Source organism: Salmo salar, chromosome ssa18 (genome assembly GCF_905237065.1).
Source record: "Salmo salar chromosome ssa18, Ssal_v3.1, whole genome shotgun sequence".
In the NCBI taxonomy this organism is placed as follows: Eukaryota; Metazoa; Chordata; class Actinopteri; order Salmoniformes; family Salmonidae; genus Salmo; species Salmo salar.
The window spans coordinates 67,198,344-67,259,291 of record NC_059459.1 but is presented as its reverse complement, the minus strand read 5'-3'; the positions used below and the strand labels follow the sequence as shown (position 1 = coordinate 67,259,291).

The 60,948-nt window shown below is 41.7% G+C and overlaps 2 protein-coding genes and 2 pseudogenes across 2 annotated transcripts in view; 1 reads left to right on the top strand and 3 right to left on the bottom strand.

The window, feature by feature from the left end:
- Positions 1 to 1,919: 1,919 nt before the first annotated feature.
- On the bottom strand, positions 1,920 to 15,187 carry LOC106577787 (Down syndrome cell adhesion molecule-like protein 1 homolog; annotated as a pseudogene).
- LOC106577808 (uncharacterized) lies at positions 15,126 to 18,311 on the bottom strand (annotated as a pseudogene).
- A 10,985-nt stretch (positions 18,312 to 29,296) lies between these two features.
- On the bottom strand, positions 29,297 to 47,144 carry LOC106577816 (sialoadhesin). Its single transcript, XM_045700591.1, has 18 exons — positions 46,917 to 47,144; positions 40,060 to 40,117; positions 39,227 to 39,475; positions 38,727 to 39,011; positions 38,374 to 38,550; positions 37,930 to 38,202; positions 37,449 to 37,721; positions 36,683 to 36,952; positions 36,263 to 36,508; positions 35,413 to 35,529; positions 35,270 to 35,294; positions 35,093 to 35,190; positions 34,878 to 34,928; positions 33,943 to 34,014; positions 33,764 to 33,826; positions 33,566 to 33,637; positions 33,404 to 33,466; positions 29,297 to 30,135 (listed from the first exon to the last, which is right to left on the bottom strand). Exons 1-18 carry the CDS (start codon positions 47,142 to 47,144, stop codon positions 30,128 to 30,130), a joined length of 2,628 nt encoding a protein of 875 aa, XP_045556547.1. The 3' UTR covers positions 29,297 to 30,127.
- A 12,731-nt stretch (positions 47,145 to 59,875) lies between these two features.
- The window catches only part of LOC106577783 (putative E3 ubiquitin-protein ligase ARI6), a 3,165-nt gene continuing 2,092 nt past the window's right edge, over positions 59,876 to 60,948 (top strand). Inside the window, exons 1-3 of the mRNA XM_014156124.2 lie at positions 59,876 to 60,210; positions 60,606 to 60,706; positions 60,927 to 60,948. The exon at positions 60,927 to 60,948 is cut by the window's right edge and continues 137 nt beyond it. Of these exons, the coding sequence (XP_014011599.2) occupies positions 60,141 to 60,210; positions 60,606 to 60,706; positions 60,927 to 60,948 (193 nt within the window). The 5' untranslated portion in view covers positions 59,876 to 60,140. The remainder of the gene's footprint in view (positions 60,211 to 60,605; positions 60,707 to 60,926) is intronic.

Genomic DNA, 60,948 nt, shown 5'->3' with positions numbered 1-60,948 from the left:
TGGAGAAGAGAGGAGGGAGGAAAATATAGAGAGGAGGGAGTGAAAGGATGCCAGGTCCGCAGGGAGGTGAGTTTTCCTCCATTTCCGCTCGGCTGCCCACAGCCCTGTTCTGTGAGCTCGCAATGAGTCGTCGAGCCACGGAGCAGGAGGGGAGGACCGAGCCGGCCTGGAGGATAGGGGACATAGAGAGTCAAAGGATGCAGAAAGGGAGGAAAGGAGGGTTGAGGAGGCAGAATCAGGAGATAGGTTGGAGAAGGTTTGAGCAGAGGGAAGAGATGATAGGATGGAAGAGGAGATAGTAGCGGGAGAGAGAGAGCGAAGATTGCAACGCCGCAATACCATCCGAGTAGGGGCAGAGTGAGAAGTGTTGGATGAGAGCGAGAGGGAAAAGGATACAAGGTAGTGGTCGGAGACTTGGAGGGGAGTTGCAATGAGATTAGTGGAAGAACATCATCTAGTAAAGATGAGGTCAAGCGTATTGCCTGCCTTGTGAGTAGGGGGGGAAGGTGAGAGGGTGAGGTCAAAAGAGGAGAGGAGTGGAAAGAAGGAGGCAGAGAGGAATGAGTCAAAGGTAAACGTGGGGAGGTTAAAGTCACCCAGAACTGTGAGAGGTGAGCCATCCTCAGGAAAGGAACTTATCAAGGCGTCAAGCTCATTGATGAACTCTCCAAGGGAACCTGGAGGGCGATGAATGATAAGGATGTTAAGCTTGAAAGGGCTGGTAACTGTGACAGCATGGAATTCAAAGGAGGTGATAGACAGATGGGTCAGGGGAGAAAGAGAGAATGTCCACTTGGGAGAGATGAGGATTCCAGTGCCACCACCCCGCTGGCCAGATGCTCTCGGGGTATGCGAGAACACGTGGGTAGACGAGGAGAGAGCAGTAGGAGTAGCAGTGTTATCTGTGGTAATCCATGTTTCCGTCAGCGCCAAGAAGTCGAGGGACTGGAGAGTAGCATAGGCTGAGATGAACTCTGCCTTGTTGGCCGCAGATCGGCAGTTCCAGAGGCTGCCGGAGACCTGGAACAACACGTGGGTCGTGCGCGCTGGGACCACCAGGTTAGAGTGGCAGCGGCCACGCGGTGTGAAGCGTTTGTATGGCCTGTGCAGAGGGGAGAGAACAGGGATAGACAGACACATAGTTGACAGGCTACAGAAGAGGCTACGCTAATGCAAAGGAGATTGGAATGACAAGTGGACTACACGTCTCGAATGTTCAGAAAGTTAAGCTTACGTAGCAAAAATCTTATTGACTAAAATGACTAAAATGATACAGTACTGCTGGCTGGTGAAGTAGGCTAGCTAGCAGTGGCTGCGTTGTTGACTTTGAAAGTGTAGCTGGCTAGGTAACCTCGATAGTTTCAGTACTACACCTTTATCATGATACAATGGCAACTATGTAGCTAGCTAACATAACACTAATCAAGACGTTCTTTTGTAATGTATTTAGTTTCTACAATGCTGCTCGTCGGTAATAGTTGGCTAGGTTTGGAAAAATGGCGTCGCGGGGGACGAAAATAGCTGGCTAACTAACCTCGAAAATTACTCTAAAATACAAAATTAACGAAATATGATAAAGACAACTATAGCTGAACTATAACTGATCAACCTAAAATAGTAGTTTGGAGAGTTCTATTGTATTGCATTATACTGTATTGTATTCCATTATATTATCAGGGGTATTAGTTGTGTAGTCAGTGTCAAATGTAATACCTGAAATTTCATTATAGAGTTTTGCTGTCAACAATGTAGTTTAATTAAACGCTGAAATGTTGTCTTCCTAACACTTTTCCTGTAATGTTGAGGAGCCCAACAACTCTATTAGGCTGAAAGGAGAGCTGAACAAAGTAGGTTGGTTGTATGGAACAGTTGACCATGAGGACAATATCTGTTTACTGTAACAAAGCATTCATTCCATCTGGTGGATAAAAAAATTTAAGTTTAATAAAAAAGCATGATGCAAAGATATTGTAAAAGTACAGATCATTAGAAGCGAACATGTATATGTGACATTCATATAGAAAATATATTATTCTATCATCTGAATGACAGAAATAATGAATCAATGATAATACATTTCAGTACATTTACAACCCAACAATTCAATACACAATACAAAGCAGATAGAATTACTGTAGCTGTTTATAAGATCTATCATCATTACACCATATCATTTATTTAAGCTGTTACAGTAATACACAATACAAAGCAGATAGAATTACTGTAGCTGTTTATAAGATCTATCATCATTACACCATATCATTTATTTAAGCTTTTACAGTAATACACACGGTTAAATGTAATATATTGGTTGTATTTATCTGGTAAATTAAAATAACATACAAATCCTTAATGTACAAGGTGTTATTGTGTGTGTGTGTGTGTCCCTCACAGAAAAAACACATGAGAATGTAAAGTGAAATCACGTTTTCACATGTGCAGTTTCTGTCATCACATGTTGCTTCATATGTTGTCACATGTTATCACACTAACTTCACATAAGATCACGTTATCACATTAACTTAACATAAGATCACATGTGATCACATTATCCTAACATAAGATCACAAGTGCTTTTGGAATACTGCACATGTTCACTTGTAAAAATGAATGTGTTTTTTCTGTATTTGTGTGTTCGTGGGCATGTGTGTGTGTACGTGCGCGTTTTTATTTGTGTGTGTGTGTGAGCATGCCTGCATGTGTGTGTGCTTGCGTGCGTTGAGCATGCATAACCCATGTTCCCAGATTGATCCTGCTTCTCCTCTGATGGTGTGTCCCTCCATCTCCCTCAAGGACCTGTAACATATCACCACACAAAGTTATTTATCCCTCCATCTCCCTCAAGACCTGTAACATATCACCACACAAAGTTATTTATCCCTCCATCTCCCTCAAGGACCTGTAACATATCACCACACAAAGTTATTTATCCCTCCATCTCCCTCAAAGACCTGTAACATATCACCACACAATGATATTTATCCCTCCATCTCCCTCAAGGACCTGTAACATATCACCACACAAAGTTATTTATCCCTCCATCTCCCTCAAGGACCTGTAACATATCACCACACAAAGTTATTTATCCCTCCATCTCCTTCAAGGACCTGTAACATTTCACCACACAAAATTATTTATCCCTCCATCTCCTTCAAGGACCTGTAACATATCACCACACAAAGTTATTTATCCCTCCATCTCCCTCAAAGACCTGTAACATATCACCACACAAAGTTATTTATCCCTCCATCTCCCTCAAAGACCTGTAACATATCACCACACAAAGTTATTTATCCCTCAAGGACCTGTAACATATCACCACTCAAAGTTATTTATCCCTCCATCTCCCTCAAGGACCTGTAACATATCACCACACAAAGTTATTTATCCCTCCATCTCCTTCAAGGACCTGTAACATATCACCACACAATGTTATTTATCCCTCCATCTCCCTCAAAGACCTGTAACATATCAACACACAAAGTTATTTATCCCTCCATCTCCCTCAAGGACCTGTAACATATCACCACACAAAGTTATTTATCCCTCCATCTCCCTCAAGGACCTGTAACATATCACCACACAAAGTTATTTATCCCTCCATCTCCCTCAAGGACCTGTAACATATCACCACACACAGTTATTTATCCCTCCATCTCCCTCAAGGACCTGTAACATATCACCACACAATGTTATTTATCCCTCCATCTCCCTCAAGGACCTGTAACATATCACCACACAAAGTTATTTATCCCTCAAGGACCTGTAACATATCACCACACAAAGTTATTTATCCCTCCATCTCACTCAAGGACCTGTAACATATCACCACACACAGTTATTTATCCCTCCATCTCAATCAAGGACCTGTAACATATCACCACACAAAGTTATTTATCCCTCCATCTCCCTCAAGGACCTGTAACATATCACCACACAAAGTTATTTATCCCTCCATCTCTCTCAAGGACCTGTAACATTTCACCACACAAAGTTATTTATCCCTCCATCTCCTTCAAGGACCTGTAACATTTCACCACACAAAGTTATTTATCCCTCCATCTCCTTCAAGGACCTGTAACATATCACCACACAAAGTTATTTATCCCTCCATCTCCCTCAAGGACCTGTAACATATCACCACACAAAGTTATTTATCCCTCCATCTCCCTCAAAGACCTGTAACATATCACCACACAAAGTTATTTATCCCTCAAGGACCTGTAACATATCACCACTCAAAGTTATTTATCCCTCCATCTCCCTCAAGGACCTGTAACATATCACCACACAAAGTTATTTATCCCTCCATCTCCTTCAAGGACCTGTAACATATCACCACACAATGTTATTTATCCCTCCATCTCCCTCAAAGACCTGTAACATATCAACACACAAAGTTATTTATCCCTCCATCTCCCTCAAGGACCTATAACATATCACCACACAAAGTTATTTATCCCTCCATCTCCCTCAAAGACCTGTAACATATCACCACACAAAGTTATTTATCCCTCCATCTCCCTCAAGGACCTGTAACATATCACCACACACAGTTGTTTATCCCTCCATCTCCCTCAAGGACCTGTAACATATCACCACACAATGTTATTTATCCCTCCATCTCCCTCAAGGACCTGTAACATATCACCACACAAAGTTATTTATCCCTCAAGGACCTGTAACATATCACCACACAAAGTTATTTATCCCTCCATCTCCCTCAAGGACCTGTAACATATCACCACACACAGTTATTTATCCCTCCATCTCAATCAAGGACCTGTAACATATCACCACACAAAGTTATTTATCCCTCCATCTCCCTCAAGGACCTGTAACATATCACCACACAAAGTTATTTATCCCTCCATCTCTCTCAAGGACCTGTAACATTTCACCACACAAAGTTATTTATCCCTCCATCTCCTTCAAGGACCTGTAACATTTCACCACACAAAGTTATTTATCCCTCCATCTCCTTCAAGGACCTGTAACATATCACCACACAAAGTTATTTATCCCTCCATCTCCCTCAAGGACCTGTAACATATCACCACACAAAGTTATTTATCCCTCCATCTCCCTCAAAGACCTGTAACATATCACCACACAAAGTTATTTATCCCTCAAGGACCTGTAACATATCACCACACACTGTTATTTATCCCTCCATCTACCTCAAGGACCTGTAACATATCACCACACAAAGTTATTTATCCCTCCATCTCCCTCAAGGACCTGTAACATATCACCACACAAAGTTATTTATCCCTCCATCTCCCTCAAGGACCTGTAACATTTCACCACACAAAGTTATTTATCCCTCCATCTCCTTCAAGGACCTGTAACATATCAACACACAACATGTTTTAGTGGATGCAGTCAAACAAAGTCCTAAGAATAAAACAGAGATATACTGTATCTATTGACAGTATATCTCTATGATATGAGCATTAGTTCCATATTAGTAATACCCTGATAAACCATGTATTAGAAACATGTTGTTTTACTACATCCTCTGTTGTTCAGCCAATGTTGTATTACTTTCATGTGCAAACTTCAAAGAAAAACATCAGTAATTTAAAGATCCAATGCAGCCATTTTCATCTCAATATCAAATCATTTCTGGGTAACAATTAAGTACCAACCTGTGATTGTTTTCAATTAAAATGGTCAAAAATAAACAAAAAGCTTCTTTGGAAAGGGTCATTTCTAAAGCAAGAATTTTCTAGGACTCTCTGGAAGTGGTCTGAGTGGGGAGGGGAAAACTGAAAATTAGCTGTTATTGGCAGAGCTGTTCGGAACTCTTTCTTATTGGTGTTTAACACATTTTGGACATGGTGATGTCACCATGGAAGGCCAAACCTCCATCCCACCAAAACAGGTGGAAATTTCTATTGGTCTTTTCAAAACAGCTCTTAAACTAAAAGGGCATTATCATAAACTAAATGGGCCTATCGCGTGAACACGTGACTTTTGAGGCACTGGAAGGGATGATGCTGCTCGAGACATGAGGAGAACTGAGACGGACATTATAGTTGTTGAACTTACAACTTTTCCATTTGAAGGGATTATGGATTGCATTTAGCAAAGAGACTGTTGTTCAATTTCACTTACCTCTTACAAGTGTACAGAAAGTCTTGTTAAATATCTATAGAATTTACCTGAATTGACCTCTGCTGTGTGGAGAACTTTGTCACGGTAGCTTACCTTGTCAGATCAGGAGCTGTTTTGCTGCTTGCTAGGTCCAACAGTGTCAGTGACTGAGTTTTAAGAGTACACTCTCTGTACTCGGGGTTATATCTTTATTCCTATATTGTAATTGATTGTGTGGTATTTGTGTAACTGCAAATGTTTGAATCAAAATATATTCACGTTAAATTGCATTCTGTGTGTGTTTGTATTTTCAATGAGTCATTAATTTTGTAGTGTCAGAAACATTCTGAAAACAGTAATATAAGCCTTTATGTATCTATTAGTAATATCCCTAGCCTCTTGTTTCCTCTAGTGGGTGAATATCATAAAGGTTTATACACTGAGATGTACTTTTCACCATTATTCCCTTGCTGATCTATCCAAGTCTATGGTGAGAGGGTTACATATTAGTATCAATAGCATCTTACCTGGGGTTGTGTCTGACTTCAGTTGAGAATAGACTGAATCTGCCTCTGGTGGGGTTGTTGTTTCTGTAGGGAGTGAGGACAAAATACATAGATATTCAATATGGGGTCAGAGGTGTGAGGTTCTGATAGGGGGAATATGGAGGGAGGGATGTCCAGTATTACCTCTCTTCTTCTTGGCTTTGGTCTTCTTTTGGAGGTCAACCTCAGCATAGGTCACATCAACAGGTCCAGCTGCTGCTGACAATGGACATTTCCAGTCAATAAATAAAGAAATTAGCTTATTGCATATTCTGCCTCTTCCAAAAAAATCTCAAATTGTGAATTTATTGACTAACTGCCAACTTGTAGAATGGGTCTTACCTGTGACTTTCCCTGTCTGCACCTCAGAGTAGACTGGACTTTCTTTTGGATCAGCTGGCTTTTCTAAGGAGTAGGAAGATGGGCTGAAGTTTTGTAGATTTGGTTTTATTTTCAAATATGTAAATGTTGCAACTTTCATACACTGCACATTATTAATTGATGTCACAGTTGAAAGTCACCTTTCTTTTTCTTGTCCAACTTTTTGAGTTGAATCTGGGCGTATGTCACATGACTTGGTCCTGCAGCAGCATCTGAAACAGACAGGTAATACACTAATATCTCTACTTAGGACTCTATTCAGTCTGTATTGATGAAGGGTTACAGATTGACTGACAGAAATGTAAAGGTCATTTCTGATTGAGCCGACATATACAGCGTTTACCTTGAATGTCGTCTCCACTAATGTGGGAACATTGCCTTTAAATTTAAATCACACTGAAACGCTGAACTTCCACGATACGGACTGAATACAGCCCTTAGACTTAGTGTGTTAGTCATATTAAACACATGAAGAACAGTAGCAGTAACTATACTGTATTCATATTAAACACATGAAGAACAGCAGCAGTAACTCTATACTGTATTCATATTAAACACATGAAGAATAGCAGCAGTAACTCTATTCTGTAGTCATATTAAACACATGAAGAACAGCAGCAGTAACTCTATACTGTATTCATATTAAACACATGAAGAACAGCAGCAGTAACTCTATACTGTATTCATATTAAACACATGAAGAACAGCAGCAGTAACTCTATACTGTAGTCATATTAAACACATGGAGAACCGCAGCAGTAACTCTATACTGTATTCATATTAAACACATGAAGAACAGCAGCAGTAACTCTATACTGTATTCATATTAAACACATGAAGAACAGCAGCAGTAACTCTATACTGTATTCATATTAAACACATGAAGAACAGCAGCAGTAACTCTATACTGTATTCATATTAAACACATGAAGAACAGCAGCAGTAACTCTATACTGTATTCATATTAAACACATGAAGAACAGCAGCAGTAACTCTATTCTGTATTCATATTAAACACATGAAGAACAGCAGCAGTAACTCTATACTGTATTCATATTAAACACATGAAGAACAGCAGCAGTAACTCTATACTGTATTCATATTAAACACATGAAGAACAGCAGCAGTAACTCTATACTGTATTCATATTAAACACATGAAGAACAGCAGCAGTAACTCTATACTGTATTCATATTAAACACATGAAGAACAGCAGCAGTACTCTATACTGTATTCATATTAAACACGTGAAGAACAGCAGCAGTAACTCTATACTGTATTCATATTAAACACATGAAGAACAGCAGCAGTAACTCTATACTGTATTCATATTAAACACATGAAGGACAGCAGCAGTAACTCTATACTGTATTCATATTAAACACATGAAGAACAGCAGCAGTAACTCTATACTGTATTCATATTAAACGTAACATACACAATACAGTACCATTAACATTGTTGTCTGAGGGATTGATCGTATCATAGATGTGAGCACCACCTGTTGGTCAAAGTAGAGAGAGACAGGTTGGTTAGGTTGGTTATCCCTCAGCTTGTCGAGGGACAGAGAGTACAGTAACATGTTGATAATAAAGTGGATGTTCATGAGTTAGTGTATGAGGTTACATAGAGAGGAGTGGTAGAGGTCTGGGTTGAGAAACCGACCATGCTGCAGAAGTGTATGCCCAGCATCAGGAGCCTGGCCCTGGGTAGATCCTTGGTCCTGTTGGGGGTCCTGGTTGGTGCTCTGGTGCTGGGGGTTCCTAGAGGGAGAGATATACTCATGAAGAACTAAGACGATATGTTACTGAATTATCATAGTTGAGACAGGTGTACTCACAAGAATATTCTGTTAAAACAGGAACCTGTAATGAGAAATGCATACGATTATATCGGGTCATTGCTGTTTTGAACTATTGTAATTACACATTTTTCTAACTAAACATGAACTAAAACGTTTAATGATTAATAATAAAATCTCACCTTTGGTGTTTTTAAATCTCCACAGCAGGACCAGGAGAATGACCAGTAGAACACCAGCAACAACCAGACCCACAACCACTCCTACTAGGACTGATGTAGAGGATCCAGGAGATACGACTGGAGAGAGAACAGCACAACACCATCAGCCTCTGAACAAAAATATAAATTCAACATGCAACAATTTCAATGTTTTTACTGAGTTACAGTTCATATAAGTACATCAGTCAATTGAAAAAAAATATTAGGCTCTAATCTATGGATTTTACATGACTGGGCAGGGGTGCAGCCATGGGTTGGCCTGGGAGGGCATAGGCCCACCTACTGGGGAGCCAGGCCCAGTCAATCAGAATGAGTTTTCCCCCTGAAAAGTGCTATTAAATACAGAAATCCCCCCCCCCTCAGATTACCGGATGTGGAGGTCCTGGGCTGGCGTGGTTACACTTGGTCTGTGGTTGTGAGGTTATAACCTGTGTAATGATCATGCTGTTTTATCAGCTTCTTGATAAGCCACACCTGTCAGGTGGATGGATTATCTTGGCAAAGGAGAAATGCTCACTAACAGGGATGTAAACACATTTCTTCACTAAATTTGAGAGAAATAGGCTTTTTGTGCATATGGAACATTTCTGGGATCTTTTATTTCAGCTCATTAAACATGGGACCAACACTTTACATGTTGCGTTTATATTTTAGTCAAATAGGTGTATAGACCAGCCTGTATCTTTTGATAATTTAGTTGAGAGGTCATATTTTCTATGGGAATACAAATCCAAACGTATGTTAACATCAACACTAAAATAACTATCACACAGATGAGGAAAAGGTAACTTGAGATCATAATAGTTTTCTCACCTCTCACTGTCATCCAGCTCTCTGGTGATTCTCCCTTGTCAGGGGATTTGCATTTGTAGAATCCTTCATCTGACTTGGATACTGCAGGGATGGTCATCTCTCCTGTGGTCTCATTCTTGATGAGTACTCCATCTTTGTAGAAATCAGCCTTGATGTTTGAGCTGGTTGTCCAGTATTTGCAGGTCAGAGTCACAGAGTCTCCATCAGTCAGGGGATGGACAGGGCTCTCCAGGATCACAACACCAGCTGTTTAACATAATATATAAATAATACTGTAAATCTGAATACTGGAGTCATCACCCTCAAAATATTATGATCTTGTATTTTATAAGAGATGCAATTCAGTTACAGAATTGAACAACATATCATACATTGAAATGTTGTTGTTTTTTGTGTGTGAATGTCGTACAATAGACGTACCATCCACTGTGATGTTGACAGCATTACTGTACTCTCCTGATCCAGACTCACACCAGAACACTCCACTGGACCATGTGTATGTGTTGCTGATGGTACATGTGGACCCTGTTATTGATCCCCAGTTAGAGACACACCCTGACTCTACTCCCCTCTCTGTGTATCTCATCAGTCTCCATCCAGTAGAGTTCCCCTTCTCCTCACAGCTCAGTGAGAGAGACTTTAATGTAAAGTGTTGAGTTGTGTTGGGACTTATTGTGAGATACACTGAAGGCTGCAGATCTGAAACAAAGAGAGACAGAGTCAAACCTTAGTTAAATAATATATATTATACACATGAGGGGGACTTAAATATGTTTCAATGCAGTTAGTTACCTCCTGACCAGAGAAACTGAGGTTCACTGTAGAGTGTGTCATAGACTGGGTCTCCTCTCCCAGCTCTACACACATATCCTCCTGTGTGACCAGCAGGACTCAGGGTGTAGAAGCTCTCTGTAGTTCCAGTACTACTGTCAGATAGGGTCTCTACAGAGTATGATGAGTCAGATAGAGAGAGTAACCCAGCTCTGTAGGGAACAGTCCTGTACCAGGAGAACCTCCAGCCTGTAGACGTCTTGTCAACTTCACAGCTCAGAGTCTCCAGGGTTCAGCCACTGAGGAGAGACACTCAGGACAGGTTGGGGTTTACCTGTTAAGAAGGAAAGGCAGGTTTCAAACTTTTAATATAAAAACATTTTCTAGACAACCATCATGACACATGTAGGTTTAAATAGACTTACCAGACACATTCAGTTGTACAGCATCACTGGTATTGGAGAGCTTGTTTCCCTTCACACCCTCACAGGTATATGAACCACTGTTAGACCTGTAGACAGGACTGATTCTGTACTCAGGCTTTGTGTTAAAGGGGATCACTAACTGACTATTCTTATACCATCTGTAGTTCCAGTCAGGGTCTCCTCCTCCCTGTATGTCACATCTCATAGTGACAGTCTCTCCACGGAATATCTGGGTCCAGTTGGGTTGAAGGGTCAGAACAGCAACAGGTCTCTCTGCACAGACAGAACACAGACAACTAACTGAACAAAGTTGCACAATTATACATGTATTTATTTATTAATAGTTCTACTCATGAATATAGCTTCAAGTTAGCTACAGTTGTTGGGATACAGTAAGCAGACAAAATATTATACCCTAAATTACCTTTCTATCAATGTAAAATAGCATCTTATTTATCATTACACCGTTTTAGACTCACCAGTAACATGTATCTGGACTGGGTCACTGTACAGGGTGTAGTAGACTGGGTCTCCTCTCCCAGCTCTGCACCAGTACTGTCCTCCATCAGGGACACTGACCCAGCTGAGTGTGTAGGAGTATCCAGAGGTTGTGGTTACTGGTGTAGAGTCTGGTCTGTGTCTGTACCAGTAAAACTTCCATCCAGAAAACTCTACAGTACAGCTCAGTGTCAAACTGTCTCCTGTGAATACGTCCTCCTTGTCTGAAGTCAGTGTAGTCGACGGCTGATAATCTGTTGGTATTGCAATAGGTTTGAGTGTAAAGATCCAGTGTCCTGATACAGTACGACAAGTTAGTGATGGAGCGTCAATAGTGAACTCACCAGTGACTCTGATGGGGAGGAAAGCACTGAGTTGAGACCTCTGAGGCTGACCTGTCCTCCCCCCAACACATCTGTACTGACCAGCCTGGTTAGACAGAGTAGTGATGGTTTGACCAGGCGTACTGGAATTGAGGTTGTTGCCTATAAACCAGCTGTACGTCCAGTCTGTGTACATTGATATGTCACACTGCATGCTGACTGTCTCTCCAGAGTAGAGGAGACCCTGAGGAGAGATACTCACTGAGGCCGTGGACAGAGCTGTAGAAACACAGTTAAATATTAAGACATATGTAGTCAGAGAACCAATCTTTCCAGATGATGATCTTACTTCAGTAGGTAATACAGTAACTAAATATTAACACACTGACAATGTCTATTTGATTGACTCAATATAAATAGTGTTTGACACACAAGAGAGACACAACAAAGTAACTCACCATTCACAGTGAGGGTAATAACATTACTTGGTTGTGAAGATGTGGGTCTGGATCTTCTCTCTCCCTGACACCAGTAGAGACCCTGGTCAGACTCAGCAGCTCTACTGATGGTGAGGGTGTCTCCTGTTATAGTGTGTCTGACAGACTGGGATACTACATTATCATTCCTGTCTTTGTACCACTGATAGTTCCAGATACTGTCAGACTCTACTGAACACGTCAGAGTAACTGTCTCTCCAGGGAACACAGGGTTTGGCTCTACAGTCAGTGTAGGTTCAGGCAGAGCTGAGTAAATTCAGAGCAGAATATTAAAACATCTGCATATATGCTTGGTGATTGAAAATAATTGACCTGTTGCTGTAAAGTTTTGATAAAATATATTTTCCGTAGGGTGTATGTTGACTCGATTTATTTAGAATTTACAGTATGCATGTCTGTATTCAGTAAGATTAACCCACATTGGCTCAGACTTGAGAATGTCAAGATTGAAAATAGCTCACCAGTGACGATGATGGGGAGAGACGAGCTGAGATTTGACCACTGGGGCCGCATTGTCCTTGTCCCCCAACACTGGTACTGACCAGCTTGGTCAGGGAGAGAGATGGTGATGGTTTCACTGGTCTGACTGGAAAGCTGTTGGCTGTTTATGTACCAGTGGTATGTCCAGTCTGTGTAGTCTGGTATGTCACACTGCAGAGTGACTGTATCTCCAGAGTAGAGGAGACCCTGAGGAGAGATTCTCACTGAGGCCGTGGGCAGAGCTGTTGAAAGACAATGCAGTTAGTTGTTGATTCATACATAAGATGAGAACAGTTATTGTGGAATCTTGCTACCATGGTACTGATTCAAAAAGGTTATCATTGGGAATAAATGCATTTGGAGTTTGTACATAAGGCCTCTTTTTACTCTTTGTCAATGATTTAGTCTCAAGCTCACCAGTGAGCTGGATAGAGAGGGCTCTGCTGAGTTGAGACTTCTGGGGCTGATCTCTCCTGGTCCCCCAACACTGGTACTGACCAGCATGGTCAGGGAGAGAGATGGTGAGGGTTTTATCATGTGTACTGTAACCTGGTTGGTTGTTTATGTACCAGTAGTACATCCAGTCTGTGTAGTCTGGTATGTCACACTGAAGAGTGACTGTATCTCCAGAGTAGAGGAGACCCTGAGGAGAGACACTCACTGAGGCTCTGGGCAGAGCTGTGGAAACACAAACAAAATATATGCAATATACACTGCGTGTACAAAACATGATGAACTTTCCATGACATAGACTGACCAGGTAAATCAGGTAAATCCATCCATGTCACCTGTTAAATCCACTTCAATCAGTGTAGATGAAGGAGAGAAGACAAGTTAAAGAAGGATTCTTAATCCTTCAGACAATTGAGACATGGATTGTGTATGTGTGCCATTCAGAGGGTGAATGGGTGAGACAAAAGATTGAAGTGCCTTTGAATGAGGTATGGTAGCAGGTGCCAGGAGCACCGGTTTGCGCCAAGAACTTCAACGCTCCTGGGGTTTTCACACTCAACAGATTCACGTGTGTATCAAGAATGGTCCACCACTCTAAGGACATCCAGCCAACTTGACACACCTATGGGAAGCATTGGAATCGACATGGGGCAGTATCCCTGTTGAACACTTTTGACACCTCATAAAGTCCATGCCCTGACGAATTGAGACTCTTTCGAGGGCAAAAAGTGGACGGTTGCAACTCAATATTAGAAAGGTGTTCTTAATGTTTTTTTACACTCACTGTAAATTATTATAGTTACCCATGGAGAGGTTTACATGATTAGTTAGACTTACCAGAAATGGTCAATTGTTCAGCATCACTGTTTCAGAGCGCTTGATTCCCTTCACACCCTTACAGGTATATGAACCACTGTTAGACATGTAGACAGGACGGATTCTGTACTCTTGGTTTGTATTGGAGTAGACTAACTTCCTGTTATTATACCACTCATACTGCCAGTCAGAATCTCCTCCCCCCTGTATGTTACATCTCATAGTGACAGTATCTCCTCTGAATATCTGGGTCCAGTTAGGTTGGAGGGTGGATTTTCACATGACAAAATTGCCACATTTTTTCCAACTTAAAGGAAAGGTTCACCCATTTTGAATGTTATAATGTTTTTGTGCATCTCTAAATGATGTTCTATTGATTCCCTGGGTCTTTTCATGTTTTCATTTGTATCTGAGTTGTTGGAGTTCAAACAGACAGAAATACAACTGGTATGACGTATCATACTGGCTCCAATACAGGCTTTAGTCTACCTGCATAAACACAACCATCATAACACAATTACCTATCAGTCAAGTAAAACATGTACATAAACTATGTTTCATACCTCTTTACAGATCATACATACACAACTGAATCACCTTTTCTCATAACATTAATGAACGTGAGGAAGGAAAAGCAGAGACAAAGATGATGAAACATAAAGAGACGGAGGTTTGATCAAATAAATGAATATCTACCATCATCTTCACCACAGTGTCCACAGTAGATGAGGATACTCAGCACTTCAACAAAGACAAAGAAAGTCATTACAGTACAGAAGTAATACAGAAGTGTATACTACTATAGTAATAGAGTAGTAATATTAATATTAGTGCATTGTGCTCATAGACAAACACACAAACACTAATACAACGTCAGTACTTACAGAGCAGCACACAGAGCAATGTGTTGTCCATTCTGTCCCACTGACAAGTGACTTTCTCTACAACTACAGTTCTTCTGACAAACCCCTCTACTTCCTATATGATGACAGTCTGTTTAGATCACACCTCTTCACCGTCACACAGAAAACAGAGAGAAAATTATTGAGAAACGTACAAAGAAAAAAAAAGAGTAGCGGTTGATGGCGTGTTAAATATCTGACCAACTTCTTCTTATGGTTGGCTACATGACCTCACACTGGTTACTTCCTCATTATTGGATTAAGGGAGAATGGAAGGAGAAAAGAGATCTGAGATGAGATCAGAACTTGTGGTTTGATATCAGTATGTGCAGATGTTAGTTCATTTTTACACCCACCATGCACAGATAGATGCCTCCCCTCAAACCTTTGCTATGGTGACTACTGGTATCCCAGCTAGCCTCAGCTTCAGCTATCCCCTCCATACACACATACACTATTTCTATAGGAGGAGCATGTGTCAGAACCACAGTCAGCTAGCTGACTCTTCTCAGGGGTTTGGTGGTTGACTTGTTCATTAGTCAGATGATTCTGAGGGACACTTTTAGTTAGATACTGTCTACATAGATATGTCTTTGTTATTGTGTTGTTTATGGTTGTGTTTCAATTTGTTTGTTTATGTGATGTGTGTCAGTGTGTCAATTGTTCATTTATTGTGAACACGTGTGTGTGTGTGTGTGTTTTGTTGAATATTGCACATAATATAAACATTTAGTTATTGTATCAGTTTTTTGTGTTTTGTGTTCAAATGAAAACAATTATGTGTTCCTCATTTGCATAAATACACCAGGTATATTAGTAAATATGACTCAAGTAACATAAAGTGGAGGAACATGGCTGCCACCAGTAAACACTTGCTCTGTCTACCCTACCTGCACTCATCTGCGTTGTCTGGACTGCCTCTTTAATTATTGTTGTTGTCAAGTTCACTTCATAATTCAACAAGTGTGTCAATAGCAGGATCCCCTCAGATAAAAAATCAACAGGCTTGTCTCTATATTACACCTATCTATACATACTTTACATTGTTTGTGAGGTCAGACATACTATCACTATAATGTGATCAACTGGGCATTTTCCAATATGGATAAATAATCAGGTACATTTTTAAGGTTTTAGTCTAAGCTGCATTAAGCACCAATTTCTGTTCAACAAAGGGTTTCGGCAAAGCAAAAAAGTCAAATTGTAGCTCTGAAAGAGCCTTGTCAACAGAAGGGGCAACAGAATATACAACAGTACTGTCCAAATATAAATGGAGGTTACAATTTCTTACAGACAATATAGAAACTAACATGGTCATTGGTCACATAGCAACAACATAACCCCTCAGTCTACTGGGTCTGCCCTCTTATTCCTTCCTCTCTCTATCTCATCATAATAGTACAGACATGGAACACTTCTGTATGGGTTCATATCAGTAGAAGACAATCTGAATGTGGTTTACAGTAGACTGACTGCACTGTGGTGCATAGAGATTTTGTTAGAGAGTGTTGCTTTGCATAATTATAAATGAATAGGAATTTTCAAGTAGCAAATGCATTGTTTCAACTCGGCAATACAGACAGTAAAATGAATATGTCCTTACATCAAATGTTATTTAAAATCAATACAATGATGTAGGAAATGATCACTTTTTATTTTATATATGAAAATTAATACAAAATACAACCTACCTTCTCCATTACACTTACATAGTGGAACACTCATCTGGCTCCTATAACAACTACTGTAAAAATACAACAATTAATAGACTTACATAGACAGTATATATGTATATAGAAATATGCATTCATTTAGTTAATAACAAACTATACATGTTCCAAATTAGTTATAATAGGTTCGGCCAATCAAATATAACCAAGCCACTCCTCAGTAAAAGGCATATGACAGCCCGCTTGGAGTTTGCCATAAGGCACCTAAAGGACTCTCAGACCATGAGAAACAAGGTTCTCTGGTCTGATGAAACCAAGATTGAACTCTTTGTCCTGAAAGGCAAGCGTCACGTCTGGAGGAAACCTGCCACCATCCATACGGTGACTTGGATACTGCAGGGATGGTCATCTCTCCTGTGGTCTCATTCTTGATGAGTACTCCATCTTTGTAGAAATCAGTCTTGATGTTTGAGCTGGTTGTCCAGGATTTGCAGCACAGAGTCACAGTGTCTCCTTCAGTCAGGGGATGGACAGGGCTCTCCAGGATCACATCACCATCTGTTTAACATAATATATAAATAATACTGTAAATCTGCATACTGGAGTCATCACCCTCAAAATATTATGATCTTGTATTTTATAAGAGATACAATTCAGTTACAGAATTGAACATCCTATCATGCATACAGTATGCAAAACATGTTAGTTGCAATAAACATAACATCCAAGGTGATGTTGACAGCATTACTGTACTCTCCTGATCCAGACTCACACCAGAACACTCCACTGTCCCATGTGTACGTACGTGTAGCTGATGGTACATGTGGACCCTGTTATTGATCCCCAGTTAGAGACACACCCTGACTCTACTCCTCTCTCTGTGTATCTCATCAGTCTCCATCCAGTAGAGTTCCCCTTCTCCTCACAGCTCAGTGAGAGAGACTTTGATCTAAAGTGTTGGGTTGTGTTGGGACTTATTCTGAGAGACACTGAAGGCTGCAGATCTGAAACAAAGAGACAGAGTCAAACCTTCAGTGAGATAATGATATATATTACATGCCCGAGTGGGAACTTAAATATGATTCAATGCAGTTAGTTACCTCCTGACCAGAGAAACTGAGGTTCACTGTAGAGTGTATGATAGACTGGGTCTCCTCTCCCAGCTCTACACACATATCCTCCTGTGGGAGTAGCACCAGCAGGGATCAGAGTGTAGGAGTCTTCAGTAGTCCCATTGTCAGATAGGGGCTCTACAGAGTAAGACTTGTCTGATAGGGAGGGTAACCCAGCTCTGTAGGGAACAGTCCTGTACCAGAAGAACCTCCAGCCTGTAGAAGTCTTGTCAACTTCACAGCTCAGAGTCACTGAGTCTCCAGGGTTCAGCCACTGAGGAGAGACACTCAGGACAGGTTGTGGCTGATCTGTCATTAGGCAGTTGACAGGTTAAAAACTTCTAATCTAAGAAAATATTCTAGTTGCCCATGGAGATGTTTACATCATTCGATAGACTTACCAGACAAAGTCAGTTGTACAGCATCACTGTTATTGGAGATCTTGTTTCCCTTTACACCCACACAGTTATATGATCCACTGTTAGACATGTAGACAGGACTGATTCTGTACTCAGGCTTTGTGTTAAAGGGGATCACTAACTGACTATTCTTATACCATCTGTAGTTCCAGTCAGAGTCTCCTCCCCCCTGTATGTCACTCACTGTCGCTTTGGAAAGAGCTGTGAGAGAAGAGAATCAAATGAATCAGATGATGTGAACATTATTTGATACACATGATGTCGATTCATTTCCAACAGTTTAGCTGTTTTTGTAGAGTTTTGATTAAAGTACATTTTAGGTGTACATACAGTTGCAGCCAAATATATTGGCACCCTTGCACTTTTCTTAAATAATTCCCTATTTCTTCTAAAATAAGTTGATATTTACTGTCAGTATAGCTGGGCAGGGCTGAGAAAAAATAGATTTGCAGATTAGACACATGCTATACATTACTTAAACTGGATACGAGTAGCTATTTGAAATTACTCTTTAAAGAAAAGTTATCTGAGAATTTGTCATGTTCAGTTAGTGAACCATTTGTGTTGTTGTATCGGGTTAGAGTGATGAAATGCAGAAAGCACTTAAACACAGACAGAGAGACGGAGAGGGAGAACGAGAGAGAAAAAGAGAAATAGAGAGAGCGAGAAAGAGAGAGAGAGAGAGAGAGTTAAAGAGGGAGAAAAACAGAGAGAACTGACTAAATTACATTGAGAGACTGAGAACAGGAAATGAGCTAGAAGACCAATACTATACAATTGTATTGAATCTAAAAATATATTTGGTAAAAAACTACACAATGTCTATAGATTTCTAATATTACTCAGGATCATGCAGCAACCGAATAAGAAGCTGCAGTGACCAACAACTCCATTCCTCTGTAACACAGTATTACCAAACAAAGTCATCATCTGATGCCATATGTATTGTGCATGGTTGACATACTTCATATTCTATAAATGAAACAAATTCTCATCCAATAAAGGAAATGTGCTCGATTCTGAGCACCAGCGCTTCCTCTGGACTGGACCCCTGCAGTTCCTGTGGCTGTGACACAAATGGGTCTTTGTCAGAATTAGAAAGCTACAGATCCTTAAAGAGAAACAGAAAGAATTTGCATCTGATGTCATTTTCATCTTGACTCAACTCCTCTTTCTGTAAAAGGAGCAGACACAGCAACACTGTGGTCTTATTGTTGGTGGAAGACAGATCTAACAAAACTAAAGTAATGATCTGAGGAAGGAGCATTGATGATAAAATTATATTTGTGCGAAAGGCAACATTGCATTGACCATACCAGGTCATGTTTACATGTTCAGTAGAATCTTTATTAATGTCAGTAGGAGAGGTGGAGAGGTGTCAAAGGGTTGACTTCATGGTTTAGGAGCTATTTATAAGTTAGCTGTGTGTGAAGATTCTTGCGTTACAAGGCATGTCTGTCAACTGTTCAGAGGAATAACACAGGAAATGAGTTGTCAGACTGCAGTGGAGGCTCCTCAGAGGAGGAAGGGGAGGACAATCCTCCTCTGTGAATTTCATAAAAATACATATTTTAAAACATTTAAAAAGTCATCCTTTTTAGATCAAACTATATTAAATATATTCAGGTCACCAAATAATTGTTTAAAACACACTGTTTTGCAATGAAGGTCTACAGCAGCCTCAACAGCACTGTGTAGGCAGCACCATGGTGTAGCCAGAGGACAGCTAGCTTCTGTCGTCTTCTGGGTACATTGACTTCAATACAAAACCTAGGAGGCTCATCATTCTCACCCCATTCTATAGACTTACAGTGTAATTATGACAACTTCTGGAGGATGTTCTCCAACCTATCAGAGTCCTTGCAACATGAACTGACATGTTGCCCACCCAATCAAAGGATCAGAGAATTAATCTAGTACTGAAAGCATAAGCTACAGCTAGCTAGCACTGCAGTGCATAACATGTGGTGAGTAGTTGACTCAAAGAGAGAGAAAGACAATAGTTGAACAGTTTTGAACAAATTCATTTCTTCCAAAATTAAGGAGAAGCAAGAGCGAGAAAATTAGTTACAAAAATTCACGTTCACTTTCCCTTACTTAGCCAGCAAATGCAGCTAGGTAGTTTAGCCTACTGAAACACCCTGCTCAAACAGAGGGAGGTTATATTAGCTAGCTGGCTATGACTATCCAACACAAAACTGGAACTCTTCCAAGTCAAGATTTGCTTTTGGTTTTACTAATTTATTGCCACCGGGGCCAGCTGGTGTAATCGCTAAACTGCTTAGTGACTGTACACTGTAACGTTACTGCATGATTGAAGCAGGTTTACTAACGCTTTAGTTCTATTAGCTATGTTGACTATGACGTTACTTTAGCTATTATCATTACAACGATGTAGGCTGTGTGTAGCGGTTATGGCATGGTTTGGCTTGGAACGTTTTTTTTGCCTGGACAAGAGAAAAGGTGAGAGGAGGAGAGCTCATTGATGCAAGAAGGAATACAATGTGGCTGCTATGAAAGTGACCCATGTTTACACGTGATCAGGTGTGTATTCATTCCGCTGATTCTGTTGAAAAAACGTTTCTTATACGGAAACAAACGGGGATAAACGGACCTAAATACGTCCAATAGAAACTCTCGTTTGCAACTGTAGGATTAAGGATTACACCCTAGATAAACTAGATTCAGGCAAGAGTGTGTCACTGTCTGTCACATCAAATTTGTCATAGGCTAGCAACCCCATGATGGGTATAGGGAAAATGTTTGTATCATGTAGTAGCTTAAACTTATCGTTGTTACATTGAACTGTGTGAATGGAATATGAATAACAGTCATCCAATATGCTGTAATAGAAATAAGGCCATGCTCATAAGGAAAGAAATCGTCCTCCCTCATCTTAAAGGTCACTGACCGCCACTGTCAGTGATAGATTCAATGTAAACGAGAAATGAATATGACAAGTGAACTATTGTATGCTGTATGCTAAAATAACATTGACATTCGTCTCTCTGATAAACATAGAAAGCCCCACACACCTTTTCATGTATAGGCCTATTCATCATTTTGACATCTACAACCCTTTCTCCATTTGTCTCTCTCTGACCTCCTTCACAAACCCTCACTGCTAAAGAGGAAGAGATCAAACCATAACCACTCAACTCCTATCTGTTTGAGGAGGGTTGTTGGTTTGTGGTAACTATGACAAACCAGTGTAACGTTTCTCAGGCTTTGTACACAGCATTTTATGTCTTGAGAGGCATACACACAAACAACTGACTTAAGTTGAGGTTGAAGTGCTTAATAAAGTGTACATTTATTAACAGTTCTTGTTGATTCAACAGTGAAGGCACCATATAATAGACATACAATATATCAGTCTAGATTTACTAAATATATACAGGCCACAGCCCAAAAGGAATAGCCTCTGTATCAGGCTTAACTGAAACACATTCTCAGCCACATCATAGATAATGTGGCAGAAGCTTTTTCTGACCTCTCCTGTAATGAAATTGTGCAAACCTGTGCACTGCCCACTACTACCAAAGATGGTGGATAAATGAAGGTCTTACTCAGGCAGTTTACCATTGAAATAAATGGTCACAGTTCCGGTCTGCTTAAGCCTTAAGTGGTGGCTCTCCCATAGACACCAATGTGTCAGCAGCTGGGTCTGGTCTGCTTAGTTCATTGACTGACTGTATATGAAGCAGAAAAAAGGAGTGAGTGAGGTCACCCGCTTCCTCTTCTGTCTCTGCTACTACCACTGTTATTGAGGTAAATATTGTGAATAATGGCACTGATGAGACACCTAGTGGAATGTATTGAATGTGGACAACTGATGACAGTATCTATTCAGTAAGATGGTTCTGGAACTCAACATGTCTTCTCCATGCAACACATTACAGAGCTCTGTTATCTGACAACAATACCATGACATTAATGCACTGACACCCATCTATGTTTTTGTTGAGTCATGCTAGAATAACACAGTGGGGTATAGTGCTATATGTAAAATGTATTGTGAGCCATGGTGATACAGTAGTAGTAGTAGTAGTAGTAGTAGTAGTAGTAGTAGTAGTAGTAGTAATTGAGTATTTCATACACATTGGTACATGCTTGGTCATTTTAAAAGCATGAAATAGGATCAAAGGACTAATACCTCATGTGAATACACCTCACCACATCATGTACCTGCCTTGGACAACAAGCAACAGAGACAGTATGTAAATATGAGAATAGTGTCACTGTTACCGGTTATACAAATAGATTCACAGAAAACAACAGTTGCTTCCACAGCTGTCAGTATCAGGCTCTCTTTAACCATCTATCATGAACGATACTGGGAGCATTTTATAAGCATCCAAAGTCCCTGTGTTGCCCTGTGTAAGATGATGGACACACACAGTAATTACAGCCAGCTAGAATCCTACCTACAGTAAACACTACAGGCCATGTTCGAACGCCTTGGCCATAGAGAGGGTTTTTTCCTCTGTTTTTGGTTAGGCCAGGGTGTGATATGGGTGGGCGTTCTATGTTCATTTTTCTATGTTTTTGTATTTCTTTGTTTTGGGCCGTGTGTGGCTCCCAATCAGGCACAGCTGAAGTTCGTGTTGCTGATTGGGAGTCACACATAAGGAGCCTGTTTTTCCTTTGGGTTTTGTGGGGGATTGTTTCTGTTTAGAGTGTTTCCTAACAGGACTGTTTTGCTGTCGTGTTTTGTTCATTTTTGTAGTGTTCTCTTTATTCGAATTAAATTTCAAGATGAACACTAACTCCGCTGCACCTTGGTCTACTCTCTCTTCCGACAGCCGTTACAGATGTTTGAATGAGCATGACACGCCAATTGTCTTGGTACTGCCTTTAGAGATGGTATCATTATGACTGCAGTACATTGACAGGGTTGCTAAATTACCACATATGCAAATGAAGTTATAGTGTACCACATCAAATAAAGTCCAGGGGAAAATAGGAACTGAATATCAGTTCTGTATTGCACCTCACCACAGTCCTTTCTCAGCATTCTCCTGGGATGTGTGTGTGCAAGCTTTCGGGCGTGTGTAATCCTTAATTTGAGCTGCATCCTGCCGGAACAGGATCCGGCACCTCTCCGTTTTGGACTGTTTCGTTCCGGGTCCTATTTGGACGGATCCGGTTCCTCCCGTGGCATGAATGTTTTTTTCTTCACTTTTTCCACAATGTAAATATTATAATAAAAGCCAACAAAGTGAATCCCCTCCCCCCACACTAAAGTAGTGCTGCATCCACAAAGCCTGTTTGAATATTGTATATGCTATCATTGTATATCAGGAAGTGTATATCAGGAAAGACATGTTTTTTTCTTGAACAGGAAAAAGTCCTGGCCCTAAGGGCAACTTAGTCTTATGAGCGTGGTGAAGTGCGTTGGAAAGTCATTTTGTACTTCTCATTTTTTGTTTGCCCCGATTTGAACCCGATCAAATATCTCTGGAGAGTCCTGAAAATAGCTGTGCAGCAACGCTCCCCATCCAACCTGACAGTGCTTGCGAGGATCTGCCTGAGAAGAATGGGAGAAACTCCCAAAATACAGGTGGGCCAAGCTTTTAGCATCATACCCAAGAAGACTTAAGGCTATGTCATAGACCCTCAAAGTTCCAAAATGGGGTAAAGATGGCAGCCATATTGTTCAGGGAGAAATCCAAACCAGTCTAATTGGAATGAATGACAGAAGAGGCTAAATCCTGATTTTACTTATGCAGGAAAATAAAAGTAAGGCATGTAAGATATCAGAAATTGTGTCAACCTAAATAATTGTCAAATAATTCAAAATATACTTTATATGGGTTTTATACCAATTGTCTGTATAAATAGCCTCTAAAATATACAGACTATCCAAAACATTAAGAACACCTGCTCTTTCCATGACATTGACTGACCAGGTGAATCCAAGTGAAAGTTATGATCCCTCACTGAAGTAATTGGTTAAATCCACTTCAAATCAGTGAAGATGAAGGGTTGAAGACAGGTTAAATAAGGATGGTTCAGTCTTGACATAATTGAGCCATGGATTGAGGTGAACAGGCAAGACAAAATATTTAAGTGCCTTTGAATAGGGTATAGTAGTACTGTAGATGCCAGGCGTGTCAAGAACTGCAATGTTGCTAGGTTTTTCACACTCAACAGTTTCCTGTGTGTATCAAGAGTGGTCCACCTCCCAAAGGACATCCAGCTAATTTGACACAACTGTGGGAAGCATTGGTCAACATGGGCCAGCATCCCTGAGGAATGCTTACAACACTTTGTGGAGTCCATGTCCCAACGAATTGAGTCTGTTCTGAGAGAAAAAGGGGGGACGGGGGGTGCAACTCAACATGAGGAAGGTGTTCCTAATGTTTAGTATACTCAGTATATGTGAACAGACTATAAATATCTACATTTGTGTATTGTTGGAAAGCTGTCAAGTTATTATTACACAATGTCAGTACATGTTGCATTTCAAACTTTTCTAAGTCCTATTATCAACTGATTTCATCCAGTGTATGGCTGTGGATTGCATTGTTTGAATGGAATGTTGACATATTGGCAGTTGATTCGATTTTTTTATCATTCCTCTAAAACTGTCTGGCTAGCTAGCTAACAAACATACAGTGCAGATACATTTTTCAAATCCATTATTATACACAATATCTTATCACAGAACTGGCGAACCATGATTGAGCAACTCCCTAACTAAAATGGCTGACATTATCGCATCATCAGGTTCATGTCCATTCTAGTATTTTAATTCCTAATTCTATGGCAGTGACACTATGACCTCTGTCTGTCTGTCTGTCTGTCTGTCTGTCTGTCTGTCTGTCTGTCTGTCTGTCTGTCTGTCTGTCTGTCTGTCTGTCTGTCTGTCTGTCTGTCTGTCTGTCTGTCTGTCTGTCTGTCTGTCTGTCTGTCTGTCTGTCTGTCTGTCTGTCTGTCTGTCTGTCTGTCTGTCTGTCTGACCACATAGGTCTAAACACATAGACACATAACCCCCCTAACTGGAACAGTGATCTTACCAACCATGCAGGTAAATATCAGAGTCAGACAACCACTAATGTCATGAATCACCTTGACCTTGTCTGTATGATGAGGAGGCAATATGTAAGAACTGTTAGTCATGCATAGGTAGGTAGGTTAGCACTTGGAATTCAACACAGTAATGGAAACATTCAATATTGTTACCATGTTTTAAATCACATTCTGACTTATGAGTCTGGCCTTTGTTTACTTGGAAGACCCCTTTGCAATCATAGGTGTGAATGTCCACATTTACATTTTTCAGTTTATTAAAAACAGTGAAGACATTTATGTGTTGGTTGTAGAACTACAGAAGTATAATGTTAAAGTATAGTGAGAGGTCCTTTCTGTCTTAGATGAGGGGGGTTATTAAATGTTGCACATCACTCTATTTTTATCAGAGAAAGCATGTCATATTTCTCAAGTTCTTGATATGTATTTCTGTTAGTATTTCCTGATGTTACATTTTACATTTTTACATTTAAGTCATTTAGCAGACGCTCTTATCCAGAGCGACTGACAAATTGGTGCATTCACCTTATGATATCCAGTGGAACAACCACTTTACAATAGTACATCTATATCTTTTTTTGGGGGGGGGGGGTTAGAAGGGTTACTATATCCTATCCTAGGTATTCCTTAAAGAGGTGGGGTTTCAGGTGTCTCCGGAAGGTGGTGATTGGCTCCGCTGTCCTGGCATCGTGAGGGAGCTTGTTCCACCGTAGGGGTGCCAGAGCAGCGAACAGTTTTGACTGGGCTGAGCGGGAACTGTGCTTCCTCAGAGGTAGGGGGGCCAGCAGGCCAGAGGTGGATGAATGCAGTGCCCTTGTTTGGGTGTAGGGCCTGATCAGAGCCTGAAGGTACGGAGGTGCCGTTCCCCTCACAGCTCCGTAGGCAAGCACCATGGTCTTGTAGCGGATGCGAGCTTCAACTGGAAGCCAGTGGAGAGAGCGGAGGAGCGGGGTGACGTGAGAGAACTTGGGAAGGTTGAACACCAGACGGGCTGCGGCGTTCTGGATGAGTTGTAGGGGTTTAATGGCACAGGCAGGGAGCCCAGCCAACAGCGAGTTGCAGTAATCCAGACGGGAGATGACAAGTGCCTGGATTAGGACCTGCGCCGCTTCCTGTGTGAGGCAGGGTCGTAGTCTGCGAATGTTGTAGAGCATGAACCTACATGATCGGGTCACCGCCTTGATGTTAGTGGAGAACGACAGGGTGTTGTCCAGGGTCACGCCAAGGTTCTTAGCACTCTGGGAGGAGGACACAATGGAGTTGTCAACCGTGATGGCGAGATCATGGAACGGGCAGTCCTTCCCCGGGAGGAAGAGCAGCTCCGTCTTGCCGAGGTTCAGCTTGAGGTGGTGATCCGTCATCCACACTGATGTCTGCCAGACATGCAGAGATGCGATTCGCCACCTGGTTATCAGAAGGGGGAAATGAGAAGATTAATTGTGTGTCGTCTGTATAGCAATGATAGGAGAGGCCATGTGAGGATTTGACAGAGCCAAGTGACTTGGTGTATAGCGAGAATAGGAGAGGGCCTAGAACAGAGCCCTGGGGGACACCAGTGGTGAGAGCACGTGGTGCGGAGACAGATTCTCGCCACGCCACCTGGTAGGAGCAACCTGTCAGGTAGGACGCAATCCAAGCGTGGGCCGCGCCGGAGATGCCAAACTCGGAGAGGGTGGAGAGGAGAATCTGATGGTTCACAGTATCAAAGGCAGCAGATAGGTCTAAAAGGATGAGAGCAGAGGAGAGAGAGTTAGCTTTAGCAGTGCGGAGAGCCTCCGTGACACAGAGAAGAGCAGTCTCAGTTGAATGACCAGTCTTGAAACCTGACTGATTTGGATCAAGAAGGTCATTCTGAAAGAGATAGCAAGAGAGCTGGCCAAGGACGGCACGTTCAAGAGTTTTGGAGAGAAAAGAAAGAAGGGATACTGGTCTGTAGTTGTGGACATCGGAGGGATCGAGTGTAGGTTTTTTCAGAAGGGGTGCAACTCTCGCTCTCTTGAAGACGGAAGTGACGTAGCCAGCGGTCAAGGATGAGTTGATGAGCGAGGTGAGGTAAGGGAGAAGGTCTCCAGAAATGGTCTGGAGAAGAGAGGAGGGAGGAAAATATAGAGAGGAGGGAGTGAAAGGATGCCAGGTCCGCAGGGAGGTGAGTTTTCCTCCATTTCCGCTCGGCTGCCCACAGCCCTGTTCTGTGAGCTCGCAATGAGTCGTCGAGCCACGGAGCAGGAGGGGAGGACCGAGCCGGCCTGGAGGATAGGGGACATAGAGAGTCAAAGGATGCAGAAAGGGAGGAAAGGAGGGTTGAGGAGGCAGAATCAGGAGATAGGTTGGAGAAGGTTTGAGCAGAGGGAAGAGATGATAGGATGGAAGAGGAGATAGTAGCAGGAGAGAGAGAGCGAAGGTTGCAACGCCGCAATACCATCCGAGTAGGGGCAGAGTGAGAAGTGTTGGATGAGAGCGAGAGGGAAAAGGATACAAGGTAGTGGTCGGAGACTTGGAGGGGAGTTGCAATGAGATTAGTGGAAGAACATCATCTAGTAAAGATGAGGTCAAGCGTATTGCCTGCCTTGTGAGTAGGGGGGGAAGGTGAGAGGGTGAGGTCAAAAGAGGAGAGGAGTGGAAAGAAGGAGGCAGAGAGGAATGAGTCAAAGGTAAACGTGGGGAGGTTAAAATCACCCAGAACTGTGAGAGGTGAGCCATCCTCAGGAAAGGAACTTATCAAGGCGTCAAGCTCATTGATGAACTCTCCAAGGGAACCTGGAGGGCGATGAATGATAAGGATGTTAAGCTTGAAAGGGCTGGTAACTGTGACAGCATGGAATTCAAAGGAGGTGATAGACAGATGGGTCAGGGGAGAAAGAGAGAATGTCCACTTGGGAGAGATGAGGATTCCAGTGCCACCACCACGCTGGCCAGATGCTCTCGGGGTATGCGAGAACACGTGGGTAGACGAGGAGAGAGCAGTAGGAGTAGCAGTGTTATCTGTGGTAATCCATGTTTCCGTCAGCGCCAAGAAGTCGAGGGACTGGAGAGTAGCATAGGCTGAGATGAACTCTGCCTTGTTGGCCGCAGATCGGCAGTTCCAGAGGCTGCCGGAGACCTGGAACAACACGTGGGTCGTGCGCGCTGGGACCACCAGGTTAGAGTGGCAGCGGCCACGCGGTGTGAAGCGTTTGTATGGCCTGTGCAGAGGGGAGAGAACAGGGATAGACAGACACATAGTTGACAGGCTACAGAAGAGGCTACGCTAATGCAAAGGAGATTGGAATGACAAGTGGACTACACGTCTCGAATGTTCAGAAAGTTAAGCTTACGTAGCAAAAATCTTATTGACTAAAATGACTAAAATGATACAGTACTGCTGGCTGGTGAAATAGGCTAGCTAGCAGTGGCTGCGTTGTTGACTTTGAAAGTGTAGCTGGCTAGGTAACCTCGATAGTTTCAGTACTACACCTTTATCATGATACAATGGCAACTATGTAGCTAGCTAACATAACACTAATCAAGACGTTCCTTTGTAATGTATTTAGTTTCTACAATGCTGCTCGTCGGTAATAGTTGGCTAGGTTTGGAAAAATGGCGTCGCGGGGGACGAAAATAGCTGGCTAACTAACCTCGAAAATTACTCTAAAATACAAAATTAACGAAATATGATAAAGACAACTATAGCTGAACTATAACTGATCAACCTAAAATAGTAGTTTGGAGAGTTCTATTGTATTGCATTATACTGTATTGTATTCCATTATATTATCAGGGGTATTAGTTGTGTAGTCAGTGTCAAATGTAATACCTGAAATTTCATTATAGTGTTGCTGTCAACAATGTAGTTTAATTAAACGCTGAAATGTTGTCTTCCTAACACTTTTCCTGTAATGTTGAGGAGCCCAACAACTCTATTAGGCTGAAAGGAGAGCTGAACAAAGTAGGTTGGTTGTATGGAACAGTTGACCATGAGGACAATATCTGTTTACTGTAACAAAGCATTCATTCCATCTGGTGGATAAAATTTTTTAAGTTTAATAAAAAAGCATGATGCAAAGATATTGTAAAAGTACAGATCATTAGAAGCGAACATGTATATGTGACATTCATATAGAAAATATGTTATTCTATCATCTGAATGACAGAAATAATGAATCAATGATAATACATTTCAGTACATTTACAACCCAACAATTCAATACACAATACAAAGCAGATAGAATTACTGTAGCTGTTTATAAGATCTATCATCATTACACCATATCATTTATTTAAGCTGTTACAGTAATACACAATACAAAGCAGATAGAATTACTGTAGCTGTTTATAAGATCTATCATCATTACACCATATCATTTATTTAAGCTTTTACAGTAATACACACGGTTAAATGTAATATATTGGTTGTATTTATCTGGTAAATTAAAATAACATACAAATCCTTAATGTACAAGGTGTTATTGTGTGTGTGTGTGTGTCCCTCACAGAAAAAACACATGAGAATGTAAAGTGAAATCACGTTTTCACATGTGCAGTTTCTGTCATCACATGTTGCTTCATATGTTGTCACATGTTATCACACTAACTTCACATAAGATCACGTTATCACATTAACTTAACATAAGATCACATGTGATCACATTATCCTAACATAAGATCACAAGTGCTTTTGGAATACTGCACATGTTCACTTGTAAAAATGAATGTGTTTTTTCTGTATTTGTGTGTTCGTGGGCATGTGTGTGTGTACGTGCGCGTTTTTATTTGTGTGTGTGTGTGAGCATGCCTGCATGTGTGTGTGCTTGCGTGCGTTGAGCATGCATAACCCATGTTCCCAGATTGATCCTGCTTCTCCTCTGATGGTGTGTCCCTCCATCTCCCTCAAGGACCTGTAACATATCACCACACAAAGTTATTTATCCCTCCATCTCCCTCAAGACCTGTAACATATCACCACACAAAGTTATTTATCCCTCCATCTCCCTCAAGGACCTGTAACATATCACCACACAAAGTTATTTATCCCTCCATCTCCCTCAAGGACCTGTAATATAACACCCCACAAAGTTAATTATCCCTCCATCTCCCTCAAGGACCTGTAACATATCACCACACAAAGTTATTTAGCCCTCCATCTCCCTCAAGGACCTGTAACATATCACCACACAAAGTTATTTATCCCTCCATCTCCCTCAAGGACCTGTAACATATCACCACACAATGTTATTTATCCCTCCATCTCCCTCAAAGACCTGTAACATATCACCACACAATGTTATTTATCCCTCCATCTCCCTCAAGGACCTGTAACATATCACCACACAAAGTTATTTATCCCTCCATCTCCCTCAAGGACCTGTAACATATCACCACACAAAGTTATTTATCCCTCCATCTCCTTCAAGGACCTGTAACATTTCACCACACAAAATTATTTATCCCTCCATCTCCTTCAAGGACCTGTAACATATCACCACACAAAGTTATTTATCCCTCCATCTCCCTCAAAGACCTGTAACATATCACTACACAAAGTTATTTATCCCTCCATCTCCCTCAAAGACCTGTAACATATCACCACACAAAGTTATTTATCCCTCAAGGACCTGTAACATATCACCACACAAAGTTATTTATCCCTCCATCTCCCTCAAGGACCTGTAACATATCACCACACAAAGTTATTTATCCCTCCATCTCCTTCAAAGACCTGTAACATATCACCACACAATGTTATTTATCCCTCCATCTCCCTCAAAGACCTGTAACATATCACCACACAATGTTATTTATCCCTCCATCTCCCTCAAGGACCTGTAACATATCACCACACAAAGTTATTTATCCCTCAAGGACCTGTAACATATCACCACACAAAGTTATTCATCCCTCCATCTCCCTCAAGGACCTGTAACATATCACCACACACAGTTATTTATCCCTCCATCTCAATCAAGGACCTGTAACATATCACCACACAAAGTTATTTATCCCTCCATCTCCCTCAAGGACCTGTAACATATCACCACACAAAGTTATTTATCCCTCCATCTCTCTCAAGGACCTGTAACATTTCACCACACAAAGTTATTTATCCCTCCATCTCCTTCAAGGACCTGTAACATTTCACCACACAAAGTTATTTATCCCTCCATCTCCTTCAAGGACCTGTAACATATCACCACACAAAGTTATTTATCCCTCCATCTCCCTCAAGGACCTGTAACATATCACCACACAAAGTTATTTATACCTCCATCTCCCTCAAAGACCTGTAACATATCACCACACAAAGTTATTTATCCCTCAAGGACCTGTAACATATCACCACACACTGTTATTTATCCCTCCATCTACCTCAAGGACCTGTAACATATCACCACACAAAGTTATTTATCCCTCCATCTCCCTCAAGGACCTGTAACATATCACCACACAAAGTTATTTATCCCTCCATCTCCCTCAAGGACCTGTAACATTTCACCACACAAAGTTATTTATCCCTCCATCTCCTTCAAGGACCTGTAACATATCACCACACAAAGTTATTTATCCCTCCATCTCCCTTAAGGACCTGTAACATATCACCACACAAAGTTATTTATCCCTCCATCTCCCTCAAAGACCTGTAACATATCACCACACAAAGTTATTTATCCCTCAAGGACCTGTAACATATCACCACACACTGTTATTTATCCCTCCATCTACCTCAAGGACCTGTAACATATCACCACACAAAGTTATTTATCCCTCCATCTCCCTCAAGGACCTGTAACATATCACCACACAAAGTTATTTACCCCTCCATCTCCCTCAAGGACCTGTAACATTTCACCACACAAAGTTATTTATCCCTCCATCTCCTTCAAGGACCTGTAACATATCAACACACAACATGTTTTAGTGCATGCAGTCAAACAAAGTCCTACGAATAAAACAGAGATATACTGTATCTATTGACAGTATATCTCTATGATATGAGCATTAGATCCATATTAGTAATACCCTGATAAACCATGTATTAGAAACATGTTGTTTTACTACATCCTCTGTTGTTCAGCCTATGTTGTATTACTTTCATGTGCAAACTTCAAAGAAAAACATCAGTAATTTAAAGATCCAATGCAGCCATTTTCATCTCAATATCAAATCATTTCTGGGTAACAATTAAGTACCAACCTGTGATTGTTTTCAATTAAAATGGTCAAAAATAAACAAAAAGCTTCTTTGGAAAGGGTCATTTCTCAAGCAAGAATTTTCTAGGACTCTCTGGAAGTGGTCTGAGTGGGGAGGGGAAAACTGAAAATTAGCTGTTATTGGCAGAGCTGTTCGGAACTCTTTCTTATTGGTGTTTAACACATTTTGGACATGGTGATGTCACCATGGAAGGCCAAACCTCCATCCCACCAAAACAGGTGGAAATTTCTATTGGTCTTTTCAAAACAGCTCTTAAACTAAAAGGGCATTATCATAAACTAAATGGGCCTATCGCGTGAACACAGGACTTTTGAGGCACTGGAAGGGATGATGCTACTCGAGACATGAGGAGAACTGAGACGGACATTATAGTTGTTGAATTTACAACTTTTCCATTTGAAGGGATTATGGATTGCATTTAGCAAAGAGACTGTTGTTCAATTTCACTTACCTCTTACAAGTGTACAGAAAGTCTTGTTAAATATCTATAGAATTTACCTGAATTGACCTCTGCTGTGTGGAGAACTTTGTCACGGTAGCTTACCTTGTCAGATCAGGAGCTGTTTTGCTGCTTGCTAGGTCCAACAGTGTCAGTGACTGAGTTTTAAGAGTACACTCTCTGTACCCGGGGTTATATCTTTATTCCTATATTGTAATTGATTGTGTGGTATTTGTGTAACTGCAAATGTTTGAATCAAAATATATTCACGTTAAATTGCATTCTGTGTGTGTTTGTATTTTCAATGAGTCATTAATTTTGTAGTGTCAGAAACATTCTGAAAACAGTAATATAAGCCTTTATGTATCTATTAGTAATATCCATAGCCTCTTGTTTCCTCTAGTGAGTGAATATCATAAAGGTTTATACACTGAGATGTACTTTTCACCATTATTCCCTTGCTGATCTATCCAAGTCTATGGTGAGAGGGTTACTTATAAGTATCAATAGCATCTTACCTGGGGTTGTGTCTGGCTTCAGTTGAGAATAGACTGAATCTGCCTCTGGTGGGGTTGTTGTTTCTGTAGGGAGTGAGGACAAAATACATAGATATTCAATATGGGGTCAGAGGTGTGAGGTTCTGATAGGGGGAATATGGAGGGAGGGATGTCCAGTATTACCTCTCTTCTTCTTGGCTTTGGTCTTCTTTTGGAGGTCAACCTCAGCATAGGTCACATCAACAGGTCCAGCTGCTGCTGACAATGGACATTTCCAGTCAATAAATAAAGAAATTAGCTTATTGCATATTCTGCCTCTTCAAAAAAAATCTCAAATTGTGAATTTATTGACTAACTGCCAACTTGTAGAATGGGTCTTACCTGTGACTTTCCCTGTCTGCACCTCAGAGTTGACTGGACTTTCTTTTGGATCAGCTGGCTTTTCTGAGGAGGAGGAAGATGGGCTGAAGTTTTGTAGATTTGGTTTTATTTTCAAATATGTAAATGTTGCAACTTTCATACACTGCACATTATTAATTGATGTCACAGTTGAAAGTCACCTTTCTTTTTCTTGTCCAACTTTTTGAGTTGAATCTGGGCGTATGTCACATGACTTGGTCCTGCAGCAGCATCTGAAACAGACAGGTAATACACTAATATCTCTACTTAGGACTCTATTCAGTCTGTATTGATGAAGGGTTACAGATTGACTGACAGAAATGTAAAGGTCATTTCTGATTGAGCCGACATATACAGCGTTTACCTTGAATGTCGTCTCCACTAATGTGGGAACATTGCCTTTAAATTTAAATCACACTGAAACGCTGAACTTCCACGATACGGACTGAATACAGCCCTTAGTCTTAGTGTGTTAGTCATATTAAACACATGAAGAACAGTAGCAGTAACTATACTGTATTCATATTAAACACATGAAGAACAGCAGCAGTAACTCTATTCTGTAGTCATATTAAACACATGAAGAACAGCAGCAGTAACTCTATACTGTTTCCATATTAAACACATGAAGAACAGCAGCAGTAACTCTATACTGTATTCATATTAAACACATGAAGAATAGCAGCAGTAACTCTATTCTGTAGTCATATTAAACACATGAAGAACAGCAGCAGTAACTCTATACTGTATTCATATTAAACACATGAAGAACAGCAGCAGTAACTCTATACTGTATTCATATTAAACACATGAAGAACAGCAGCAGTAACTCTATACTGTATTCATATTAAACACATGAAGAACAGCAGCAGTACTCTATACTGTATTCATATTAAACACGTGAAGAACAGCAGCAGTAACTCTATACTGTATTCATATTAAACACATGAAGAACAGCAGCAGTAACTCTATACTGTATTCATATTAAACACATGAAGAACAGCAGCAGTAACTCTATACTGTATTCATATTAAACACATGAAGAACAGCAGCAGTAACTCTATACTGTATTCATATTAAACGTAACATACAGTACCATTAACATTGTTGTCTGAGGGATTGATCGTGTCGTAGATGTGAGCACCACCTGTTGGTCAAAGAAGAGAGAGACAGGTTGGTTAGGTTGGTTATCCCTCAGCTTGTCTAGGGACAGAGAGTACAGTAACATGTTGATAATAAAGTGGATGTTCATGAGTTAGTGTATGAGGTTACATAGAGAGGAGTGGTAGAGGTCTGGGTTGAGAAACTGACCATGCTGCAGAAGTGTATGCCCAGCATCAGGAGCCTGGCCCTGTGTAGATCCTTGGTCCTGTTGGGGGTCCTGGTTGGTGCTCTGGGGCTGGGGGTGCCTAGAGGGAGACATATACTCATGAAGGACTAAGATGATATGTTACTGAATTAACATAGTTGAGAGACAGGTGTACTCACAAGAATATTCTGTTAAAACAGGAACCTGTAATGAGAAATGGATACGATTATATCGGGTCATTGCTGTTTTGAACTATTGTAATTACACATTTTTCTAACTAAACATGAACTAAAACGTTTAATGATTAATAATAAAATCTCACCTTTGGTGTTTTTAAATCTCCACAGCAGGACCAGGAGAATGACCAGTAGAACACCAGCAACAACCAGACCCACAACCACTCCTACTAGGACTGATGTAGAGGATCCAGGAGATACGACTGGAGAGAGAACAGCACAACACCATCAGCCTCTGAACAAAAATATTAACTTGATATGCAACAATTTCAATGTTTTTACTGAGTTACAGTTCATATAAGTACATCAGTCAATTGAAAAATAATATTAGGCTCTAATCTATGGATTTTACTGACTGGGCAGGGGTGCAGCCATGGGTTGGCCTGGGAGGGCATAGGCCCACCTACTGGGGAGCCAGGCCCAGTCAATCAGAATGAGTTTTCCCCCTGAAAAGTGCTTTATTAAATACAGAAATCCCCCCCTCAGATTACCGGATGTGGAGGTCCTGGGCTGGCGTGGTTACACTTGGTCTGTGGTTGTGAGGTAATAATCTGTGTAATAATCATGCTGTTTTATCAGCTTCTTGATAAGCCACACCTGTCAGGTGGATGGATTATCTTGGCAAAGGAGAAATGCTCACTAACAGGGATGTAAACACATTTCTTCACTAAATTTGAGAGAAATAGGCTTTTTGTGCATATGGAACATTTCTGAGATCTTTTATTTCAGCTCATTAAACATGGGACCAACAATTTACATGTTGCGTTTATATTTTAGTCAAATAGGTGTATAGACCAGACTGTATCTTTTGATAATTTAGTTGAGAGGTCATATTTTCTATGGGAATACAAATCCAAACTTATGTTAACATCAACACTAAAATAACTATCACACAGATGATGAAAAGTTAAGTTGAGATCATAATCGTTTTCTCACCTCTCACTGTCATCCAGCTCTCTGGTGATTCTCCCTTGTCAGGGGATTTGCATTTGTAGAATCCTTCATCTGACTTGGATACTGCAGGGATGGTCATCTCTCCTGTGGTCTCATTCTTGATGAGTACTCCATCTTTGTAGAAATCAGCCTTGATGTTTGAGCTGGTTGTCCAGTATTTGCAGGTCAGAGTCACAGAGTCTCCATCAGTCAGGGGATGGACAGGGCTCTCCAGGATCACATCACCATCTGTTTAACATAATATATAAATAATACTGTAAATCTGCATACTGGAGTCATCACTCTCAAAATATTATGATCTTGTATTTTATAAGAGATGCAATTCAGTTACAGAATTGAACATCATATCATACATTGAAATGTTGTTGTTTTTTGTGTGTGAATGTCGTACAATAGACGTACCATCCACTGTGATGTTGACAGCATTACTGTACTCTCCTGATCCAGACTCACACCAGAACACTCCACTGAACCATGTGTATGTTGACCTGATGGTACATGTGGACCCTGTTATTGATCCCCAGATAGAGACACACCATGACTCTACTCCTCTCTCTGTGTATCTCATAGGTCTCCATCCAGTAGAGTTCCCCTTCTCCTCACAGCTCAGTGAGAGAGACTTTGATCTAAAGTGTTGAGTTGTGTTGGGACTTATTCTGAGAGGCTGCAGATCTGAAACAAAGAGAGACAGAGTCAAACCTTAGTTAAATAATATATATTATACACATGAGGGAGACTTAAATATGTTTTAATACAGTTAGATACCTCCTGACCAGAGAAACTGAGGTTCACTGTAGAGTGTGTCATAGACTGGGTCTCCTCTCCCAGCTCTACACACATATCCTCCTGTGTGACCAGCAGGACTCAGGGTGTAGAAGCTCTCTGTAGTTCCAGTACTACTGTCAGATAGGGTCTCTACAGAGTATGATGAGTCAGATAGAGAGAGTAACCCAGCTCTGTAGGGAACAGTCCTGTACCAGGAGAACCTCCAGCCTGTAGACGTCTTGTCAACTTCACAGCTCAGAGTCTCCAGGGTTCAGCCACTGAGGAGAGACACTCAGGACAGGTTGGGGTTTACCTGTTTTGAAGGAAAGGCAGGTTTCAAAATGTTAATATAAAAAATATTCTAAGTAACCATCATGACTTGTAAATGCTTAAATAGACTTACCAGACACAGTCAGCTGTACAGCATCACTGGTATTGGAGAGCTTGTTTCCCTTTACACCCTCACAGGTATATGAATCACTGTTAGACCTGTAGACAGGACTGATTCTGTACTCAGGCTTTGTGTTAAAGGGGATCACTAACTGACTATTCTTATACCATCTGTAGTTCCAGTCAGGGTCTCCTCCTCCCTGTATGTCACATCTCATAGTGACAGTCTCTCCACTGAATATCTGGGTCCAGTTGGGTTGAAGGGTCAGAACAGCAACAGGTCTCTCTGCACAGACAGAACACAGACAACTAACTGAACAAACAGTTGCACAATTATACATGTATTTATTTATTAATAGTTCTACTCATGAATATAGCTTCAAGTTAGCTACAGTTGTTGGGATACAGTAAGCAGACAAAATATTATACCCTAAATTACCTTTCTATCAATGTAAAATAGCATCTTATTTATCATTACACCGTTTTAGACTCACCAGTAACATGTATCTGGACTGGGTCACTGTACAGGGTGTAGTAGACTGGGTCTCCTCTCCCAGCTCTGCACCAGTACTGTCCTCCATCAGAGACACTGACCCAGCTGAGTGTGTAGGAGTATCCAGAGGTTGTGATTACTGGTGCAGAGTCTGGTCTGTGTCTGTACCAGTAAAACTTCCATCCAGAAGACTCTACAGTACAGCTCAGTGTCACACTGTCTCCTGTGAATACGTCCTCTTTGTCTGAAGTCAGTGTAGTCGACGGCTGATAATCTGTTGGTATTGCAATAGGTTTGAGTGGGAACATCCAGTGTCCTGATACAGTACGACAAGTTAGTGATGGAGCGTCAATAGTGAACTCACCAGTGACTCTGATGGGGAGGAAAGCACTGAGTTGAGACCTCTGAGGCTGACCTGTCCTCCCCCCAACACATCTGTACTGACCAGCCTGGTTAGACAGAGTGGTGATGGTTTGACCAGGCGTACTGGAATTGAGGTTGTTGCCTATAAACCAGCTGTACGTCCAGTCTGTGTACATTGATATGTCACACTGCATGCTGACTGTCTCTCCAGAGTAGAGGAGACCCTGAGGAGAGATACTCACTGAGGCCACAGGCAGAGCTGTAGAAACACAGTTAAATATTAAGACATATATAGTCAGAGAACCAATCTTTCCAGATGATGATCTTACTTCAGTAGGTAATACAGTAACTAAATATTAACACACTGACAATGTCTATTTGATTGACTCAATATAAATAGTGTTTGACACACAAGAGAGACACAAAGTATCTCACCAGTCACAGTGAGGGTAATAACATTACTTGGTTGTGAAGATGTGGGTCTGGATCTTCTCTCTCCCTGACACCAGTAGAGACCCTGGTCAGACTCAGCAGCTCTACTGATGGTGAGGGTGTCTCCTGTTATAGTGTGTCTGACAGACTGGGATACTACATTATCATTCCTGTCTTTGTACCACTGATAGTTCCAGATACTGTCAGACTCTACTGAACACGTCAGAGTAACTGTCTCTCCAGGGAACACAGGGTTTGGCTCTACAGTCAGTGTAGGTTCAGGCAGAGCTGAGTAAATTCAGAGCAGAATATTAAAATATCTGCATATATGCTTGGTGATTGAAAATAATTGACCTGTTGCTGTAAAGTTTTGATAAAATATATTTTCCGTAGGGTGTATGTTGACTCGATTTAGTTATAATTTACAGTATACATGTCTGTATTCAGTAAGATTAACCCACATTGGCTCAGACTTGAGAATGTCCAGATTGAAAATTGCTCACCAGTGACGATGATGGAGAGAGACGAGCTGGGATTTGACCACTGGGGCCGCATTGTCCTTTTCCCCTGACCAGCTTGGTCAGGGACAGAGATGGTGAGGGTTTTACCATGTGTACTGTAACCTGGTTGGTTGTTTATGTACCAGTAGTACATCCAGTCTGTGTAGTCTGGTATGTCACACTGCAGACTGACTGTATCTCCATAGTAGAGGGGACCCTGAGGAGAGACACTCACTGAGGCTCTGGGCAGAGCTGTGGAAACACAAACAAAATATATGCAATATACACTGAGTGTACAAAACATGATGAACTTTCCATGACATAGACTGGCCAGGTAAATCAGGTAAATCCATCCATGTCACCTGTTAAATCCACTTCAATCAGTGTAGATGAAGGGGAGAAGACAAGTTAAAGAAGGATTCTTAATCCTTCAGACAATTGAGACATGGATTGTGTATATGTGACATTCAGAGGGTGAATGGGCAAGACAAAAGATTGCAGTGCCTTTGAACGGGTTATGGTAGTAGGTGCCATGTGCTCCTGGGTTTTTCACACTCAACCGATTCACGTGTGTATCAAGAATGGTCCACCACTCTAATGACATCCAGCCAACTTGACACACCTGGTGGAAGCATTGGAATCAACATGGGACAGCATCCCTGTGGAACGCTTTTGACACCTTGTTAAGTCCATGTCCCGATGAATTGAGACTCTTTCGAGGGCAAAAAGTGGATGGTTGCAACTCAATATTAGGAAGGTGTTCTTAGTGTGTTGTACACTCAGTGTAAATGATTCTAGTTACCCATGGAGATGTTTACATGATTAGTTAGACTTACAAGACACAGTCAGTTGTACAGCATCACTGGTTTCAGAGCGCTTGATTCCCTTCACACCCTGACAGGTATATGAACCACTGTTAGACATGTAGACAGGACGGATTCTGTACTCTTGGTTTGTATTGGAGTAGACTAACTTCCTGTTATTATACCACTCATACTGCCAGTCAGAATCTCCTCCCCCCTGTATGTCACATCTAATACTGACAGTCTCTCCACTGAATATCTGGGACCAGTTAGGTTGGAGGGTCAGAACAGCTACAAGTCTCTCTGCACAGACAGAACACAGACAACTAACTGAATAAACAGTTGCAAGGAAGGTGTTCTTAATGTTTTGTTCACTCAGTGTATATTGTGCAACTAAATACTTCCAGCTCTTACCACATTCTTTACATTCTCTCTCAGACACAAAAACCCCTGGATAAAAATGTAAATAAAAAAGAGCTTCAGTATAACAATACATCCACTACTTGAATATTGAAAAATGGTAGGCCAACATTTTCAGTGGGCTAGTATGCTAGTATTACAGTAAAATGGTTGAAATGAATGAATAGCATCTCACCATCAACTCATGTGCCAAGGCATTCACTAATATTAAAGGAGAAGTTTTCTTTACTACAACCAAATGTCTATTTTTGATGTAAATGCCAAGTTTTTGTGATTTCACATGTTTTTGAGAAACCTACCCCAAACATCAAATCCTTTCCTCATGCTCCTTGTGGGGGCCACAAAAAACATGAACAAAGTCTCCAAAATCACCTAAATACATCATTTTAGAAATGGCAACGCTCTCAGTTTAATGATGAAGGTATTGAGATGTTTTATGCATAAAATTGTGTCGTACCGAAATGTATCCGCCAAGTTATTTTCCATTTTGCACGACTCAAGACATTCTCCCTGTCCAACTGTTCCATTCTTCATGTAGGCTACTGCTACAAGTAACTGTCAAAATAAAGGAAACACCAACATAAAGTGTGGACACCTACGACAACATCCAGAGCTCAAAATTCCAAATACAAAATTCGCAATATTAAACATTCATGAAAATACAAGTGTCATACGTCATGTAAAAGCTTAACTTCTTGTTAATCCAGCCCCTTGGTCATAATTCAAAAAGGCTTTACGTAGAAAGCATACAATGCGATTATGTGAGGGGAGCGCCCCACACCAAAATACTTTTTCAACCAGCACAGGCGTCACAAAATCACAGATAGCGATTAAATAAATCACTTACATTTGAAGATCTTCCTCTGTTTGCAATCCCAAGGGTCCCAGCTACACAATGAATGGTTGTTTTGTTCGATAAAGTCCTTATTTATATCCCAAAAAAGTCAGTTTAGTTGGTGCGCTTTGTTCAATAATCCAATCTTTCAACATGCTTACAAACGAATCCAATAAGTTACCGGTAAAGTTCGCCCAAACAAGTAAAGCGATGTTTCTAATTAATCCTCAGGTATTCTAATATCTAAATAAATGATAATATTTAAGAAGGAGATTAGTAGAAAACTACTTGCTTATTTTTCAAAAAACATGCCTGAAACAATTCTAAAGACTGTTTCCCCATAGGAACCCATTATAATAGCCAGTGACCTCAACAAAAAATTAATTCCCGGATGGATTCTCCTCGGGTTTTCGCCTGCCATATCAGTTCTGTTATACTCACAGACATTTAACACTTTTAGAAACTTCAGAGTGTTTTCTATCCAATGCTACCAATTATATGCATATCTGTCATGTCCTGACATAGTAAGATGTTATTTTCTATGGTAGAGTAGGTCAGGGCGTGACAGGGGGTGTTTTGTGTTTTTCTATGTTTTGTATATCTATGTTTAGGTTCTAGTTTTTCTATTTCTATGTTGTTGTTTTTTGGGATGATCTCCAATTAGAGGCAGCTGGTCCACGTTGTCTCTAATTGGAGATCATACTTAAGTAGGGTTTTTTCCACCTGTGTTTGTGGGTAGTTGTCTTCTGTTTAGTTTATGTATCTGACAGAACTGTGCGCTTTCTCTTTGTTATTTTTTCTTTAGTGTTCTGAGTTCAAATAAATATTCATCATGAGCACTCGACACGCTGCACCTTGGTCTACTTTCTACGACAGCCGTTACAGAACTACCCACCACGACCGGATCAAGCAGCGTGCCTGGGAGAAGATGGATTCCTGGTCTCTGGAGGAGTGGAGCGAGAGAACAGACTGGACTTGGGGCCAAGTATTGGACAGCTACAGAAGCCTGCCGGGGAAGCACGAGAGCACGAGGGGAAGCACGGCTACAGAAACCCCAAGAAAAAAATTGGGGGGGGCACATGGAGCAGTCGGCGGAGCCGAGGAGTAAAACAGAGCCAATCCAGGAGAAGAGGGAACATTTGGAGAAGAGAGAAATGGGAGAGTTGTTGAGTTGGAGGACGCACAAGTTTTCCCCGAGAAGTGTGTGGAAGTTCCGGAACAAGTGATACCGGCTATACACACCAGGTCTCCAGCACGTCTCAACAGCCCGGTACGTCCTGTGCCTGCTCCTCGTATTCGCCCTGAAATGTGCATCACCAGTCTGGTGCCACCTGTCCCGGCTACACGCACTAGGCTTTCAGTGCGCCTGCCCAGTCCGGAGCCTCCAGCGACGCTCCCAAGTCCGGAGCCTCCAGCGACACTCCGCAGCCCAGAGTCTCCACCTCTGGCCTGCTGGCCCCCCCACGACGCACAGTTCCCGCTCAGCCCAGTCAAAACTGTTCGCTGCTCTGGCACCCCAATGGTGGAACAAGCTCCCTCACGACGCCAGGACAGCGGAGTCAATCACCACCTTCCGTAGACACCTGAAACCTCACCTCTTTAAGGAATACCTGGGATAGGATATAGTAATCCTTCTAACCCCCCCCCCCCCTTAAAAGATTTAGCTCTCGGAGAGGGTGGAGAGGAGGATCTGATGGTTCACGGTATCAAAGGCAGCAGATAGGTCTAGAAGGATGAGAGCAGAGGAGAGAGAGTTAGCTTTAGCAGTGCGGAGAGCCTCCGTGACACAGAGAAGAGCAGTCTCAGTTGAATGCCCAGTCTTGAAACCTGACTGATTAGGATCAAGAAGGTCATTCTGGGAGAGATAGCAAGAGAGCTGGCCAAGGACGGCACGTTCAAGAGTTTTGGAGAGAAAGGAAAGAAGGGATACTGGTCTGTAGTTGTTGACATCGGAGGGATCGAGTGTAGGTTTTTTCAGAAGGGGTGCAACTCTCGCTCTCTTGAAGACGGAAGGGACGTAGCCAGCGGTCAAGGATGAGTTGATGAGCGAGGTGAGGTAGGGGAGAAGGTCTCCGGAAATGGTCTGGAGAAGAGAGGAGGGGATAGGGTCAAGTGGGCAGGTTGTTGGGCGGCCGGCCGTCACAAGACGCGAGATTTCATCTGGAGAGAGAGGGGAGAAAGAGGTAAAAGCACAGGGTAGGGCAGTGTGAGCAGGACCAGCAGTGTCGTTTGACTTAGCAAACGAGGATCGGATGTCGTCAACCTTCTTTTCAAAATGGTTGACGAAGTCATCCGCAGAGAGGGAGGAGGGGGGGGGGGGGGGAGGATTCAGGAGGGAGGAGAAGGTAGCAAAGAGCTTCCTAGGGTTAGAGGCAGATGCTTGGAGTTTAGAGTGGTAGAAAGTGGCTTTAGCAGCAGAGACAGAAGAGGAAAATGTAGAGAGGAGGGAGTGAAAGGATGCCAGGTCCGCAGGGGAGGCGAGTTTTCCTCCATTTCCGCTCGGCTGCCCGGAGCCCTGTTCTGTGAGCTCGCAGTGAGTCGTCGAGCCACGGAGCAGGAGGGGAGGACCGAGCCGGCCTGGAGGATAGGGGACAGAGGAAATCAAAGGATGCAGAGAGGGAGGAGAGGAGGGTTGAGGAGGCAGAATCAGGAGATAGGTTGGAGAAGGTTTGAGCAGAGGGAAGAGATGATAGGATGGAAGAGGAGAGAGTAGCGGGAGAGAGAGAGCGAAGGTTGGGACGGCGCAATACCATCCGAGTAGGGGCAGAGTGAGAAGTGTTGGATGAGAGCGAGAGGGAAAAGGATACAAGGTAGTGGTCGGAGACTTGGAGGGGAGTTGCAATGAGATTAGTGGAAGAACAGCATCTAGTAAAGATGAGGTCAAGCGTAGTTGTTCCTTAGTATCGTCTGTGAACCTTACTGGGCTGTTTTCATCATTATTTTTCTATCGGTGTTTTGTTTTGATTTTCCTTCAATAAATAAGAAGATGAGTATACACATTCCCGCTGAATGTTGGTCTACTCCATACGACGAACGTGACATCAATAACATAAAGTTGATGTTTGAAGTTTACAAACACCTTAGCCAAATACATTTAAACTCAGTTTTCAACATTCCTGACATTTAATCCTTGTAAAAATTACCTGTATTAGGTCAGTTAGGATCACCACTTTATTTTAAGAATGAGAAATGTCAGAATAATAGTAGAGAGAAAGATGTATTTCAGTTTTTATTTCTTTCACCACATTCCCAGTGGGTCAGAAGTTTACATACACTCAATTAGTATTTGGTAGCATTGCCTTTAAATTGTTGGGTCAAACGTTTCAGGTAGCCTTCCACAAGCTTCCCACAATACGTTGGGTGAATTTTGGTCCATGACTCCTGGCAGAGCTGGTGTAACTGAGTCAAGTTTGTAGGCCTCCTTGCTCGCACACACTTATTCAGTTCTACCCACACATTTTCTATGGGATTGAGGTCAGGGCTTTGTGATGGGCACTCCAATGTCTTGACTTTGTTGTCCTTAAGCCAATTTGCCACAACTTTGGAAGTATGCTTGGGGTCATTGTCCATTTGGAAGACCCATTTGCAACCAAGCTTTAACTTCCTGACCGATGTCGAGATGTTGCTTCAATATATCCACAAAATGTTCCTTCTCATGATGCCATCTATTTTGTGAAGTACACCAGTCCCTCCTGCAGCAAAGCACCCCCACAACATGACGCTGTCACCCCTGTGCTTCACGGTTGGGAGGGTGTTCTTCGGCTTGCAAGGCTCCCCCTTTTTCCTCCAAACATAACGATGGTCATTATATCCAAACAGTTCATCAGACCAGAGGACATTTCTCCAAAAAGTACGATATTTGTCCCATGTGCAGTTGCAAACCGTAGTCTGGCTTTTTTATGGTGGTTTTGGAGCAGTGTCTTCTTCCTTGCTGAGCGGCCTTCCAGGTTATGTCGATATAGGACTCATTTTACTGTGGATTTAGATACTTATGTATCTGTTTCCTCCATAATCTTCACAAGGTCCTTTGCTGTTGTTCTGGGATTGATTTGCACTTTTCGCACCAAAGTACGTTTGAAGGTAGGCCTTGAAAGACATCCACAGGTACACCTCCAATTAACTCAAATGATGTCAATTAGCCTAGCAGAAGCTTCTAAAGCCATGACATCCTTGTCTGGAATTTTCCAAGCTGTTTAAAGGCACAGTCAACTTAGTGAATGTAAACTTCTGACCCACTGGAATTGTGATACAGTGAATTATAAGTGAAATAATCTGTCTGTAAACAATTGTTGGAAAAATTACTTGTGTCATGCACAAAGTAGATGTCCTAACCGACTTGCCAAAACTATAGTTTGTTAACAAGAATTTTGTGTAGTGGTTGAAAAACGAGTTTTATTGACTCCAACCTAAGTGTATGTAAACTTCCGACTTCAACAGTATTTGTATAATTATTATAGCATACAGGAGGCAATTTAAAAACGTATTCTGGATCGGTGTCCCTTCCACGGGATGGTTGAGTTAACGTAGGCTAATGCGATTACCATGAGGTTGCAAGTAGCAAGAACATTTCACAGGACATAGACATATCTGATATTGGCAGAAAGCTTAAATTCTTGTTAATCTAACTGCACTGTCCCATTTACAGTAGCTATTACAGTGAAATAATAGCATGCTATTGTGTGAGGAGAGTGCACAATTTTGAACATGAAAAGTTATTAATAAACAAATGAGGCACATTTGGGCAGTCTTAATACAAGATGTTGAACAGAAATGCAATGGTTCATTGGATCAGTCTAAAACTTTGTACATGCACTGCTGCTATCTAGTGGCCAAAATCTAAATTGCACCTGGGCTAGAATAATTAATTATGTCCTTTCTCTTGCAAAACAAAGATGATGGTACAAAAAAAATTACAAAAGAACGGTTGTTTTTTTCTTTGTATTATCTTTCACCAGATCTGTTGTGTTTTACTCTCCTACATTCCTTTCACATTTCCACAAACTGCAACGTGTTTCCTTTCAAATGGTACCAAGAATATGCATATCCTTTCTTCAGGGCCTGAGCTACAGGCAGTTAGATTTGGGTATGTGATTTCAGGCGAAAATTGATAAAAAGGGGTGGATCCTTTTGAGGTTGCGTGCTGCAGCTATCTAAAGAAACACAACAGAGACCATCTTTCTAAAATAAAGTTTATCTTGACAAAATTAACAGAGGAAAATTTGACTGAACATGAATTAGAGCCCACTAATTCATGGTCATCACAAAAGGAGGGCATTGGAAATCTCTTTCCTGGTTCTGACAAAAACCTACTTCTAACATATTTAACATGACCTGCAATAACATAAATAATAATACGAGAAGGGAGAGGGACAAACATAATCTAATTTCACATTTAAATGTTCTTACTCGTTTCATTGCAGAGAAGTCCCAGTTAACGGACGACACTGGTATAGTCAGTGCAATTGCTGGCAGCTGGTTAAGGCAGGGGTAGATTGCCCCCACTCATCAAACTGTGAGGCCAGCTTTCTCATTGCCGTCATCTCGTCCAACCCCTGAAATACATGAAAAACAAAAGGATTTGGGCATCACCGGCCTAAAATGTTCTCTTGAAAAGATTGTCACACTCATGCCATACCTTGAATGCTCCAACTAGCACATGTTGCTTGTAAGATGGCCACTCTTGCAGCACAGCAGCCTTTGACTCTTGCAAGAACTGCCTGGAGAGGAGGGTCCGGTTAAAGGTGTTTCTCCTCTCACTTGAGAACACAGCTTGAGGTCCCAACACACTGAAGGTCCCCAGAATCTCCAGGTGTTGGAACCTCCGGTCTAGGCTGTCCTGGAGGCCAACAAGATATGTATCCATGACCTAATTACAGCACAAAACAGAAAATAAGTGATTAATATCTGTTTGTTTTAATTTATCCAACACACATGATGTAACACTGGTTTCATCACAGCATTTGAAAACAAATGTTTTTACCTCCTCTCTGAACCGAGCCCAGAACTGGTCTTACTCCTCTCTCCTCTCTCCTTTAATCTACATATCTTTCTTCTCCTTCTCTCTGCTCTCCTCTCTCATTTTCTCCTTCCATCTCCCTTCCTGGCTCTCTCCTTCCCTCTGTTCCACTCTGCTCTCCTCTGCCTTTTTCTCCTTCCATCTGCCCTCCTGGCTCTCTCCTCTCCTCTAGTCCATTCTGTCCCTCATACATCCCTACCTCACTCCCGGGATTCTGCCTATTCTCTGTCTAGTAAAGTAAGCCATACACTTGTTATACAAACGATAACTTAAGCTTTTAAAGAGTTAGCTAACTAAAGAAAGTTTCAATTAATTTAGGCTGATTTGATGTTAGCTAGTTAATTTAACGTTACCTGACACTCTTGTAGACTGCTCCCCCTTTCTCTTTCGCTGCTTTTGCTTGAAATATTTCATTAAACTCATCTGAGAAAAATCAAATCAAATTGAAGACATAAATGTAACTATCTTTCTTGCACTTGATACAGTTCCAAATGAACCAGCTAGCTAACTTGCAGACTAGTAATGTTAGCTTACCATGTTTCTATCATCAACATACTTGTGGATATTGGATAGCTAATTGCCGTTACAATTGTTTCAGCAATATTACAGATCTAAATTATGTTAGTATAGGTTTTAGGTTATAGCTAGCTTTTGTAGTTAACTAGTTTAAAAAAAAACTTTTTTTATCATTTAGCAGACACTCTTATCCAGAGCAACTTACAGTAGTGAATGCATACATTTCATACATTTTTTTTCCCGTACTGGTCCACGTGGGAATCGAACCCACAACCCTGGCATTGCAAACACCAACACCATGCTGTGCCACAGTTGGTAGAGCTAACCTTAGTCAAACAAGCAAGCTAACATACCTTTCCTGCAGTTTCTCACGCAGGAGCACTCTGAGGTGATTCAAGTGAATTGTGTTTCGCGCCGCGGAGCTTCTGTATTGCGCACTGGCCACTCTCCCACGGGTCCCTGGCTTGCCATTGCACATGCAGGTGCATTCTGAAGTAATTCAAGTGAATTGTGTTTTGTGCCGCAAAGCGTCTGTATCGAGCACTGGTCACTGGCACGCTGTGTTTCTTGAGTTGCAGTCTGCCTGCCACAGCTCACAGAGCTAAATAACCTTAAGAACTGTGTTGAACCCGGACAGATGATCTATTTACCAAGAAAAGAGAATGTGCTTTACATAACTTTATTGAAAATATTTTTGGTAGAAATAGGATGTTTCTTTTGGTGTGGCGGCAATAATTCTGCCATGCGCCAATGCTGTGCTTCTGAGAAAGGATGGTTCCTCTCTTCCACATCCACTCCCCACTGATGGTCTAGGCGTGTAGTAAAGGACATGTGATAGAGATAAGCTTGAGGAACAGATAGACCTGTATTGTTTCAATTTCTCTTTGCTTCTGAGTAACCTGGTCACACGGCATAAGACAAAGAGCCTCTGAGAAGTGACCACAGTTCTTCAGCCCATCCTGTTCTTTTACTATCTTCCAAGGGCACAGCTGTGGGGCGATGGAAGAGAACAGAGGCTGGCTTGGTAGAGAAAGGAGTAACAGAATTAACGTTATCACTTGTTTGTGTGCTATAAGCTCACACACCCAATACACCTGGCCACAAGAGGAAAACAAGATAGCTTATATTGCCCTGATCTGCTGGAGAGGGGTGGAACCAACCATGACTAAGCAGTTCTTATCGCGTTTCAGGGAAGACCCAGATGCAGACAGTGTCGAAGTAACAAAAGTTTATTATTAGAACAGGGGGCAGGCAAAATGACAGGTCAAGGGCAGGCAGAGGTCAGTAATCCAGGACAGAGTCCAAAAGGTACAGAACGGCAGGCAGTCTCCGGGTCAGGGCAGACAGCGGTCAATAATCCAGGGTAGTGTGACAAGGTACAGAACGGCAGGAAGGCTCAGGGTCAGGGCAGGCAGAATGGTCAAAACCGGGAAAACTAGAAAACAGGAACTTTAGAAAAGACAGGTGCAAGGGGAAACCCACTGGTAGGCTTGACGAACAAAACAAACTGGCAACAGACAAAAGGAGTCTCTCCTCATTTGATAATACAATAATAACCATCACATTTGGCGACGAGGATGGGATGTGAATCTTCACTTGGTGACCGCTCCTGATGACCTGGGTGAACCGTGCACGAGGGATCCCTCAAACTTGGGATCTCAGGGAGACCACACTTCCTGAACGGAGCAGCTGGACCCACCTAAGATCTGAGAGGGAGTGAGCCGAGTGGATACCATATCCAGAACATAGTAAAAAAAAAAAAAAGAATAACAAATCACACAAAGTCGAACATATGAAAGCTGGTGGTTCCTTTTAACATGAGTCTTCAATATTCCCAGGTAAGAAGATTTAGGTTGTAGTTATTATATGAATTATAGGACTATTTCTCTCTATACGATTTGTATTTCATATACCTTTGACTATTGGATGTTCTTATAGGCACTTTAGTATTGCCAGTGTAACAGTATAGCTTCCGTCCCTCTCCTCGCTCCTACCTGGGCTCGAACCAGGAACACATCGACAACAGCCACCCTCGAAGCACCGTTACCCATGCAGAGCAAGGGGAACAACTACTCCAAGTCTCACAGCGAGTGACGTTTGAAACGCTATTAGCGCGCAGCCGCTAACTAGCTAGCCATTTCACATCGGTTACACCAGCCTAATCTCGGGAGTTGATAGGCTTGATGTCATAAACAGCACAATGCTTGAAGCATTGCGAAGAGCTGCTGGAAAATGCACGAAAGTGCTGTTTGAATGAATGCTTATGAGTCTGCTGGTGCCTACCATCGCTCAGTCAGACTGCTCTATCAAATCATAGACTTAATCATAACATAATAACACACAGAAATACGAGCCTTTGGTCATTAAAATGGTAGAATCCGGAAACTATCATTTCAAAAACAAAACGTTTATTCTTTCAGTGAAATACGGAACCGTTCCGTATTTTATCTAACGGATGGCATCCCTAAGTCTAAATATTGCTGTTACATTGTACAACCTTGAATATTATGTCATAATTATGTACAATTCTGGCAAATTAATTACGGCCTTTGTTAGGAATAAATGGACTTCACACAGTTCACAATGAGCCAGGCGGCCCAAACTGCTGCATATACCCTGACTGCTTGCAAGGAACGCAAGAGAAGTGACATAATTTCCCTAGTTATAAGAAATTCATGTTAGCAGGCAATATTAACTAAATATGCAGGTTTAAAAATATATACTTGTGTATTGATTTTAAAGAAAGGCATTGATGGTTAGGTACATTGGTGCAACGACAGTGCTTTTTTCGCAAATGCGCTTGTTTAATCATCACCCGTTTGTCGAAGTAGGCTGTGATTCAATGAGAAATTAACAGGCACCGCATCGATTATATGCAACGTATTACACGCTAGATAAACTAGTAATATCATCAACCATGTGTAGTTAACTAGTCATTATGTTAAGATTGATAGTTTTTTATAAGATAAGTTTAATGATAGCTAGCAACTTACCTTGGCTTCTTACTGCCCTCGTGTAACAGGTAGTCAGCCTGCCACGCAGGCTCCTCGTGGAGTGCAATGTAAGGCAGGTGGTTAGAGCGTTGGACTAGTAACCGGAAGGTTGCAAAAACAAATCCGCTGACAAGGTAAAAATCTGTCGTTCTGCCCCTGAACAAGACAGTTAACCCACAGTTCCTAGGCCGTCATTGAAAATAAGGATGTGTTCTTAATCTTACATCTAGACGTTCCGCTAGCGGAACACCTGCTCCAATATCCAATGATAGGCGTGGCGCGAAATACAAACTCCTCGAAAATCCGAAAACTTCCATTTTTCAAACATATGACTATTTTACACCATTTTAAAGACAAGACTCTCCTTTATCTAACCACACTGTCCGATTTCAAAAAGGCTTTACAGCGAAAGCAAAACATTAGATTATGTCAGCAGAGTACCCAGCCAGAAATAATCAGACACCCATTTTTCAAGCTAGCATATAATGTCACAAAAAACAAAACCACAGCTAAATGCAGCACTAACCTTTGATGATCTTCATCAGATGACACTCCTAGGACATTATGTTATACAATACATGCATGTTTTGTTCAATCAAGTTCATATTTATATCAAAAACCAGCTTTTTACATTAGCATGTGACGTTCAGAACTAGCATTCCCACCGAACACTTCCGGTGAATTTACTAAATTACTCACGATAAACGTTCACAAAAAGCATAACAATTATTTTAAGAATTATAGATACAGAACTCCTTTATGCAATCGCGGTGTCCGATTTTAAAATAGCTTTTCGGTGAAAGCACATTTTGGAATATTCTGAGTAGATAGCCCGGCCATCATGGCTAGCTATTTTGACACCCACCAAGTTTGGTACTCACAAAACTCAGATTTACTATAAGAAAAATTGGATTACTTTTGCTGTTCTTCGTCAGAATGCACTCCCAGGACTTTTACTTCAATAACAAATTTTGGTTTTGTTCCAAATAATCCATAGTTATATCCAAATAGCGGCGTTTTGTTGTGCGTTCAAGACACTATCCGAAGGGTAAAGAAGGGTGACGCGCCCGGCGCGTTTCGGGACCAAAAATTTCAAAATGTTCCATTACCGTACTTCGAAGCATGTCAAACGCTGTTTAAAATCAATTTTTATGCGATTTTTCTCGTAAAAAAGCGATAATATTCCGACCGGGAGTCGTTGTTTTCGTTCAAACACTGAAAATAAAAACATGGAGTCGTCTCGTGCACGCGCGCACCAGTCTCATTGTTCTCAGATCGACCACTTACCAAATGCGCTACTGTTTTTCAGCCATGGCCTGCAAAGTCATCATTCAACGTTCTGGCGCCTTCTGAGAGCCTATGGGAGCGTTAGAAAATGTCACGTTACAGCAGAGATCCCCTGTTTTGGATAGAGATGATCAAGAAGGCCAAGAAATAGCCAGAGAGGGCGCTTCCTGTTTGGAATCTTCTCAGGTTTTGGCCTGCCAAATGAGTTCTGTTATACTCATAGACACCATTCAAACAGTTTTAGAAACTTTGGAGTGTTTTCTATCCAAAGCTAATAATTATATGCATATTCTAGTTTCTGGGCAGGAGTAATAATCAGATTAAATCGGGTACGTTTTTTATCCGGCCGTGAAAATACTGCCCCCTATCCATAACAAGTTAACTGACTTGCCTAGTAAAAAATAAATTTAAATAATCGGCAAATCGGTGTCTAAAAATACCAATTACCGATTGTTATGAAAAATTGAATTCGGCCCTAATTAATCGGCCATTCCGAATAATTGGTTGACCTCTACGCACTACCCTCTGGAGAGCCTTACGGTTGTGGGTGGAGCAGTTGCCGTACCAGGCGGTGATGCAGCCCGACAGGATGCTCTCGATTGTGCATCTGTAAAAGTTTGTGAGTGTTTTTGGTGACAAGCCAAATTTCTTCAGCCTCCTGAGGTTGAAGAGGCACTGTTGCGCCTTCTTCACCACGTTTTCTGTGTGGACCATTTCAGTTTGTCCGTAGTGTGTATGCCGAGGAACTTAAACTTTCCACCTTCTCCACTACTGTCCCGTCGATGTGGATAGGGGGGTGCTCCCTCTGCTGTTTCCTGAAGTCCACAATCATCTCCTTTGTTTTGTTGACGTTGATTGTGAGGTTATTTTCCTGACACCACACTCCGTGGGCCCTCACCTCCTCCCTGTAGGCCATCTCGTCGTTGTTGGTAATCAAGTCTACCACTGTAGTGTTGTCTGCAAACTTGATGATTGAGTTGGAGGCGTGCATGGCCACGCAGTCATGGGTGAACTGGGAGTACAGGAGAGGGCTGAGAACGCACCCTGGTGGGGTCCCAGTGTTGAGGATCAGCGGGGTGGAGATGTTGTTTCCTACCCTCACCACCTGGGGGCGGCCCGTCAGAAAGTCCAAGACCCAGTTGCACAGGGCGGGGTCGAGACCCAGGGTCTCGAGCTTAATGACGAGTTTGGAGGGTACTATGGTGTTAAATGCTGAGCTGTAATCGATGAACAGCATTCTTACATAGGTATTCCTCTTGTCCAGATGGGTTAGGGCAGTGTGCAGTGTGATTGCGATTGCGTCGTCTGTGAACCTATTGGGGCGGTAAGCAAATTGGAGTGGGGTGGAGTGTATATGATCCTTGACTAGTCTCTCAAAGCACTTCATGATGACGGAAGTGAGTGCTACGGGGTGATAGTCGTTTAGCTCAGTTACCTTAGCTTTCTTGGGAACAGGAACAATGGTGGCCCTCTTAAAGCATGTGGGAACAGAAGACTGGGATAGGGATTGATTGAATATGTCTGTAAACACACCAGCCAGCTGGTCTGCGCATGCTCTGTCAGTGGCACTGTCTTGTCCTCAAAGCAACAAAGAAGTTGTTTAGTTTGTCTGGGAGAAAGACATCGGTGTCCGCGACGGGGATGGTTTTCTTTTTGTAGTCCGTGATTGACTGTAGACCCTGCCACGTACATCTCATATCTGAGCCGTTGAATTGCGACTCTACTTTGTCTTTATACTGACACTTAGCTTGTTTGATTGCCTTGCGGAGGGAATAGCTACACTGTTTGTATTCGGTCATGCTTCCGGTCGCCATGCCATGATTAAAAGCAGTGGTTTGCGCTTTCAGTCCACGTGATTGAAGCAATCTTGAAGCGTGGAATCAGATTGGTTGGACCAGCGTTGAAAAGACCTGAGTACTGGCGTTTCCTGTTTCAGTTTCTGTCTATAGGCTGGGAGCAACAAAATGGAGTCGTGGTCAGATTTGCCAAAAGGAGGGCGAGGGAGGGCTTTGTATGCGTCGCTGAAATTATAGTTGCAATGATCCAGAGTTTTGCCAGCCAAGGTCGCGCATTCGATATGCTGATAAAATATAGGGAGCCTTGTTTTCAGATTAGCCTTGTTAAAATCCCCAGCTACAATAAATGCAGCCTCTGGATATGTGGTTTCCAGTTTACATAGAGTCCGATGAAGTTCTGTCAGGGCCGTCGAGGTGTCTGCTTGGGGGGATATACACGGTTGTGATTATGATTGAAGAGAATTCTCTTGGTAGATAATGCGGTCGGCATTTGAGAGTAAGGAATTCTAGGTCAGCTGAACAAAAGGACTTGAGTTCCTGTATGTTGTTATGATCACACCACAACTCGTTAATCATAAGGCATACACCCCCGCCCTTCTTCTTACCAGAGAGATGTTTGTTTCTGTCGGCACGATGTGTGAAGAAACCGGGTGGCTGTATCGACTCTGTTAACGTATCCTGAGTGAGCCATGTTTCTGTGAAACTAAGAATGTTACAATCTCTGATGTCTCTCTGGAAGGCAACCCTTGCTCGAATTTCGTCTACCTTGTTGTCAAGAGACTGGACATTGGCGAGTAGTATAATCGGGAGTAGTGAGCGATGTGCCCGTCTACGGAGCCCGATCAGAAGACCGCTCCGTCTGCCCCTTCTACGGCGCCGTTGTTTTGGGTTGCCTACTGGGATCCGATCCATTGTCCTGGGTGGTGGTCAAAACAGAGGATCCGCTTCGGGAAAGTCGTATTCCTGGTCGTAATGTTGGTAAGTTGATGTTTCTCTTATATCCAATAGTTCCTCCTGGCTGTATGTAATAAGACTTAAGATTTCCTACCAGGAACAAACCCAGAGGTTGGGATTACAAACTGTAAAGTTAGGCTAGCAATACATTATAGAAGGTTCCAAATTGATCAGTGGACGCTCAGACCCTGTGGGAATCAGGTAGACATACATTCCGACAGACCACGATTGTTAGTGTAGGGGGAAATAGAAACTGGGTACAAAACCCGCCATTGCCAAAATTAATAGAGCAATATTTGAGGTTGAAACAGTTTCTCCCCAGTGGATGAGATAAGACCCACTTAGAAACCCTAAAGAATTCCTGTTATAACTGTTTTTTTTTATTTGTGTGTGTGTGTGTGTGTGTGTGTGTGTGTGTGTGTGTGTGTGTGTGTGTGTGTGTGTGTGTGTGTGTGTGTGTGTGTGTGTGTGTGTGGGTGAGACAGGAGCTCTAGATGGGATTGGTGTCAGAAGTGGGATGCTCTACCGCATAGTGCGATGCGGGTGGACCGAGTTTAATGACGCCACGAAAAAGGATGTGTGGTTCTGTCTGGGTAGAGAATCAGTGAAGGTCAGCGAAGGAGACACCGGTGCCACTCTCCGCATGAGAGTGAGGGAAATTCCTGTCCAACCAAAGACGACTACGACCCGCCCTGACCAGACCTCCACTGGTGACTGTCTGGGGCAAAACACCACATTCACCAATCTGAACAGGACAACCCACTGAATTTCAGTAAGTCCAATTACAGCCCACTGAATTTCAGTAAGTTATTTTAAATGAATCTGTAGTGGAAATAAAAGTAGAGCCCCGTTGGCAGTACTGGTTGTAGGCATAGGATAAATGTCTATGAAGACTAGGAGCTATGAGTTGTGAAAATAGAGAAGTGAGAGTTGAATACTGTACAGTGATGTGTGGAACATGCATGTATGTGAGAATAAGGGTGAATGACTAACCTTTTTCACAGGAGGAATAACCTCCTGTGTGAATGAGGAAAGTGTTAATTCTTAAACTGTAAAAGATAAGATTAATAACCAATAAAATGAGTGTGAAGCAAATAGTGAATATCCAACGGAGATTGGTTATAGTATATACAGTAAATGTTGGAGCTCACAAACAGTTAAAGAGTGGAGGGAGAACAGTGGCCTCCCTGTGAACAGATGCCATTTTTTGTTTCATAAAAAAAGTAGATAGGATTTAAGTAAGACTTTAAAATAGGTTTGAACAACATTGTTAAAATACAAATAATTAAATAAATGGAATGATTGTCAAGTAACTTGAGTAAGAATGGGAGAACATCGCAGTAAGATAGACAAGAAAATATGCTGACTTTTTCAGTTGAAGAAAAATACTAAAATAATGTCTGTAAGAAAAGGGGAAGGATAACTGAACTCTTAGAACATGAAGCCTGAAGACTACTGGACGAATGAAAAATAATGACATTGATTGTCACGCCCTGACCATAGAGAGCCCTTGGTTCTCTATGGTCGATGACGATGGCGATGAAGGACAAGATAAAGTGGACTCCTGAGGGTTTGCAGGCAGTTGACAAATTGACACAGTTGCTAACCTTTTCTTATTGTTTAGGTTTGCCAGATCATTCTAAACCATTTCATCTATTGGTCTTTGAAAAAATACAGGATAACAGCGGCAAGCAGCGCACTGTTGCATACAACTCTAAGAGACTTGACAGTGTGGTGAGAGGGTTGGTGTGTTGCCTCAGAGCTGTAGCAATGTCAATGTGCCATGTCCCTACCAACTGAAGATGAGGCTGAGCCCTATGATTAGTTGACCAGCTCTGTAAGCCACGCCCCGATTTATCTGATGTGTTTTTACTGAATGCTGATTGGAACTATTTGTTGATGGTTCTGCTCAAAAATCACCTCAACCTACCAGAGCATTTATTTTGGCTAAGGATAAAACTGTTACGATCTATACTGACAGCAGGTATGCATTTGGGGTTGTGCATGACTTCAGTACACTCTGGAAGCAACATGGGTTCCTCACATCATCTGGTAAAACAATTTCACATTCTAAATTGCTTGAAAACTGGGAGGCTATTTTGTTGCATTTCCTGTCTCTGTTAAAAGTATGTTTTCCCTACAGGTGCAGGGCCTGGGAAGTGAGAACGGCGACAGGTTGGGTTCTTGGCACAAGGGGGAGTTGTAGGAATTGTAACAGATTTTTGGTTTGCTCCAGGTTTTTCTCTATTTGCTGAGCAATTTTGTGCAAAATGTGTAAACCCCTTTTCCATGGAACAGATTGACCCTGATGGTCTGTGAAGACCAAATGGTAAGCTAATGTACTTAACAATGTTCTGAAGTCTATTTTCCCCAGGATATAAGTGGCTTTGCCTGAACCAAAGGGAGGACAGCTCCACAAATTTCAGCCATGAGATTGTGTGGTCATCAAGGACCTCCGCAGAAAGACTTGGCACCAACAGTGCTGGACTGGTCCATTCCAGGTGCTCCTGACGGTTGCAGAGAGGTCAATGTGGGTTCACGCCAGCCACTGTAGCAGCGTGCCCCATAACACAGACAAAGATGTACCAGCTGATGAATCATCATAGGCGACCCCAGTGGCCATGGGAGGACCAGGACCAGACTCAACACATCATGTTTGTTGCTTTCGTGGTCAGTCTTCTCATTGTAGCTGTTGTATTTGCCTTGGAAGATGTGGCCACAATGCAACTGAAGTATACAACACCAGCATAGCCCCACGGCGGGACCTAAATAACAGCCGCTCCAGCTCGAGCCAACGTCAGGCTTAGGACAGGAGTCCAGCAAACAATAGCCACCCCATTGTTTAAGAAGATAGAGATTGATGTATCGACGTTATGATTGTCCTCTTTGTACAGATGAAGAGTGTACTGCTGTATAACTTTTAATTGTATAAATGATTCCTTTAAGAAAGTTTTGCACCATATGAAGGTGAAGTTAATTGGAAAGTTAATTGGAAAGTTTATTGGAATGGTTTGCACTGATTAAGATTTAGCAAAATGAAAACTAACTAAATGTTTTAGGTTCTGAATATTTGTTAATGGTGTTAACAACGTGTGTATTGTGTGGGGTGTTTTTATTTAGTGGATTTATTACAGATTAGAAGTGATACACCTTAAAGGGCACACAAATGACATTTTCTCAAGTTTCTATTGCCAGTGTTTTGGCTGCACACATGTAAGTTGTCCTGATAACAAATGCACTGAAAAAACCCAATGGGACACAAAATGTTTGAAATGTCTTTAAATAATGTCTGAGGGTCCAGGAAAAAACACTAATGATTAGGAAGAAGTTTAAAATGTAGCAATAGTCCTATGTGTGATTTGGACCATGACAAGGACAGAGAGTGCGCTGCCCCTGAATGAGGGACACTTGTCACTAATCAATTTGACTATTCCTTGACTTACCTCATCTGATACACTTAAGTCAAGGTAGGAGCAGATGTACCACTTGTGGGAGTTCACATAGGGATAAATCTGACTATGCAAATAGTCATACTATTCTAGGTGGAGATACCATGTCACCCTGAATCCATGACATTCTCTGTGTTACACAACCACACAGGCCCACCGTTGTTTGCTTGGCCAGATAATACCGGGTTTGGTGGATGGATCATGCGACTGTATCTGACTGATGTTTCAGTCAATGTATTGATTTTGCTGCTCATCCTCATGTTGAAGTTTTGCTGCAATGTGTTTAAAACTGGTAACAAATTCAAGGCCAAATGTAATGTTAACTGTTGCCATGACAAGGGCCAGAAAGCAGGATGTGAAGGATGAGCTACCTTTTACTGCTGAAGACGGTGCTGTTTGACGTGCTGCGTACTTAGAAATATCCTCTCCAGCCGCAGTATGGGAGCGAACGCGTTGCTGAGAAAGGAGCCCTTTTACAACAGACTCACGTCTGTCGCAGCATGACCAAAATAACTAACATATTTTTGCATTCTGATGGAAGAATGAAATTGTATGTCATTCATTATTTTAGCATAGCTCTTATGCAAAAGGACTGGTCGGTCATTCTAAATAAAATGGTTGCTAAATGCAGAATAAAGTTCTTGTCACTTGCTAGCTAGCCAGCCAACTTCAGTCACGTTAAACATTGTACCTGGAATGAAAGTACACTAAGCGTCATTTTCATTTGTTTTAGCTTTTTCTTTGCCATTTACTTGGATTTGGGTGGCAGTGTAGCCTAGTGGTTAGAGCATTGGGCAAGTAACTGAAAGGTTGCAGGTTCGAAATCTTGAGCTGACAAGGTACAAATCTGTCGTTCTGCCCCTGAACAAGGCAGTTAACTGTCAGTTCTTAACTGACTTGCCTTGTTAAATAAAGGTAAAAAAAATAAAATAATGACTTGACGCGTGATGTCGCCTAGCTCAGAAAAAAAATTGTTTTGTGTTGTCTGCCCATTGTTCACTCTCTATGTACGGTACAGAGATCAAAATTCAAAAGTGAAACATTGTTTCCGAGGTAGGACAAGATCTTTTGTTAAACCCCTGCTGTACCAAACTAAATGCTACGCTGGAAGCAAGTGATAATAATGTGTGAGCAGGTAAATACTAGAGATGACTAGGACAGCAACATGAACATGATATTGTTATGGAGGCGCGGTGATCATTTTCAGAGGGAACTGTTAGCAGGTATAGGTGTGTCTGTGACATTCATCTAGCCTGGGAACCAGTCTGTTTAGCTAACGCATTCCACTCCTTGTACTCTGTGTCATATGCCAACGAGCACGACAGGAGTGTCAAGGATGGGAATGATAGCTAACCAGACTGGTAACCATGCAGGCTGTCATTCATCTGCTCCATTAATCGAAACGTTGGGTAAGCAATGTTTACTGGTATTCCCCTGGGATCCCAGATCCTGGTACCACAGTCAGCTGTGTGTGTAAGTGTGTAAAGGTACATAAGGGTGTGCCCGTGTGCTTGGGTTGGTGTGGATTTGGGAGGGGTAGGCAAAGGGGTTTGGTTATGGGTCGGCACACTGTAGGGGAAGAGGTAGGTCTGTAAATGGAACTGGAATGTGAAGCTTTTCTGACATATGGGGAGGGAATTCCAGTGCCTGGGTACACGAAACCAGAGGAGGTTGGACTTCTTGTAAATGCTAGAAAGCGAAAGTGAAATGTACTGATGTTGACAAACAAGGCCATGGGACTTTCCAGTGAAAGCAAGCCTGCTTCCCTTAGTCAGAACTCATAGTCCGTCCTGTGTGTATGAGACAGTAACTGAGAGAGAGACAGAGACATAAACAAAGAAGAACACAATGGAGGACGAGAAGAGCTATGACCCCGGTGACAGGACACTCAAGTTTGTCAACAGACAGGATGACATTAGTAAGGTTTCTTTATGCCTCTCTTATGATTAAAAGGCAATGCTTTGAGAAATGTATGAACTGTATAGTCAACTGTGGCCAGACAGTGTAGATTGTATCTTGAAAGTACCTCATGTAAAGGCATTAGGAACATATCTACTTGTCATGTTTATTATTTTTTAATTAAAATGTAATGAAATGTAATTAATCATCTGAAATGGAATGTTGAAAGGAACATAATCACATACTGTATATGGTTGGTCTCTGTGTTGTAAATAATTTGGCAGCATTCATTGAAACTGGATTCCATTTATGTAGGTTTGTCCTGTTCTGGCCCCGTGGCATTTGTACATTCTCATGCACCACTTGTCCCAAGGATACCTTTTTATCACTGTTTTCGTTGTTGTTGCGTCTCAGCTCTGGATGATGACCCTGACAGCTTGAAGGCAGAGATGTCCTGTGGTCATGCAGTCACCCCACAGTCACTGACCGGATGGTGTAAAAGCCTACTTGCCGATGTAATTATTGTTTCTTCCATCAGTTTTCAGGATACCATATTACTACTCCATTCTTCTGGATTTTCTTCTGGATTTTTTGCAATTTAATTTAATTAAATGTTTTATTTTAGTTGTTTTCATTTGACTTACAATATGCAACAAATTATTTTAAGTTATTATTATTGAGTACTTTGTATTTCTCACCATTGAGCTCATCACAAGCATTTTTGTGTATTCCCAGGGGCAGCACGAGTTCATTTGTC

Excerpts from the sequence above, each read along its gene's own strand:
- LOC106577816 (XM_045700591.1), bottom strand. The coding sequence starts at position 47,144 with ATGGATACATATCTTGTTGGCCTCCAGGACAGCCTAGACCGGAGGTTC. Across the intron at positions 36,953-37,448 it reads TGTACAGCTGACTGTGTCTG|ATCTGCAGCCTCTCAGAATA; the intron begins GTAAGTCTATTT and ends TCTTTGTTTCAG. Across the intron at positions 35,530-36,262 it reads GAGCTGGATGACAGTGAGAG|TCGTATCTCCTGGATCCTCT; the intron begins GTGAGAAAACGA and ends TTCTCTCTCCAG.